The sequence below is a fragment of the Citrus sinensis genome, chromosome 5 (assembly GCF_022201045.2).
Source record: "Citrus sinensis cultivar Valencia sweet orange chromosome 5, DVS_A1.0, whole genome shotgun sequence".
Taxonomy (NCBI): domain Eukaryota; kingdom Viridiplantae; phylum Streptophyta; class Magnoliopsida; order Sapindales; family Rutaceae; genus Citrus; species Citrus sinensis.
The window spans coordinates 22,696,691-22,757,785 of record NC_068560.1 but is presented as its reverse complement, the minus strand read 5'-3'; the positions used below and the strand labels follow the sequence as shown (position 1 = coordinate 22,757,785).

The 61,095-nt window shown below is 34.1% G+C and overlaps 6 protein-coding genes, 3 long non-coding RNA genes and 1 other non-coding gene across 17 annotated transcripts; 8 read left to right on the top strand and 2 right to left on the bottom strand.

Annotated features, from left to right (window-relative positions):
* Positions 1 to 2,326: 2,326 nt before the first annotated feature.
* Positions 2,327 to 4,392, top strand: LOC127902794 (uncharacterized). Its single transcript, XR_008055414.1, has 3 exons — positions 2,327 to 2,877; positions 3,208 to 3,276; positions 4,169 to 4,392. It is a non-coding gene; the product is annotated as an uncharacterized LOC127902794 (long non-coding RNA).
* A 5,358-nt stretch (positions 4,393 to 9,750) lies between these two features.
* LOC127902795 (uncharacterized) lies at positions 9,751 to 11,748 on the top strand. Its single transcript, XR_008055415.1, has 3 exons — positions 9,751 to 10,207; positions 10,563 to 10,631; positions 11,525 to 11,748. It is a non-coding gene; the product is annotated as an uncharacterized LOC127902795 (long non-coding RNA).
* A 5,383-nt stretch (positions 11,749 to 17,131) lies between these two features.
* On the top strand, positions 17,132 to 19,296 carry LOC102613645 (protein SRG1-like). The gene is made up of 4 exons (XM_052442865.1): positions 17,132 to 17,483; positions 17,725 to 17,972; positions 18,090 to 18,414; positions 18,734 to 19,296. The coding sequence occupies exons 1-4, from the start codon at positions 17,238 to 17,240 to the stop codon at positions 18,989 to 18,991; spliced, it is 1,077 nt and encodes a 358-aa protein (XP_052298825.1). The 5' UTR covers positions 17,132 to 17,237; the 3' UTR covers positions 18,992 to 19,296.
* An 8,599-nt stretch (positions 19,297 to 27,895) lies between these two features.
* LOC102621464 (protein NRT1/ PTR FAMILY 5.8-like) lies at positions 27,896 to 30,510 on the bottom strand. Its single transcript, XM_052441206.1, has 4 exons — positions 30,494 to 30,510; positions 29,997 to 30,273; positions 29,006 to 29,541; positions 27,896 to 28,718 (listed from the first exon to the last, which is right to left on the bottom strand). Exons 1-4 carry the CDS (start codon positions 30,508 to 30,510, stop codon positions 27,896 to 27,898), a joined length of 1,653 nt encoding a protein of 550 aa, XP_052297166.1.
* Positions 30,511 to 31,392: 882 nt separating this feature from the next.
* Positions 31,393 to 34,494, bottom strand: LOC102613938 (uncharacterized). The gene is made up of 5 exons (XM_006494037.4): positions 34,098 to 34,494; positions 33,919 to 33,996; positions 33,407 to 33,488; positions 31,889 to 32,031; positions 31,393 to 31,759 (listed from the first exon to the last, which is right to left on the bottom strand). Exons 1-5 carry the CDS (start codon positions 34,344 to 34,346, stop codon positions 31,550 to 31,552), a joined length of 762 nt encoding a protein of 253 aa, XP_006494100.2. The 5' UTR covers positions 34,347 to 34,494; the 3' UTR covers positions 31,393 to 31,549.
* Positions 34,495 to 39,163: 4,669 nt separating this feature from the next.
* On the top strand, positions 39,164 to 41,285 carry LOC102614236 (pentatricopeptide repeat-containing protein At1g77360, mitochondrial-like). Of its 2 annotated transcripts, XM_006494039.4 has the most exons (2): positions 39,164 to 40,450; positions 40,559 to 41,285. In XM_006494039.4, exons 1-2 carry the CDS (start codon positions 39,506 to 39,508, stop codon positions 41,003 to 41,005), a joined length of 1,392 nt encoding a protein of 463 aa, XP_006494102.2. In that variant the 5' UTR covers positions 39,164 to 39,505; the 3' UTR covers positions 41,006 to 41,285. The 2 variants fall into 2 exon arrangements, with proteins under 2 accessions (XP_006494102.2, XP_006494101.2); XM_006494038.4 differs by having other exon boundaries at positions 39,166 to 41,285.
* Positions 41,286 to 43,340: 2,055 nt separating this feature from the next.
* On the top strand, positions 43,341 to 44,583 carry LOC127902692 (NDR1/HIN1-like protein 13). Its single transcript, XM_052442461.1, has one exon. It carries the CDS (start codon positions 43,783 to 43,785, stop codon positions 44,383 to 44,385), a length of 603 nt encoding a protein of 200 aa, XP_052298421.1. The 5' UTR covers positions 43,341 to 43,782; the 3' UTR covers positions 44,386 to 44,583.
* A 594-nt stretch (positions 44,584 to 45,177) lies between these two features.
* On the top strand, positions 45,178 to 50,011 carry LOC102615009 (uncharacterized). 6 transcript variants are annotated; one of them, XM_052442460.1, is made up of 5 exons: positions 45,178 to 45,333; positions 45,476 to 45,755; positions 47,087 to 47,296; positions 48,357 to 49,062; positions 49,208 to 49,657. In XM_052442460.1, the coding sequence occupies exons 2-4, from the start codon at positions 45,495 to 45,497 to the stop codon at positions 48,984 to 48,986; spliced, it is 1,101 nt and encodes a 366-aa protein (XP_052298420.1). In that variant the 5' UTR covers positions 45,178 to 45,333; positions 45,476 to 45,494; the 3' UTR covers positions 48,987 to 49,062; positions 49,208 to 49,657. The 6 variants fall into 6 exon arrangements, with proteins under 6 accessions (XP_052298420.1, XP_052298417.1, XP_052298418.1 ...); XM_052442457.1 differs by lacking the exon at positions 45,178 to 45,333 and adding an exon at positions 49,722 to 50,011 and having other exon boundaries at positions 45,340 to 45,755; positions 49,208 to 49,268; XM_052442458.1 differs by lacking the exon at positions 45,178 to 45,333 and adding an exon at positions 49,722 to 50,011 and having other exon boundaries at positions 45,340 to 45,755; positions 49,200 to 49,268.
* A 5,950-nt stretch (positions 50,012 to 55,961) lies between these two features.
* LOC102615588 (uncharacterized) lies at positions 55,962 to 59,967 on the top strand. Of its 2 annotated transcripts, XR_003062970.2 has the most exons (3): positions 56,025 to 59,015; positions 59,262 to 59,355; positions 59,650 to 59,967. It is a non-coding gene; the product is annotated as an uncharacterized LOC102615588 (long non-coding RNA). The 2 variants fall into 2 exon arrangements; XR_001506701.3 differs by having other exon boundaries at positions 55,962 to 59,015; positions 59,262 to 59,967.
* On the top strand, positions 56,241 to 56,417 carry MIR168 (microRNA MIR168). The gene is given in 1 exon segment (NR_161563.1): positions 56,241 to 56,417. It is a non-coding gene; the product is annotated as a microRNA MIR168 (primary transcript).
* Positions 59,968 to 61,095: the final 1,128 nt, after the last annotated feature.

The following is a 61,095-nucleotide window of genomic DNA, read 5'->3' as shown; positions in this document are numbered from 1 at the left end:
GGATCAAGATCCAACAAAATTCCAAAAAACAAGTCAGGCCACGTGCAAACCTAATGTAGATGTCCTTTTTGCTGAATAATCTTGCTCAAGCAGTGTGGTCAGACATTCAAATTTGAAAAATGCTTAAGCGTGGCATTTACTTTCCATATTATATCAACAAAAATAGACGAAAATAATAAATGTAATTGGCTTTTCCAACGCATGATTTTTTTTAAATATTATTATTAAGAGTAATATGTAAATATTGATAAATGTTGAAGATATTATTACACATCGGTTGAGAATATTTATAAGGTTAATATTATAAGCTTGACATAATCTCAACTCTTTTAAATTAGTTTTTGTGTATAAGTTAGAAAAATTGACTTTTATGTGAAATTAGTGTCAAAATCATACATGAGTAGTCTCACACCACCATTCCATTTCGATCAGTTCGATTTTGCGATCCAGTTCGATTCACCAACGGGTTGGTTCGGTTCAAAATGGATGAGGAAGCCCTTGGCTGGTGATTAGATTCATTCAACAATTTATTTATAAAACACCCAACAAATTAAACTCCAATTTACGAAACCCAACTCACAAAATTAAGGAAATAAGTGTTTTGAAATTCATGTGTGAAATGGATTATTGAACATGGCAGCTGCTGCAAGCACACTTAAAATTGATTCAATTGAAAACAACAGCCTCCTCGTGAACTTAATGAAAATCTATTTGCATGTTTCAAATAATTTGTAATTATAAAACTGACCTTTTCATTTGCTTCCAAATCTTTTCGTCAAAATCAACGAATAAATAAAACATGTAAACACAAGTTACACAACTCCACCGACGCGACAACACCAGCGGGCTACCGACGACACGAGCACGACTGGATGAACCCAGACAGGCTGGCTGCGCCGACGACGACAGGCTGACACAAGCACGACGGCGACAGGCTGGCTGATAAGGGACAGTGGTGGATGGAATGTGTGTATCGGCGAGAGTGAGACAGATGGTGAGGGTGTGTGTGTTTGTGGGCTAGTAATTAGTATGATAGAGAGAGATGGTGGATGTGTGCATGATTTTAATGTTTAGAATTATTTAATTAAAAAAATTAAATTTGTAAATGTAGCATTATTACTTACTAATAACAAAATAAGTTTAAAATGTAGTTACATTAATTGTATATTATATCTTATCCATGATAATATAAAATAAAAAATAATTAAATAAGCAAACATAACTTCCTAAACAGTTAGTTTTCATAATTTTAGTTAATTTTTATGTATTAATTTAAATAACTGAGTTTTTTTCTTTTTGTTGTGATATATTTGATATTATTCTGACTTTATTTAAATCTTATTCAATTTTAAATTTAACAGAATAAAAAATTCTTAACCCACAAACTAACCCATAAAATGGTGAACTGGATATAGATTAGATTAAATCCGCATCCAATCTACAAACACATAATTTTGATTTGATTTGAATTTCACCAATCCGTGAATTAGATTAAATTAAAAATTTATAATCCCTAAAATTATAAATTTGATCAAATCCATAAAATTTAATTCACGAATGCCACTACTTCACTCCCGTCAAGGAGTTGGTGCCTTTTTCCAAGTCGTAGGTATTTAGTTATCTATTTGATCAATTAATGTATAAAATATCTTCTTTACTATTTAAAGCAATATTTTTCTAATGACTCTACTTGAATAATTGAGAACCCTGTGTAGTCTTGTTTAATCACAAGAGTTTGGAGAAGAAAGAAGGGTAATTAGTCAAAAACCATGGCAGCAAAAGCAACAACGATAGCAAGTTCTCCCGCGGAGCCTTCGATTCAGGAGCAGGCAGTGAAGCCAATGATGACTAAAGTTCCACCACGATATGTTCGCCGTGATGTAAAAGGTGTAATGATTTGCAACGACGACAATTCTTCAACAGAACAACTTCCGGTCATCGACCAGCAGAAATTGCTCTTTGGATATGATTCAGAGCTTGAGAAGCTTGATCTTGAATGCAGAGAGCGTATATTGATAATTATTGGTAAATTTGTTTATCAACTTTTTTTATGGATAAATTAGTTAATGGTCTCAAGATTGTAACTGTAATATACGCACTTGGACTTTCTTAATAAAGTGCCGATTTTTATTTTCCTCTTCTCTATTAATTTTTAATTTCGTCACTATAGTTTAATTGGGATAAATTGAGCTCGATTATACGCGCCGATGGTCGGATTTTATTTTCGTAACGGGTCTGAAATTCGCTTAATTTGTATTAAGCTTAAAAAAAAAAAAAAAAAAAAAAAAAAAAAAAAGAGGGGCAGAATTGTATAACTGGAAAGAGGGAAACGGGTTTTCCATTTTAGAGAGAAAGAACCCGAGAAGAGAGAGAAAGATAGAGAGAGAAGTCAGACCCGTTGACCCGAGAACCCGACCCAGTAACCCGCGGATTGACCCGACGATTTCTCCCAACTCCAGCCACTTTACCGGCCGTGCTTGGTACCGATCTGAAGCTTGGAAGCAGACCATCGTATCCCTGCTGTTATCGTCGCCGGAAACTGGCCAGAACGCCGGTGATCGAGCTCGAAAAGTCGCGGCTTCGACCCGTTTTCGTTGCCGTTGATCCCGCCGGAGTTGTGACGCGCCACCACTTGGAACTGGTTCCTCACATCCCCAGCAACATTTCCCGACCAGCCACGACCGCCGGGGACGCCCGGAACTCGCCGAATGATCTCCGAAAATTTGCGGAACTTTGGAACTTCGATCCGCCGCCGGTAGCGCGCGTGGCGACTCACTGCCACCACCGTTGGATTCACCGAGGCCGGAACTAGCAGACCTAAGCTCCCCGTCATCGTTGACTGAAGTCCGGTCACCGTTGACCGGCAGGGGCAATTCGGTAAATTCATGAAACTTTGGAGTGGACATTTCGGTAATTTTATGCCCTGAGGGTAATTTCGTAATTTCGGACAATGTGATTAATTTATGTAATCTGAATTGAGGACAATATGGGTATTAACGAATATGAGGATAATTTGGTAAAATCATGAAGTTTGAGGATAAGTTGGTAAAATATTGATGTTGGGGTATTTTGGCAATTTTGGCCTATAGGGGCATTTTGGTAATTTTATACATGCGGGACTAGTTTATCGTTAATAGATATTTGTTTCGAGATTTATTATATTAATTGGTTTTTACGGAGAATAATTATGGTGTTTTCCGTGATTAGGAGGATCCGCATCCGCGAACGAGAATCTACCCGCGGACGTTGTTGATACTGAGTCTAGACATCATCACTGTGAGTGGAATATACAAAACCTATTTTCATAGTATATGCTGATTTTATTATATAGTACAGTATGGTTGAGAAATAAATATTTAATGCGTCGATTTAATGATTTTTCAGCGAATTGATTTTTAGTTATGTGTTGATATTTATTGATATTGAGAATGAGTTCGATTTACGATTTTATTATCGTTTTTGAGTAAAAGCATGATATTAGAATTGAGCAGACTTGAGATATGTTGAATAGAAAGAAAATGAGATTTCAGATGGGATCATATGTTTACTATCAGTTTTGAAATCATTAGACAGTACCCTTCCCTCCAGATACAGAGATACAGATAAAAAGAGATACAGAAAAGAGATACAGATAAGATGAGATAGAGGCCTTTGGGGCCCGTCGGGACACACATAGAGGCTTTGGGCCGTGTGTTCGGGCGCTTTTGCCTTTTGGGGGCTTATGCATGCACAGTACAGATATATGAGATAAGAGATATGAGATATGAGATGAGATCGTCCTCATCTATCCGTTGTGGCTCCGGGGCGTGACGTTACCCAGATAGTGCGCCATTGCCTGGCCGTTGTAGCCCGGATATGATCAGATTATCCCCTGGGTACTTGTTTGATGACAGTTTTTAGTATTCAGTATTTAATATGAGTATGGTGATTCCATCGATTTTATGCAGATTTATTATTGCAGTTATTCAATTTGAATTAAATGAGTTTATGATATTTTGAGAAATTGATTTGAGAATTGATTTACGAAATTGAAACTGATTTAAGAAAAGATTTGAGAAAGATTAAATGATTTTGAATAATTTATTAAAGTATCAGCACCTACTATCCACTCACTGAGCTCACTGAGTTTTATACTCACCCCTCTTTTATTATATTTTTCCCCCCACAGGAGATTTACAGGTACATCAGTCAACCCAGTAGTGAACGTTAGTTTGATATTGTGGTCACGTGATGGTGCTAGAAGTCGTGGATTTTATTATTATATTCGAAATTTGTGTTATTATTTTATGTTATTAAGGATAATCGTTGTATTTTAATATTCGGATGATTTTGGTGATATTTGAGAAGTTGGTTTGAGAAGTTGGTTATGGAGGATGTTTGGTTATTAAATTATTTCGGGAGTGTTATTTTGTCAATTGCAGGGTTGGATATGTTTTATTTATAAGGGAGACTCTGCCGAAATTTTTATAGATTTGTTATTAATTCGATTTTACGAGTTTAGATAGACTCGCCCTGGGGGAGGTTGCGGGGCGGGTCGTTTCAGTTGGTATCAGAGCATGGTTTTAGATTCTGTAGACTTTATGGTCGTAAATAGAATAAGTTTTGATTATTAAGTCGGATTTACTATTTTGTAGGCACCATCATGATTCGTCGTAGCAGTCGACGTGGCCGTGGCCGTGGTCGTGGCCGTACTAGATTAGTAGCTGGGTTGACTTCAGGAGATGTACCTGCGGGGGAAAATATTCCCGTAGACGAGGGAATAGTTGAGTCTTCGACGCACGAGGTTGTGCAACAGGCACCAGGAAATGCTCCGAACATTGAGCAGTCTATTGATAGATTAGCTCAGATTGTGACTACAGTGGTTCAGAATCAGGCTCAGCCGCATGTCGGTCAAGTGAACACTGTTGAGCGTGTTCGAAGTCTTGGGGTGAAGAGTTTTAATGGTTCTGGTGATCCACCTGAGGCAGAGTCGTGACTTATCAAGTTAGAACGTATCTTTGATGTGATGAGATGCTCAGAGGAGGATAGACTTTCATTTGCCACTTTTCTGCTCGAGGATAAAGCTTATCATTGGTGGCAAACAGTAGAGCGACGATACCAAGGCCATGCTGCGCTTACATGGACTATTTTTCGTAAGGAATTCTACGATCATTATTTTCCGGCTGTGTATCAGGATATTAAGCGGAGTGAATTCCTTCGATTGGTTCAAGGAGCTATGTCAGTGGAAGAGTATGAGAAGAAATTTCTGGATTTGTCTAGATTTGCCATTTCAGCAGTTGGTGATGAGAGGGAGAGATGTAAGCGTTTTGAGGAGGGTCTCCGATTTGAGATTCGTACTACTATGACGGCATCACGGTACACTGAGTTTATTGAGGTAGTTGAGGCAGCTAAGAGAGTGGAGCACAGTATCTCTGAGGGACGTAGAGTTCAGGCTCTGAAGCAGAAACGTAGCCAGAGTTGGGCAGAAGGTAGCTCGAGCAGCAGACCACCGAAGAGAGGCGCGTATACAAATTACTCTGCTGGTGTGCAAAGGAATCAGAGTATGAGTAGCAGGGGAGATCAGAGACAGACCGCCAGTTACAGTTCGGCGCAGCCTTCAGTGGGGAGTAATGTTAGGACTCAGGGGCAGTATGACAGGAATAGCGGAGGACCTAGTAGGAGTATACAACAGACTCCTTGCCCTACGTGTGGTAGGAACCATCAGGGCCAATGCCGTATCGGAGACAATGTGTGTTATTTATGTGGACAACCTGGACATATTAAGAGATTTTGCCCTACTTTATCTCAGGGTGACAGTTCTACTTGAGGGGCAGCCCCACAGTATCAATCTCATGTTGGACCAGTTCCGGGTCAGAGGGGTATGCAGACAGGGGGTACTACATCCAGGAGTCAGGCCACTTTTCATAGTCAGAGAGGTCAACCTGGTCGACCTCGTACTCAGGCTCGAGTTTTTGCCTTGACACAGCAGGAGGCTCATGCTACACCAGAAGTTATTATGGGTACATTATCTATCTTTGGTCATGATGCTCATATTCTTATTGATCCTGGATCCACGCATTCTTTTGTTTCTCGCACATTTAGTATGCATCTAGAGAGAGAGCCTGAATTGCTGGATTATGGTTTAGTTGTTAGTACACCTACCGGAGGGTCATTACTTGTTGAAAAGGTGTATCAAGATAGCATGATTCGATTGGGCGAGCATGAATTGAAGGCGAATTTGATTATTTTAGACATTTGCGATTTCGATGCTATTTTGGGCATGGATTGGCTTGCGTCTCACCATGCTACAGTGGATTATTTTAAAAGGGAAGTTGTGTTCAACAAGCCAGGAGAAACTGAGGTGAAGTTTTGTGGTGAGCGTAGAGTTTTACCCTCATGTGCCATATCGGCCATTGATGCAAGTCGCTTACTAAGGAAAGGTTGTTCGGCTTTTTTGGCATACGTAATAGATACTGGAGTTCGGGAGTTGAGATTGGAGGATATTCCAGTAGTCCAGGAGTTTCCAGATGTATTTCCAGATGAACTTCCAGGGATGCCACCTCATAGAGAGATTGAGTTTTCTATTGATTTAGTCCCTGGGACGGCTCCTATATCTATAGCACCATATAGGATGGCTCCAGCTGAATTAAAGGAACTTAAGATTCAACTGCAAGAATTGGTGGATAAAGAGTTTATTAGACCTAGTGTATCTCCGTGGGGAGCTCCGGTGTTGTTTATTAAGAAAAAGGATGGTACGCTTAGACTCTGCATTGACTATAGACAGTTGAATAAAGTTACAGTGCGTAATAAATATCCACTTCCGCGCATCGATGACTTGTTTGATCAACTTCAGGGAGCGCATGTGTTTTCTAAGATCGATTTGCGCTCGGGATATCATCAGCTGAGAATTAAAGAGGCTGATGTTCCTAAAACAGCATTCAGGACTCGTTATGGTCACTATGAGTTCTTGGTGATGCCATTTGGGTTGACTAACGCCCCAGCAGCTTTTATGGATCTTATGAATAGGGTATTTCGCCCTTATCTGGATCGATTTGTGATTGTGTTTATCGACGACATTTTGGTGTATTCTCGGAGTCAGGAGGAACATGAGGAACACTTGCGGACTATTTTGCAGACTTTAAGGCAAAAGCAATTGTACGCTAAGTTCAGCAAGTGTGAGTTCTGGTTGGATAAAGTAGTATTTCTAGGCCATGTGATATCAGCTGAAGGAATTTATGTTGATCCTCAAAAGATCGAAGCAGTTGTAAATTGGGAACGACCTACAAATGTGACTGAAGTTCGAAGTTTTCTTGGATTAGCTGGCTATTATCGGAGATTTGTGGAAGGATTCTCCAAGATTGCTATTCCTCTGACAAGGTTAACCAGAAAGAATGCTAAGTTCCAGTGGAATGATGATTGTGAAAAGGGTTTTCAAGAACTCAAGGCATGCCTTACTTCAGCACCAGTTCTTACACTTCCATCGGGTAATGAAGGGTTTGTAGTATACAGTGATGCATCCAGGCAAGGATTGGGTTGTGTGCTAATGCAGTATGGGAAAGTAGTGGCTTATGCTTCAAGACAACTTAAGAAGCATGAACAAAATTACCCAACTCATGATTTAGAGCTAGCAGCAGTGGTGTTTGCACTCAAGATATGGAGGCATTACTTATATAGAGCAACATGTCAGATTTTTACTGATCACAAGAGCTTGAAGTATTTGTTTACTCAGAAGGAGTTGAATTTGAGACAGAGAAGATGGATTGAGCTGATTAAAGACTATGATTGTACCATTGATTTTCATCCGGGCAAAGCGAATGTGGTAGCTGATGCGCTAAGCAGGAAGTCTTTTAGCTCTATAGCTCACTTGCGAGGGACATACATGCCGTTATTGATTGAGTTGAGATCTTTGGGAGTTGAATTGGAAGTTGATAATTGCAGAGCTTTAATAGCTAATTTTCGAGTGAGGCCGACTTTGATTGATAAAGTTCATCAGATGCAAGATCAGGATTTGCAGTTACTGAAGTTGAAAGAGGATGTGCAAAAAGACTTACGAACTGATTTTGCGGTGAGAGATGATGGCGTTTTAGTTATGGGTAATCGACTTTGTGTACCCGACATTAAAGAGTTGAAAAAGGAGATCATGGAAGAAGCTCATTGTTCAGCTTATGCTATGCATCCTGGTAGTACGAAGATGTACCGTACCTTGAGAGATCATTACTGGTGGCAAGGTATGAAGAGAGAGATAGCTGAATTTGTATCTCGGTGTTTAGTTTGTCAGCAGATTAAGGCTGAACATCAGAGACCTGCAGGGTTTTCTCAGCCGCTTCCTATCCCTGAGTGGAAATGGGAGCACATCACCATGGATTTTGTAACGGGACTTCCACGTACTCAGAGTGGTCATGATAGTGTATGGGTAGTTGTTGATCGACTTACCAAATCTACTCACTTTTTACCATTCAAGACCACGTATTCGATGGACAAGTTGGGGAATATTTTTGTGGCAGAGATAGTTCGACTTCACGGAGCACCTGTGTCTATTGTTTCAGATAGAGATTCCAGATTTACTTCTAAGTTTTGGACAAGCTTGCAAAAGGCTATGGGCACCAAGTTGAATTTCAGTACAACTTTTCACCCACAGACTGATGGTCAGTCAGAGCGTACTATTCAGACCCTGGAGGATATGTTACGAGCTTGTATTTTGGAGTTTAAGGGTAGTTGGGACATTTATTTACCCTTGATGGAGTTTGCTTACAATAACAGTTATCAAGCTAGCATTGAGATGGCACCTTATGAGGCCTTGTATGGCAGGAAATGCAGAACTCCCGTATGTTGGGATGAGGTTGGAGAGCAGAAACTTTATGGTCCCGAATTGGTTCAGAATACTAGTGAGAAGATACAGCTTATCCGGGAAAGATTAAAGGCAGCCCAGAACAGACAAAAGAGCTATGCAGATAAGCGTAGGCGAGAACTTGAGTTTGAAGTGGGTGACAAGGTTTTTATACGGATATCTCCTTGGAAAGGGGTACTTCGTTTTGGGAAGCGTGGGAAGTTGAGTCCACGTTACATTGGACCTTATGAAATTGTGGAGCGTATTGGTCCGTTGGCATACCGATTAGCTCTAACACCTGAGTTATCTAGAATCCACAATGTCTTTCATGTTTCGATGCTCCGGAAGTATGTGTATGATCCTAGTCATGTGTTGTCGAGACAACCAATTGAGCTGAAAGAAGATTTGAGTTATGAAGAAGAGCCCGTGGAAATTCTAGAACAGAAGCATCAAGTCTTGCGTTCAAGAACTATTTCATTAGTAAAAGTGTTGTGGAGGAATCACACAAGAGAAGAAGCGACTTGGGAACGCGAAGACTTAATGCGAGCTCAATACCCTCACATGTTCTCAACAAATGTGTAAATTTCGGGGACGAAATTTTTATAAGGGGGGAGGATTGTAATATACGCACTTGGACTTTCTTAATAAAGTGCCGATTTTTATTTTCCTCTTCTCTATTAATTTTTAATTTCGTCACTATAGTTTAATTGGGATAAATTGAGCTCGATTATACGCGCCGATGGTCGGATTTTATTTTCGTAACGGGTCTGAAATTCGCTTAATTTGTATTAAGCTTAAAAAAAAAAAAAAAAAAAAAAAAGAGGGGCAGAATTGTATAACTGGAAAGAGGGAAACGGGTTTTCCATTTTAGAGAGAAAGAACCCGAGAAGAGAGAGAAAGATAGAGAGAGAAGTCAGACCCGTTGACCCGAGAACCCGACCCAGTAACCTGCGGATTGACCCGACGATTTCTCCCAACTCCAGCCACTTTACCGGCCGTGCTTGGTACCGATCTGAAGCTTGGAAGCAGACCATCGTATCCCTGCTGTTATCGTCGCCGGAAACTGGCCAGAACGCCGGTGATCGAGCTCGAAAAGTCGCGGCTTCGACCCGTTTTCGTTGCCGTTGATCCCGCCGGAGTTGTGACGCGCCACCACTTGGAACTGGTTCCTCACATCCCCAGCAACATTTCCCGACCAGCCACGACCGCTGGGGACGCCCGGAACTCGCCGAATGATCTCCGAAAATTTGCGGAACTTTGGAACTTCGATCCGCCGCCGGTAGCGCGCGTGGCGACTCACTGCCACCACCGTTGGATTCACCGAGGCCGGAACTAGCAGACCTAAGCGCCCCGTCATCGTTGACTGAAGTCCGGTCACCGTTGACCGGCAGGGGCAATTCGGTAAATTCATGAAACTTTGGGGTGAATTTGTAATTTTATGTAATCAGTGGACATTTCGGTAATTTTATGCCCTGAGGGTAATTTCGTAATTTCGGACAATGTGATTAATTTATGTAATCTGAATTGAGGACAATATGGGTATTAACGAATATGAGGATAATTTGGTAAAATCATGAAGTTTGAGGATAAGTTGGTAAAATATTGATGTTGGGGTATTTTGGCAATTTTGGCCTATAGGGGCATTTTGGTAATTTTATACATGCGGGACTAGTTTATCGTTAATAGATATTTGTTTCGAGATTTATTATATTAATTGGTTTTTACGGAGAATAATTATGGTGTTTTCCGTGATTAGGAGGATCCGCATCCGCGAACGAGAATCTACCCGCGGACGTTGTTGATACTGAGTCTAGACATCATCACTGTGAGTGGAATATACAAAACCTATTTTCATAGTATATGCTGATTTTATTATATAGTACAGTATGGTTGAGAAATAAATATTTAATGCGTCGATTTAATGATTTTTCAGCGAATTGATTTTTAGTTATGTGTTGATATTTATTGATATTGAGAATGAGTTCGATTTACGATTTTATTATCGTTTTTGAGTAAAAGCATGATATTAGAATTGAGCAGACTTGAGATATGTTGAATAGAAAGAAAATGAGATTTCAGATGGGATCATATGTTTACTATCAGTTTTGAAATCATTAGACAGTACCCTTCCCTCCAGATACAGAGATACAGATAAAAAGAGATACAGAAAAGAGATACAGATAAGATGAGATAGAGGCCTTTGGGGCCCGTCGGGACACACATAGAGGCTTTGGGCCGTGTGTTCGGGCGCTTTTGCCTTTTGGGGGCTTATGCATGCACAGTACAGATATATGAGATAAGAGATATGAGATATGAGATGAGATCGTCCTCATCTATCCGTTGTGGCTCCGGGGCGTGACGTTACCCAGATAGTGCGCCATTGCCTGGCCGTTGTAGCCCGGATATGATCAGATTATCCCCTGGGTACTTGTTTGATGACAGTTTTTAGTATTCAGTATTTAATATGAGTATGGTGATTCCATCGATTTTATGCAGATTTATTATTGCAGTTATTCAATTTGAATTAAATGAGTTTATGATATTTTGAGAAATTGATTTGAGAATTGATTTACGAAATTGAAACTGATTTAAGAAAAGATTTGAGAAAGATTAAATGATTTTGAATAATTTATTAAAGTATCAGCACCTACTATCCACTCACTGAGCTCACTGAGTTTTATACTCACCCCTCTTTTATTATATTTTTTCCCCCCACAGGAGATTTACAGGTACATCAGTCAACCCAGTAGTGAACGTTAGTTTGATATTGTGGTCACGTGATGGTGCTAGAAGTCGTGGATTTTATTATTATATTCGAAATTTGTGTTATTATTTTATGTTATTAAGGATAATCGTTGTATTTTAATATTCGGATGATTTTGGTGATATTTGAGAAGTTGGTTTGAGAAGTTGGTTATGGAGGATGTTTGGTTATTAAATTATTTCGGGAGTGTTATTTTGTCAATTGCAGGGTTGGATATGTTTTATTTATAAGGGAGACTCTGCCGAAATTTTTATAGATTTGTTATTAATTCGATTTTACGAGTTTAGATAGACTCGCCCTGGGGGAGGTTGCGGGGCGGGTCGTTTCAGTAACATTGGTATTATTACTATAATGGCAAAGAAAAATATGGGTGAAATGTCACATATTTAATAGTAAAAAAATCTTGAGGTGTTTTTCAAAAGTATAGAGACTAAATAAGCACTTAATTCAAAATATAAGGACTAATTAACATTTACTCACTGAGAATTATTGATGGAATTGAAAATAAAAAGGAATAGAATTGGAGTGAAGATACGTGAAGAAAAAAAATTAAAATAATAGTGAACTTAAATTTTCTGATTTTATTTGTTAATCAATATCACTACAATAAAATTGGGTATTTCCCACCATTTATTTCCGAGGGAACTAAAATTTCCTAGGGAAAAAATGTATTTTCAAGAGATGTTAATCGTTTGTAGGTAAAAATAGAAAAATCCACATGATATTACTGAGGGAAAATAATTAGTCGCTAAAGAGTATAAAATCCCTCGGTAGAATGAATAATTTAGCGCGGGAGTTGAAAGCGCCAAATTTAGAAGCGACGAATCCGTATTCCCTCGGAAATAAGTTTTTGCAAGTATAAATTACATATATATTTTATTACCCAGGGAATCATTTGTTGGAAAAGATAAAAGCATCCCTCGGTAGTTAAAAGCAAAAACGAAAGACATTTACACCATGAAAAGCAAAAGACACAGCTTCTTTCTTTTGCTTGCTTTATGATAAAAAACAAATTAAATTCCAAAAACCTTGAGAGAAATGTAGCATCTTTCTTCGTCAAATGCAGATCTTCTTAGCGCGATTTCCAGCGTGAGTTTTATTCTCCTTTTTCATTTTGCTTGCTTATTTCTTACATTATTTGGTTTAAGCAGAGTTTTTTTTAATTAAAGAAGATAAAATAAATTTTAATTATAAAGAATTTTTTAAATCAAAACTTGCTTCGGCAATGGTCGGGTTTTGCTTTTTCCTCATAATTTTGTGGGGTTGCGTTTGACTTTCCATTATGGAAGAGTTCTTGAAAATTTTATGTGCTTGAAATTTTGTTATAGAGATAACATTGAAAGGAAAAAAAGTACATTTTTTTTTTAATTTTTGTTTCAAAGATAATGCTGAAAGGAAAAAAAAAACTCAAAATCTAGTTTTGTTTAATTATATATTTTAAAATTAGTAGATATGAAATAGGAGCCAAATTTTTCATGCTATTTTAATATCTTTTCACTTTATTTAGATTTTAATTAAACAATTATCCGTCTTACTCCAGCTTTAAATTCTTATTGTTTTATCTAATTACATACATATATTTTAAGGAATGAAATGATAATAGCTCATTATATTACCTTTTTTTTCATTGCTTCAGGTTGTGAAAGAAGGTTTAAAGTAGTAATGATGGCACCCACCAAAATCTGAAGAACAAAGGAATACTTATTATATATTTGTTCTATTTCAATTTTAATATTTTAATAGTGTTAATTTTATTATTATTTAGCATTTGAGAATTCCATTGGTTTGTAGGAATTTACAATACCATTTTATTTTGTATTACTGATTGTGATTCCTCTTAATTTTCTCCATTCTTGGTAAAAATTTAGGATCATACAACCACTCTTTGCAAATTAATTTTGAAATTGAAGAGATGACAAGAATAATACTAGAATTAAATTTTGATATTCTTGAAAGTACTTGCAGCAAATTGAAGTTTTGAGTATCTAGTTCGGTGACCAAGGCGTGTAAGAACTCTATTTTTCTCATCGCTCCTCGTGGCTCTTGAAAGATCACGGTAATGTAACATTCTCTATTTTTTTACATATTTCTTGTGTTTATATTACTTGAAGTCCATCCTATGTGATTAATTACTAGGACATCCTGTACTATGGCTTTTTCTTCCTTTCTTTATTTGCTTATTTAGTAGTTAATGAGATAATTGTATTTGAGAACAGCTATAAACAATTGTTTATTCAGTAGAAAATTAATTTTCTAATATTTATTTTTAATGACTTGTAGCAATATGCCACCGGATAAATCTTGGATGCAATTACCAAGGTCAACAATGGCATATTATAATGGAGTACCATCTTTCCTTGATTATGCTTGTCGTCATATTCAAGAAGATGATATGAAAATTTTATGTCCATATGTGAAATGTAGTAATAGGTATAGAAAAATTCGAAGTGAAGTACACAAACATCTTTTAGAGGAAGGAATAAGGCGTGACTACACCACTTGGTATTGTCATGGAGAGAATGGGGATAGAGATACTGATAATGATAGGGCTGAAAATGATGAAAATGGTAATCTTGAGAACTTTCAGCAAAATGAGATGTATGATATGATAGAAGAAGGTTTTTCTCAAGATCCTAATGAAGAGGCACAAAGGTTCTATGAATTGGTGAAAGAGGTTGAACAACCTTTGTATCCGGATTGTGAAAAGTACTCCAACCTCTCTTTCATGGTTAAGTTAATGCACATTAAATGCATCAACAATTGGAGTAATAAATCTTTCAACATGTTGTTGGAGTTATTAAATGATGCGTTTCCAATGTGTAAAAAAATGCATACTTCCAACTATAATGCAAAAAAAAATTATCAAAGACCTTGGTCTTCATTATGAAAAAATTGATGCATGTAAAAATGATTGCCATTTATTATGAGGAGCATGCACAAGCATCGCAATGTCCAGTTTGTGGAGTTTCAAGATGGAAGGCTAAAGGAAAAAGTGCCAATGGATCTACCAAAAAGGTTCCATGGAAGATCTTACGTTACTTTTCTATTACACGAAGACTTCAAAGGTTATTCATGTCATCCAAAACCGCTGGAGATATGAGATGGCACTTTGATAACTGTGTGAAAGATGGGCTGTTAAGACATCCAGCAGATTGTGAGGCTTGGAAGACCTTTTATCAAATACATGAGTCTTTTGCATTAGATCCTCGAAATGTAAGGTTGGGGTTGGCTACTGATGGGTTTAATCCCTTTGGAAACATGAATATTGGGCACAGTACTTGGCCTGTCCTTTTATTTCCTTATCATCTTCCTCCTTAGATGAGTATGAAAGAACCATATATATTTATGACTTTGCTTATCCCAAGACCAAAAGGTCCAGGCAATGATATTGATGTATATTTGAGGCCGTTAATTGATAAGTTGAAAATGTTGTGGGAAAGTGGTGTAAATCCATGATGTCTCAAAAAACCAGAATTTTCAAATGAAAGCTGCAATTATATGGACTGTTGATGACTTTCCAGCTTATGCTAATTTGTCTGGTTGGAATACAAAAGGAAAGTTGGTATGTCCATGTTGTTGTGAAGAGACTACACACCATAGGCTGAAAAAATGGTTCTAAAATGTGTTACATGGGTCATTGACGATTTTTACCTGAAGATCACCCGTGGCGAGATCAAAAAATGCAATTTGATAGAAAGAAGGATAAGAGAGATGCACCAAAGCGTCAAACAGGTGAAGAAGTCTTAAATGAACTTCAAAGTTTGAGACCTATAACATTTGGAAAGGCTGGAAAAAAACAAGTTGTTGGTTTTGGAAAAAAACATAATTGGAACATAGTATTTTTTTCAGTTGCCATATTGGAAAACGCTGCTGCATCATTGTTTAGATGTTATGCATATTGAGAAAAATGTGTTTGACAATGTGATTGGCACTATTCTAAACATTGAAGGAAAAACTAAAGACTCTTTAAATGCTCGTTTGGATCTTAAAGAGATGAAAATAAGGGCAGAACTTCACCCAAAAGAGGTGGCTGGACAGATAGTGCTACCCACTGCATGTTATAGTGTTACACCTGAGCAAAAGACAAATGTATTACGGTGGCTGTCAAATTTAAAAGTCCCAGATGGCTATTGTGCTAATTTGTCACGATGTGTTAATGTGAAAGACGGTAAAATTTCAGGCATGAAGACACATGATTGTCATGTATTTTTAGAGAGGTTACTACCATTGGCAATTTATGATATTTTGCCTAAACAAGTATCCGAGGGATAACTGTCCTCGGTAATAATCGATTTTCTTGTAGTGAATTAAAGATAATTTTGGTTTTATGTAAAATATGTAAAGATATATATAAAATTGTATTAAGTATAAATTAATTTTTAAAATCAAATTTTGTCGAGATTGATTTTTAAAAAATTACTAAATACCTTAAATTTTAACCTTTTAAAATTACTTTAGAATCTTAATAGTAATCGTGAATGAGCCCTTAGTCAAGATGAGACAAAAATAAATTTAAATTAATGATGCATTTTAAAAAGTCATGGTCCCCTCTAAATTTCGTAATTTCTACCAATGACACGGACCGATCAACAAAAAAACCCAATAATTTCATAACTTCTAGATTGGAGACGAAAACTTGATAGCTACAGTTGTCCATTTTGTCATTGTTTTGTATGTGTCTATATCTAATTTACCATTTTACAATGAAACAGTATTTGGAAAAAAAAAACGTGTACATAAATTTGTGTGGTCAGACTGGTTTTACCATTCAAAATGGCAATTCAGTGAGATTATTTAAAATTTAACCACACAATGTGAGAGACTACATGGATAAGAACACTATTTTATTGTAAAATCTTTCATGATTAGCAGCTACACAAGTCATTTAATTAAAGGAATATTTGACACCATTTAACGCACACTCAAATTCAATAATCTTACTTAAACCCGAGAACTTTCTTTAATAACAAATCTAAATCATCAATTGTAAAAGAAAATATTAAAGGTTTAATAAATACCCAACAAGTTACCAGCTATAGATATTGAAAATAAAAAATGGTTTATGCAGAAAATATAAGTAACATTATTTTTAAAAAAATAAAAATTTAAACTCCAAAAAAAGGAAAAAACCGGCTGCATATATATTGTTGGTGCTTGAAGATATCAATTAGAAATACAAATTGGACTCCAACTAGTCTGCAACTCTCTAGTAAAATTTAATCAGTTATCAATTATATTATATTATATTATATTATAATAGTTATCTAGAATGAAGTTTTTTTTTCTTAATACCAAAATAAAATTGGATAAATGATAGTAAGATATAAATAGAGAGGTTTTTTAATATTTAAAATAATATACAAAAATAAAAATTAATTTTTAAAATTTATTAAATAAGTGTACAAAATAAATTAATCAGCACTTTAATTATTTATGCAGATGATAGAAAATTCTAATCCTCAAAGTATGGACAGTAGTCAGGATTCTCTCAAATTTTTTTAATAAAATTAATATTTTATTACACCCAACTAGAGTACAGTTCATCCAGAGAGAGTATTATTTATTTAAGAGTTTCTTGTTAAAACACAAACCAGATGAGTCTGCAGGCGAGAGGAGGAAAAACAAAAAGGTAATAGCTAGAAATCAGATAATCTAAATCTATATAATATGGAGGCAAAAGCAACAGTTATTGCGAGTTCTCTCGTGGAGCCTTCGATTCTGGAGCTCGCAAATAATAAGCCACTGACCACTGTTCCTCCACGTTATGTCCGCCCTGACATAGACCATCCCTTGATTCGCAACGATTCTTCAGCAGAACAACTTCCAGTCATCGACATGCACAAGCTGGTCTCTGGGGATGACTCAGAGCTTGAGAAGCTTGACCGTGCATGCAAAGACTGGGGTTTCTTTGAGGTACATAATAATTGAGCAGTGATATTCGGACAATAGAATTGGTCAAAATGTTGACTAAAAGAAGGTAAATTGGTGTCGGTTTACTCACTTGATGGGAAAAGCAGTTAAACCGACACTAGTATATCGTTGTTTTTGTTAGCGTTTTGATTATCAGTTTCTTTAGTAGTTTTCCCTCAACTTTAAATTTCCTACATGAACCGTGTACGGAAAGAACATCTTGCTTTTATTTGCATATATGCAGTTGATAAATCATGGAGTGAGCAGTTCATTGGTGGAGAAAGTGAAAGCAGAGATTCTAGACTTCTTTGATATGCCAATTGATGAGAAAAGGAAGTTTTGGCAACAACCAGGAGATATTGAGGGATTTGGGCAGCTCTTTATTGCGTCTGAAGAGCAGAAGCTTGATTGGGGATACGGCTTTACTTTGTTCACTCTCCCAACTTATCTGAGGAAACTCCACTTGTTGCCCAAGTTGCCTCTTCCATTCAGGTTCTATGTTTTTTTGTTCGTTTAAGATCCGAAGGCAAATCAAAGCGAAGATTTTTGTCATATAGTATATTCCATCCAATAATAATTACTGGACTATATATTGTTATTTGCATGCAGAGATGACTTGGAAGTTTACTTATCAGAACTGAAAAATCTTGCCCTGAAAATCCTTGATCAAATGGCTAAAGCTCTAAGAATGGATCCTAATGATATGAAAGAGTTGTTTGAAAACGGGGTACAATCATTAAGGATGAATTATTATCCTCCTTGTCCGCAACCAGAGCAAGTTATCGGCATTAATTCCCATTGTGATGCCTCCGCACTTACCATCCTCCTCCAAATCAATCAGATGGATGGTCTCCAAATAAAGAAAGATGGAAAATGGGTTGCTGTTAGACCCCTTCCAGATGCCTTTATAGTCAACATTGGAGACATTTTAGAGGTAACACTTCTCATTTTCTATAGCCTATAACCACTGATAAGTAACGTACATCTTTACAGAGTTTGTATGTCTGGTAATGTGACATATGACGTGTAATTTATTGATAAGTAGAGTAGGACTATCGTATTAATGATTAAAAAAATATATAGTTAACTAACACCAAAATCATAACAAGAAATTATTAGTGACATGTCGCTTGCAATACAAGCTATGTTGTTAGCATAGAATATATAGGTGATATCTAGTTTCATCAATCTATTTTTCTCCTCTTTGTACACTTTCTAACTCATTCTTTTTCATTTACTTCATGATCTTGTAGGTTTTTACCAATGGAACTTACCGTAGTATCGAACATCGTGCAACTGTGAACTCAGTGAAGGAAAGATTATCTTTTGCTACATTCTATGGTGCAAAATTAGATGGAGAATTGGGTCCAGCACCAAGTCTTATTACTCGAGAGACACCAACATTATTTAAGAGGATAAGTGTGGTAGATCACTTTAAAAGATTTTTTTCAAGTGAACTACGTGGAATATCATTTATTGATTTCTTGAGAATTCAAAACCATCGTAATTAAAAGTTGCGCTTCCAGTTACATGAGGAGATTATATGGAGTCCGTTCTGATAAAATAAATCAAATTAAGTTGTGAACTTATGAACTCTGTTGGAATTTGGATTGTGTTTAGTACTCGTTGGCTGTGTACTTCAATGGATGAAAGATAGGTTTATGAAGTTGTTTCTGTGTGTAAATTATAACTAGTAGGAAAATGACATATGCTGCAGCCTTTTATAGTCTGCAATATGCAATATGAGGAAATGCTCAAATAAGACCAAGACAGGAGTAGCTATTAGCTAATAAACTCTGAATAAGTTGGTGGCTGATATTTAGTAATTATTCAGTTGCTATTTTCTCCTTTTTTCTTTTGCTTGTTAGTTCCTAGTTCTAAGCAACTAAATTGCTTAGTAGTACTGCAGGGTCTATAAATGACCAAGATTTTCATTTATAAAGGCAGCAAATTATACAAAAACTGCTCCCTTCTCTAAACTTCTTCCTTCACCTTATCCGCTTCTGGTTCTTATTAATTAGTATCAGAGGACTATTCCGATAATGGACACCCGTGGCAAAACCGATGCTGAATTTTGCAATGAAATTAACGAGATTCCAGCCCGACTCGATTCTACCTTTCATCAAGTTAATGCCACTCTACAAACAGGTTTCACAGAGGTTTAATCCTTGCGGCTTTCCCACAGCTCAAACACCACCAACACCAAAATCAATCCATTTGCTCCCGGAGAATCATCACACCAACCAGCTCAACTAAACATCTCCTGTTCTAGCTCTTTTCTTGACCAAAATCACCATCACCTCAAGCTCTCCTTTCTCAAGTTTTGGAGGAGAAGATCCCACAAGATGGAATTACAAAGCGATATAATATTTTGATTTTAAGGATATTGCTTCAGACCAGCTTGCATCTCTCCATCTTTGAAGGTAACTAAATTCAAGGGACCATTAACTTGGAGTGAATTCACACAAACCATTCTCCAACGATTTGAACCAATAGATTACGAAGATCCACCTAAAGCTCTAATTGTAACACCCCAAATCTAACACGTGCGGAGCACGTGGTAAAAGAGGTTACTCATAAATCGAAATCCTTACACAAAAATCTTAAATTGAAAAATCTCAAATTTTATTTAAATAAATCCACGAATCCATATGTCTAATACTAAATATTTTCTTCCGAAGACGTAAATATGACAGAAATCTCAAAACTCCATAATTACAAGTTCATAAAATAAAATAAAAACATAAAGGAAAGATGAGTTTATCCTTATCTTATTTAACTAGCAAAAGTAAATGAATCTTTAGCTCCAAGGATAAGCAGTAAGCACACCTCTCAACAAGGTACTTAGTCTGCAAAACGTAATGGCGAGGGATGAGGTGTTAACTTAATAAGTAAAATCATTCTCAATACACTAGGGTTATCGAGTAACAAAAATATTGCAAGCCTTCTTTTTATCAAAACATGTGTTATGAGTTATAAATTTCATAAAATGACATAAATTCATAGTAATTCATAACATCAAAAGCATAATTAATCATGGGAGCAAATTGTATAGTAGATATTCAGAAAACAAAAAGGTTAGCTCATGTCACATAGTATTACCTACACTCCTTGTGACTCGGTCAGAAACAGAATCAAAATCAAAATATCGTGTACATATTCAAAACAGAAATGTTGCAAAATTTTCAAAATAAATGTGTCTTATGGTAAAGACATGTCCTATTAATTGTGCCTTATAGAAAATGTACATTTCACTAAAGACATGTCTAATTAAATGATGTATTGTTGTAAGGACATATCCATTTAATTGTGTCTTGTAGAAAATGTATCTTTTTACTAAATGATATAACTTTTCATGGCAACATTTCACTTAGAGATGCATCATTTCATGGTGACATTCATTTGAAATGGTGATGGTTCAATTTGGACCATTGATTAAAATCAAATCAAGATCCAATGGCCATGAATGAAGGGGTATCATGAAAGATGACAACCCAAATGAGGGGGCACAAGTATATTTATAAATAGAGGTCATGTTTAAGTCATTTGACATGAAATGAATGATCCTACACCATTCTTTTCTTAGCATTCCTTTCTAGTACGAATTTCAACACAAAACACCCATTTCTTTTGTGCATTCACATTCCAATATATTGTTTTCTGCAAGAATAATATATTGTTTCTTGGCAGGCTTGTAATATTTAAGAGTATTCTGGTTTGCTTTCGTCGATGCACAACACAAGCAAACCAACAAGTGCTTCATTGTATCTTGGAGGCGTATTTGCTTAACCCATGTGCATCACTCAATTGGTGGGGGCAAATAACGTCTTAAGGAAAGCGACATTTGTAACGTGCCTTGAAGCACACAAAATTTCTACAGTTTACTTATTACTATTATTTTTCTTTCTACATACAAAGTTAGTTGTAAACACATTACTTTACGTAATAAAGTTCCACCATTATTGTTGTATTTCTCTACATTTGCCATTCCCCACAATTTTACCACCAACAGAAACTCAGTACTAGTCCAAAATATATACATCGTATAATACGATCAAAATCATAATCAAAATAACTACGGACAATGAGTCAAAATATTTAAATTCATTTTCCATACGTAATGACTTGTACATAGCACTTTGTAGCACTCTAGCCCTCGAAATGTGACCCCCATATAGTCTTAAGAGGTGGCCCGTGAACAATGATAAATAATCTTTATCGTATACCTAGTCAAAACATTCTTATCAGACTTGTAAAAGATCATAATAATGAATTAGGCTTGCAAAACAAATTCCATTATAATATTTTAGAGACAAATTCATAAAAGATAATCATTTAGCAAAATAAATTACATATTTAAAGGTATTTATAATATTATGTTAAAACCATAAAAAAAACGCAATTTTCAGATTTGAAAACATTTACATAAACTAATTTCGTTATGAAAAACAATTAATTTTCAAAGAACTATAAAAGCACATGTACTTATAGTAGTATCAAAATAATCATACATATCCAATAAATTAGGAATAAAGTTACTTACCTCGATAAAGTAATGATTTAAACAGACCTCTAAGCCTCTAACAGCCTCAAATACCTCCAACACCTTAAACAGATACAAGATATAACTATTAACAACTTATTCTAAAATATGTCTGATTCTTAGAATTTTAACTCTTAATCTAGAAATCAAAATGACACAATATTTTACAAAACTATTATGGACATCCATCGGTATCTCTCATAAATATTTCAAGAGGACCTTACACCAAAAACATTTTCAAAACTATTTGTTTCTTGATAAATTCAAGCCTATCTCACAGTGCCTTAATTAAACAATATGGATTCAGAGATTTTTGTAAAATTATATATTAATCAGAAAAATATGAAATTAAAACTAGAAATACAAGACACATATATTAACCTCTATCTGAAATTTAGAATTTTTTGAGTTCATTTGACACTACAAATAATTTTGTGAATCTGGTCGTTCTGCTAGAACCACTGTTTTCCAGTGCAATAGTGTCAGTTTTGAAAATCCATATAAAATCGAAAACAAAATTTATTCAATAAATCCTACATGTCTAGTTTTCATAAAGACAAGGTTCTTCTATAAAAATCGCTCATAAAATATATGCTTTTTTTTGGGATATTCATGTTATCCAGAATTGTTCAGTGTGTTTATTGCATCCGGGATTAACTAACATGACTCAACAATAAATTAGCGCACTAAACACAATTTGAATACACCCTAAATCATGCATAATGGTTTGTAACAATCTAAAATCATGCCAATAAAACCCTAAATAGGGCATACGATAGTGAAATCAAGTGGAGATAGAGAGAGTAAAATTTACCAATAGTTAAGACTCTCTCTTCTGAGCAAAAGTTTGAATCATAAGATGTGAGTAAAAGAGTATTAAGCAGTAGAGAGAATAAAATAAAACGTTGTGGATTTAGGGTTATGGGAGAGGGAAAAGTATAAATTTGTAGGGAACCTTAGGAAACCCTATTAACTTTGGAAAGAGTAACTCTTTTCCAAAATTATCCCAAAAATTCTAATTATGGATTTAATAATCCTTGTTAATAAGGGCAATAATGTCAAATATGATTTCTAATAAAAAAAATTTCATAATTTAAAATCACGAAAATTTGGCATTACACTAACTCATTTAAAACAAACCTTAAGTGTAGAGGCCTATTAGAAAGCTTTCGAAAAATTGTCCCACCGTGTTGATAGGTTACCTGACAATTATTAGTGTGTTGTTTTATTGCAGGTCTCAAAGGCAAAATTCGCTTAGATGTCAAGATTAACTAGCTGCAAACCTTAACAGATACTATTGGTGTCACTCAGCTGATCGAGGAATGTAAAATCCTGTAAAAAAATAAAACAGTTCTTTTTGTCCTTCAACAATTGCAAGGGTACAAACAATCGTGCCAAACAATTTAACTGGTTTGTTGGACCCTTCAGCAATTTAAAAAATGAACCAAGGCCCCAATAACTCACCAATTCGTTTTCGGCACATCACAAGCCAAGAGGCCCATAAATGACGTGAGAAGGGACTTTATTATTATTACGATGAAAAATTTTTACCTGTCACTGCTACCAAAGTGCCTAATTATTTATGAGTAAAAATTCTCTAGAACACAACTATATTGAAGCTACAAAAGATGAAGTTAAACTGGACATCATTGAGTCAATATTGGAGATCTCGTACCATGCAATTGCAGCCATTGAGCATCCACAAACCATCCGCGTTTTAAGGAATTTTTGAAAAAACAAGGATATCATGGTATTGATTGATGGCAGAAACACCTACAACTTCATAAATCAATCTTTAGTTTCCAAATTTAGATTGCTAGTAGTACGCAATACGAAGTTCCAAATCATGACACAAAACCATCATCATACTTCTATGTACCACTAGTATCTGCCTGCTAGGCTGTGTTAGGGGTCCAGTGGCTAGAAACCTTGGGTACCATCACAACTGATTATAGTAAGTTGACCAAGACCTTTACTTCAGATGGATAGGCTCACACTTATAGAGGTATAGGAAGACTGAAAATTCATGGACTTGAATGATAATGAATTGTTATGTTTAAATGGCACTAGTTTCTTCTTTTAGATCACTTTAGGTGATGAACAAATATGCCCCCAAGAAGTATCCTGCAGACCTTCGACCTCAATAGAATATGGTCATGCCTTTAATCCTCCTAATGAATTACCACTAAAGAGGTCTATGGACAAGACATACAGTTGCAACAAAATCAAGGCCCAGTAAGCGTTCGTCCGTATAGGTTCCTATATTATCAAAAGACTAAAATTGAAAAGATAGTAAGCGAGTTACTCGAATCTGGCACAATACGACAAAGCACCAGCCCTTTTTCATCACCAGTATTACTTATCCAAAAAGCAGATGGGCTTTATATAGATTGTCGAGTGTAGAACAACATTACTATCAAATACAAGTATCTGATACTTATAATAGATAAGCTTTTGGGTGAGTTGCACAGAGCTACATACTTTTCCAAGTTAGCGTTGAGATCAAATATCATCAAATACGTGTTCAAAAAGCAAAAAAATCACAAGATAGCATTCAGAACACATGATGGCTATTGCGAGTTTATCGTCATGCCATTTGGCTTGACCAATGCACTTTCAACATTCCAAAGCTTGATGATTGATTTATTACGCCCCTGTTTACGAAAGTTTGTCCTAGTCTTTTTTTTTTTACTATATTTTTATGTTTAGTAAAACTTGGGCAAATCATATTTTCCATCTTCAAATAGTCGAATAGATTTTCTCTGATAACTCTCTGTTTGTGAATAATCAAAGTGTTGTTTTGGAGTTTTGGAGTTTTGGAGGCATAGTATTTAGGCCATCTTATTTCCCTTGTTGAGTGGCAATTGATTTGAAAAAAATCCAAACCGTACTTAAGCCGCCAATTCCAAAGTCAACCAAAGAAATAAATGGCTTTTTGGATTTGTCAATTTTACCGAGGCTTTGAGGGAATCACAACACCTTTAACAAGGTTATTAACAAAGGAAGACTTCCATTGGACCTTAAAAGCAAAATCTACTTTCACTCAGTTGAAACAAGCATTAAAATCCCCTCATGTTCTCTGGTTGCTAGACTTTTCATAGTCGTTTGTTTTCGAGTGCGATGCTTATGGAGTCGGTATTAGAGCCTTCTTATCACAACATGATCAGCTAGTGCCATTTTTTAGTGACACACTCAAGGGTTCAGCATTGGCCTTATCTACCTACAAGAAAGAGATGCTTGTAATCATCAAGGCAATTCACAAATGGCATTCATACTTGTTGGTAAGCCTTTCATTGTTCGTGCAGACCAAAAGAGTCTCAAATTTCTAATGGAACAGCACATTACACACTTGTTCAGATATGATAGCTGCCAAAAATTCTCAGAAATGATTATTCGATTCAATACAAAAAAGGATTAGAAAATTAGAGAGCCAACGCTTTTTCACGATTGGCAAAGCTTGAATTTTTAGCAATCTCTCTTCCTTTAGCCGATTGATGGGCCACACTACAGAATGAAGTAGCATAAAATCCCTTATCTAGCCAATTTTGACTTAATCATTAATTCACAGAGATGGAGTCTGGTATAAACAACGATAGCTCTATTTGAGTCCTGCTTCTTTCTACAAGCTATTTTATAGAAAGCGCACTCATCACCAATCAGAAGGCATTTTGGCTATCAAAAAACTCTTAGCAGGCTAAAATCTAGTTTTTATTAACCTGGAATGCATGCAAAGATTAAGAATTTCATACGGTGCTGTGAAGTCTTTCCATGGTGTAAGGTTGAAATCTACAACGAGCAGGACTTCTCTAATCTTTACCAATTTTGGACAGAATCTGGACAAAAATTTCTATGGATTTCATTGATGGACTTCCACCATCACAAGGTTACACTGTCATTATGGTAACTGTGGATCATTTGTCAAAATACACACACTTCATTAATTTGAAACATTCGTATACAGCCCTGATAGTGACTAAGGTTTTCAAGCAACGTGGCTTCTTTCAGTTGGCCCAGAAAATTAAGGTGTTTGCGTCGAAATTTGGAAGATGACACAATTTTTAATTTTGCTTTTGAAAAGATTATGTTTACAATGGTACCTTGAGGTTAATTTTGGATTTTGTCATAAATTGATTATTTTTAAATCACCTCTTATTTTATTAAAATTCAATTTATCTCTTATTCTTATTAAGAAGACAAAAAAAATAAATTCATCAACCCACACTTTTTTCTTATCTTTTGAACAAAAATAGAGATAATTTAAGTTTTCAGAAGTAAGGAGATAATTTAAAAATAGTCAATTTACTAGAGTAATTCGAAATTGATCCTAAATTGTCTAATACAAGGTGCCGTTTCATGCAAAAAGCTTATAATATTAAGACAACTTACATTTCATTTTTTTTTTATTCGAGTCACTGTGGTCTATTTAATCATTCACTTTGTATGGAAAAAATAAATTAAACATCCTAAATTTCAATTTCTAAGTCGATTACTAAAAATGACGACTTTTTCTTGAGTAGTGATATTCAACTCCCTAAATATTATCTCACAAGACCTCATTTTCTTTTATGCCTCATTGATTTCCAAAATTGATTGTTTGTCATACTAATGTTTATTAGAGGCTGTTTTAGATAAATAAATTTCTAAAGTTCAATATTTTAGAGTGAAAAAGAAATAAAAAATTATTAAAAAAAAGAAATAAAAAATTATTAAAAAAAAAATCAAGCTGGGATTGTATTGTAGTACTCATCAAATCGCTACAGGATGAATGCAATAAAGAAATAAAAGCATTTGACGCTTATAACATGCAAGCTAAAATATAAAGGAGAAGAGAAGCTGCGTTATTGGGTTTGATTGAAAAGTAAATGCAGGACAGTTTCTATTCTTTGTGGTAATTTCAGGTCTCATGAGATGAAACGCGGGGGCCAAATAATGACACTCCTTTTACTTCTCATACGAATTAGGGGGTGCACCGAATAAGCCTGGCCAAGCAGGGCCTGAGCTCCGTACCGGCCTGGCGAGGCCCCATTTTCAGTTCAAAACATAGAACTATTAACACCCCTCCATTCATCTGACAAAACCCCGCTCTTGTAATTACAATAAAGGACAAAATATAAATTTAACTCGATCTCGATGTGGTCGGTTCTATTTCTCATAAAACTCTTTTAGTCTTTTTCAGACACACCCACACAATCCAATAAGTTGGCAGAGGATTTGACACGAGTAGGAGAAGAATCTTGCAATGAATCAGCGCATGCATTTATTTCATTGCCTCCATATCAAAAATATATTGGGTCTTGTTTGAAATTCGCAGTCGGGTCATGCTAGCTAGGAAATTTGTGTAATCAAACTAAAAATTTATTTCCAAAAACTTTACCCGACCGCTTAGCTCCGCCCTTGCTAGTATATGCATCGCTCTTTCAGAATAACTATGATCTCATCAAAGATTAAGATATTATTTGTTAGACGTTTGAAATCTGAAATTTTATTAATTTTAGACTTTTTTAATAATTTACTTATTTATTTTTTATAATTTATGTCTGATTTTCAAATATTTACATCTACATATAAAAAGTAAATTTTTGTTACTTTTATCTTAATGAGAAAAGGTCTAAATGAAAATATTGATCTTTATAAAATAATTTTTTTTTATTTGTAACGACATAAATATCAAAGATATTACTTATATTTAGATATAAAAAAGGAAAAAAAATAAAACAAATTATGTCATTCAAATTTTCGTATTTGAACATTAAAAAAATTTACACCCATTCAGATATCAAATTAAAAAAAAAAAAAAAACGTTGCCTAACTCTTAAGCATCCTTTATTAGAAAGAACCAGTAAGGATAATAGTTATTAAGATCAATAAACATTTAGTTTCCATTATCCAAATCACTCCTACTTTTGAAAAATCTACACAGGATGGAATATAACAGCAAGCTCAAAGCACTTGCCGAGGCTAAAACCCAGTAGTACAAGTCCAATCGGGCTTGTGTCATATCATCCGAGAACCAGCTTTGCCTAGCTCTTGAGCTTGTGAAAAATTCAATGACTGAGATCAATAAGGCACTCAAAAAACTTCCAACACCAAAAACACTCGTATATAGAGCAAACCCCATTGTTCTCATTCTCACCGGCACTTCATTGTAGAAAAATTCCTGCATTGCAACAACTGTGAAAATGTCTGAAATACCCAACAAAACGTACTGAGGTAGCAACCAAAATATACTAATCGGCTCTGCTTCTGCCTGTTTGCTCGTTTGTAGTCTCTTTGTTTCCACAGCTGCAGCTATCACCATGGCTATGCTAGTAAGAAACATACCGATCCTCATTCTTTGCATTACGCTGATACCCTTTTTGAATTGATAGCATGTTATGATTTGTATTATCGGAATCAAAACTGTGTCGTATAATGGCATCAAGAGTATTATGGATACTGTAATAGCACTTTGAAGTGTTGCTGGTGGGATCTTAAATCTGCTTCCTATGTTCCTCTTCATTGCCATGCCTTGTTTAGTGAAAAATGTAACTGGTTGTTGGAATATTACTGCAAACATGAGTAGCATTGTCCATATGGGCAAAAGCCTTAGTAAGATCTTCACATTTTGGACAGCATATTTAACATTTTTAGGATTCTCAAGCTCATCATCCAACTCCTTATTTTGATCATTGCAGCAAAGGGGTTTCTCTTGAAGCCTATCAGCAAGTGAAAACTTATCACCTCATCATAAATCAGACTAACGAAGCAATCTTAAAAATAAATACAAGCGGAATGATAATTTAGTCCACTTAGAAATTATTTCTACTACTTGGGTCTCTTATGTTAAAATATTAATAGAAAAAACACATTGTTTAAAGGTAAATGTGAAAAAGGTCACGTTTACCTTTTTACTTAGTTTATTAAAATTTATTAGGGACTCAAAGTAGTTAAAAAAAAGGAGATGAAAGTATCGTTCTCACTAAACACAAATATATGTACTTACTCTAGCTCCATTGCATCAGATTTGTCAATTGGTGAGATGGCTTTGCCGTTCTTTAATTTTGAGGCAGCTACTTTGATGGCTTGAACTATGCTCATGAATGGCTTGCTCTTTAGAGCCTCATGATCTGATTTTTTCTTACAAAAGCGGCTTGCAAATGAGAAAAATGCTGTTGATGTAAGCATAGCAATTGTGGGAATTGCAAATCCTATTACCCAACCAAAGGTGTCTTGAATGTAGGACATAAGTGTGATACCCAAAAGGCTGCCACTATAAACACCAAAATACCACCATTTGAAGAACAAACTCTTGTTATTGTTTGATTTTTTATTTTGATTATCTGGGGTACAAGGCAATATCTCTTCATCATCATTATTATTATCCATTTGGTCTGCTCCAAACGCTTGTAAAGATGGGTTGTATCCAGCCAGGCCTAGTGAAATCAAAGATAGGGGAAGAAAGAGAAAAGAAGAACAACTTGTGGTGTTTGCTGGTGACTCTGCCCAAGCAAATGCTGTTGATGTCAAAGCCATTAGCCCCTGAACAGAGAAACAATGTTAAATTAATTGTTAATAGAACTTAAGGTCCATTTTGGGGTGCTTATCACAGAGTCAATACACTTATTATTAAAGTGCTTGGAAAAAAAAAATGCTTATGAAATAGAACTTCTTGTTGTAGACTTTATAGTACAATTTATTAAGAAAAGTACATGATGAGGTGTAAATAAAGTGTCATTTTATATTTCTCAACTATTTTACTAATTCTCTTATACGAGAATAACTTATATGAGATAAACATGTCATGTTAATTGTGCCCACATATAAAAATATTTTGACACACATTCACATTTGTTGGAGCTGAGTGATCATTATAAAGAGATAAAAATAATTTGAGTTTTTCTCCTCCTACAACTAGGTCAAAGATATTGAAAGAAATTCAATGTAAAATTTACAAATAACTGAGTGATAAAGAAGAGGAAATGAAGGTGGCAAACCAGAACATAGATGAAAGAAAAGGCAAGAATGGTGGAATGTCGATCCCAATAAGAGTCAGCGAGAGGAGCCAACAGCAGCGGCAGCATTGATGTTAACCCATTCCAGCTACTAACAGTCTTGGCCGCCGAAGAGTTGCTCATTTTCATCACATCCGTCAGATATGTTACTAGATTTGATGCCACTCCTTTGAATGCGAATCTCTCTTTCCCAGCTATCACTATAAGCAAATGAACCAAAATAATAACAACATCAACAACAACAACAACAACAACAAAACTAAATGTAAGTTTTTATTAAGTTGTAAGCGCATTAACGCTATTATATGTTGCCACGTGTTCCATATTTATTTTCTTTTGTGTAATGCACCATTTCACTAAATTTTTGTCATGCACACGTGACGAGCACTTAGTAAAATGGTAAAATGCTCGAGATTGCCCAAGACTCTCTCGTATATTTCTTTGTTTCAAAGCAGTGAACATTAGGAGACTTGCTATACCTATAAGCATAAGGCATGATTTACAGAGCCCCATGATCCTGTTTCAGTGACCTTTAGCCTTGAGAGAACAAATATATATTTGTAACTAACAAGAGAGTTATCTTTGTCTGGGATTTTAAAACCAAAGAAGGCAACACAAAAGAACAAGAGAATAATGATGCCATTTTGAGCATTAAACAATCACTAAAATGGACTAAAGTAAATTAACTTATACGAGAAAATAGAATTTGATGGCCAATTTCCATTTGAAATGCTATTAGAAATATGTTATCGAGGAGCTTTAAGTGTCGACATTTTGCATGGAGAATTTTGTACGTCACAGAGGAGGCACAATTTTCTTATGCAGTTGACGATGGAGTTCACAGAAAGGCACTATCCACGCTGCAATATTTGTTTTATTGTTTATATACTTTCTGTTCATACATCAATATCCAATACATTTGTTTATTATATGATGAGGATAAGAATAAAATTTCTTAAAAAAAATTTATGTTAACCTTCGAGAAATATTCGAAATTGCAATCAGCAGAACCATTGCATTATTTAATGGCTTCCAAATTAAGTACCCAAATTGAGAATACTTGGAAACATTAAGATTGATTCTTATCAATTTCTTTGACACAGTCAAGAAAGCAGGATTATATTTATCGTTATAGAAGATTGTCTAAAAATTTTCAATTTTACATATATTTTTCTGTAATTTTTCATATTTTGGGATTTTAATACCAAAAATATTCTTTTAATCAAGCATTAGAGATTATGATAAAAGATCATCTTTGATTATACTCTGCGTTCTTTTTATTTAAAAAAAAAAATCTACGCCAAATACGAGTGAGAAGGGTTCGAGTCCTCGTATGAGTATACATTTTCACCTTTGTACATTTTTAATGCAAGGCATATTTTGGATTTAGTTGAATGTTTCTATTATATTATTCAGCTTAAAATATACACTAAAACAGCATACAAGAGCAAAGTATTATTTTTACATATATATATATACACATTGTATGGCTCAGCTCTAGATTAATTTGGGTAAAAAATAAAATAACACAAAATTCACTTGGAGCCATTAAGCTTAGATAACAAGAACAGGCAACCAGAACAGAGGAGGACAGAAGCTGAGAAGCAAAGCAAATCCAGAGGAGATTGTATAACAGCCTTCTTACTCTTGTCAAACAGCCCAATCAGAAGTAGCATCACTATGACGTGGCCGAGCTTTGTTTTTAGCTCATTCACCGACTTTATTTCTAACCACCTTGGTCGTTCCTAGAGATCGATAGAAAGGAAAGGTAATTTAGACGAAAAACATAGCAATAAAGAAATAATACATGCCAGACAAAGTAGAAACATTAATCAAGTTAAACCAATATAAAGATTACACGTAAGTGGACGGACCTTTAAAGTGAATAAACCAAAGAGATTTGATCTGTGGTGAGCTTTGTCTTCTGAAAGTAACTTTCCAATGTCCAGATTGCTGACAAAGAGCTCATATAGACCCATCCCAAAAACCAGCATTACAGTTCCTAAGAGATAGACATCTAGAAGCACAACAAAAAGGTAGTTAATGACTTCAGTTAAGGCTGTACGAAAGCCTTTATATCAATAGTTGAAATGTGATGCTTTCTGCCATAGCATACACATTCATTTTCAATTTCATGCATGTACATGAGGGAAAAAATGTGTATAGTGTGCATCCCTATTTTCTTAGATAAGTGAAAGTTCAGAGGTTAAATGATGCTACTAAAATGCAGATTCAATAATCTGCCTCCTTCAAATACTCGAGAAAAAGGCGTTAGCAGCTCCAATTTGGGCTATTGATTAGAGGGAGGAGATGAAGGAAATGGATTTGTCAAATTTTGCTATGCCTAGGACTTTCTTATTCTGCAGCCGGAAGACAGAGATAATAGCATATATGTACCTTCAGTTGATTTCAGAAGTGATAAAACAATGTGTAATTTGAAAAAAGAGAAGTTCAAGCACACATGATCTTGTAGTTTTAACAGATAAGACAAACATGTAAGCAACAACAGAGATCTCAGTAATTCATTTAAAGACAAAACTAATTCTCAGTCACCAAAAAATAACTTAAAGAGTTTGCAATACGAAACTGCAACTGAGCGCTCAAGGGGAAGTAAAAAAGAAATGAGAAAAGAACAAAAACTGATACGATGGCATTACGACAACTGAAGGGACTTCTATAGGGACATGATGTACAAATTCAACTACATTACACTATACACACTGGGATAATAATCCCAGGTGCTCGACCTAAAATCTGTAATAAATATATGATCAGTTTCACCAAAAGGATATTTAACCAAACCTCTTTATATAGCCAACAATACATACATAAGCAAGAAAAAAATCATGCTAAATTCCAAAATCCATTCAGTTATGGGAAATTACTAATAACCGCCTCTAAAGAAAAAAAACTAAAAGTAGAAACCAGTAACTTTTTCTCAGTTCACTTTAGAGCCATCTTGGGGCAGCTGCCCCAAAGAGAGTTTTAGCATAGAAGCAACAAAGGATCTCACATGATTTTTTTTATGTAAAGTAGAACTACCAAACTGTAACTCTCCTCTCAAATCTTGCAAACTGGTTCATAGCTTCCAAAAAGAGCAGAAGTAGCAACAAAAACCAACAATAAATTCAAGGTTTTCGTTGAAAGTTACTTTTATGTAATGTGATTCCAAGGAAAAAATTTCTAAACTTTGCTTGTAAATGCAAATTTGCACACTACTAAAATGAAGGTATTAATATATTCAAATTGAATAGTGTCTTAGCGTGAAAGAAAAATGAAAAAATAAAAATAAATAATCAAACAATGAGCCATAAAAGCACATGATATATATATATAAATATAATGAAGCAGGATACAGCATGAATATTAACAATAAATAAAAGAACACTCACCAATAGCCTCAACAAGCAATGATATCACGTTACCACGACTCGCAAAATACTTCATGAATGATGCCCCAACATAGGTGCAACCCTGCATATCGAGAAGAGTCAACAGTGTAAATCAAAACACTAAAGAGAATAGTCACAAAAACAAAATAATCAATACATATGGATGGCTACACATGACAGCCAAGATGATCTGCTAATGCTCTCCACATCATTAGTATCTCCTAATCTGAATTTCATTCAGCATAAAACAAACAAAATACATTACTCTAAGATGACTGATAGAATTGCATTTTCCGGGTTAAGAATACATTATTTGTAAAAATAGTCTATAATTCAATAAGTCTGTCAGCTAATTACAAATTCAGATGAAAAAGATTGTTCTTTTCAATTTTTATCATATAACAATATCTTGGACAATACCAAGAATTGAGGTCTAAATATTACATAGCATCAATTAAACAGTGGAATTAACATTTAACAAAAAGATATATTTAAACTTAAAAAATAAGTACCTTAATGAAACAGATAAATGAGCCAATCAAAGACCCAAAAACACCCAGAAGTGTCATGAACCGGCATCCATAAATAGCCTGCAGAAAAATAATAAAATAAAAATATTAGTAGAACGCAAAATAATAAAATTCCCAAAAATTTCGGATAAAAAAAATGAAATGATAACTAACTAACTAACCTTCTCTATCTTCTCCTCGACAGCTTCAAGTTTGTCCAATTTCGAAGCAAGAACTGGTGATGAGGAGTGAGTTGATGCCGGAAGCTGAATTTGATTTCTTGATCTTTTAGTGTTTACTGTAATTAGTGGAAATTTGATATTGATATTAGAATCAAAGACCCTTTTCAATTTGCAGTTTTTGGTGACGCACATGGGCGGCGTGCGCGGTGGTTTAATGGGTCTCGTTATCAACGGTCGAGATGGTCTCATGGTTGGTTGGTCGGCTGCTGGCTCGCTGAGAGAAATGGGGATGAAGAAGGCGAATTGAGTCAACTGTCGAGTTAAGCGAGCGAGTCAGTGAAGGTATACCAAAAATTGTTAATAGCCGGTGCATTCGAAAGATTCGCGGAAGGGGAGAGAGAAGCCACGTGTGTGCTTTGGGTTCGCTTTAATTGCCGTAGGAGGCATCAGTTTTTCATGTTCTCGAGTGAAAACAACATAAAAATTAATGTTCAATTACGTAATTATTTTAGTTCACTACAATGGGGAAAGAAGACAGACACCTCATAATTTGATAAAATAGTGATGAAGCTTTCTTGTTTAACCAATAATCACATAGATTTTTAGTACGACATAATTATCTGAATAAAATTTATATGGTAATTTTTTAAAATATGAGATCTTTGTAATTATTTGGCTAAATTAAAACATCATTTTTTTAAATATTAATACATTATAATTACAAATCTACTAATATATTTACAATCAAGACTAGTCTTTATCAATTCTTTTAAAATATGATTTGAATTTTTATCTTCACCAATTTAGAGAAATATCTAATTTATTCCTACTAATTATGACATAATTGAAAGGAAAAGTAGTCCCAAAACAAGTGCTTGGACTCAGATTTGGGTGGGTGACTAGCTAGCCTACTGACAAATCACAATATCATTTTTCCTAATATGTGTTTGTAGTTAATTAGGAAAACTTTTAACTACTAGATATAGGGTGTGCTTGGAGTTATTTTTGAAATGTTTAAAAGTAATTTTAAAAAATCAAAAGTTAATTTTAATGTTTGATAAATTTTTTAAAAATCAATTTTGACAAAATCATTCCATTCTCGATTAGATTTTGAAAAGAAGAAAATGAATAGCTTTTCAAAGTCTGATTTTGAGAATTACTTTTATATTTAATATAATTTCATATATATATATTATAAAAATCTAAAATTATCCTTATTAATAGGAAATAAAATCATTAAGTTTAGACATATTAATATTATTACTAATTATATTGAGATAACAAAATAAAGAATAAATTTAATAGTATAAAATATTTATTTTAGTTATCAATTGTTATATATATACACAATAAAAAAATATAATATATATAAATATATATTATTCAACATTTTATCTAATTAATTTTCTTCACAACTAATTATTTCTATATATAACTAATAGCAATTATTTAAAAAAAAACAATTACAGCATTACTAAAACAGAGAAGGCTACGGTGCAACGGTGATACGGTATCACTATTACACCCAGCCGTTGAATCCCACTGGATCCATTCATTCAAGTAGATCCAACGGCTGGATGCAACGGTGATACCGTATCACCGTTGGTATCACCATTACACCCAGCCGTTGGATCCCACTGGATCCATTCATTCAAGTGGATCCAACGGCTGGATGCAACGGTAATACCGTATCACCGTTGTACCGTAGCCGGACCCTACTAAAACCGACCTTGATAGATATTCAAAATTTAAGGGACATACGGCCGGATGGATGGAATTTTTCGTACTACCATACATTTTCCTAGAGCCATGTGTCCGAATATAAGGTGAATGCCCCCAAGAATTGGACTCTCTCGCACGATAACAAATGAGCCATCATCATTTCACCGTTGGTGATATTTTTTTTTGTCCTCACGAGTCATGACAAAATATCTTTTCAAAAACATCGCACGTCTTGAGGTTGGAGTCGAAATTAGAGAGCGATTCATTGCATGGTTGTCACCGCAGCTCTTTTTCAAAACTTTGACTGATTGTTGTGTTCTTATTAAAACCGTTGGCTGAATTGTCGGCTTCTCACGACCTCTTATGAACTTTCGAGTTTCCTAAAATAATAAAATTTGATCTTGTATAAGTATAAATATATAGTAATAATACAAGGTACAAATCGAAAGCAACCAATATTCAGATTTCAATTTTTTTTTTTCCATTTTCTCTCAATCATATGTTAATAAAAAAAACATGAATCATGAAATATTAAAGCAGTTGATTTTTTTCAATTGTTATTATTAGAATTCTTGAGTGTAATTGAAAATTTTCATTTTAATCGAATTGATCTTATCAGATTATATTGGATGTCACTTTTCACTGGTTTAGATTTCTATAAGTGTTTGGATTTTAATAAGTGATTGGATCGGATTGGATCGAAAATATAAAATTCAATATATGATGGGTTGGACTTGAATTTGATAAAATTTAATGAATTTGAACCACTGAATAATCCTACTACAAAGGTTTATTTATATGACAGAAGTTTATTATCTTGTTCTTGTTATTATAGTCATATTATAGTTTTAATTATAATTAATAGTTGTAGTTGTAATTAGAATTGTTATTGTAATTACTATTAAAATTGAGTAACACATATATTGGACGGTAAATAAGTAATTTTACAAATTTTAAAATTTATTATCTAATAGATGAGTAACCCACAACAGTTGGGACTCAAATTGAATTCAAATATCGGATTCGCTCTTTTTTTTCATTTTTTACAATTGATTGCAATTATTATTATTCCATGTAATTGTTAAAAAAAAAAAAACAGAACCCCTTGTGATAAAAGCATGCAGAATTCGACATAATAAATGACGCATCATTTAACAAGGAAAAAACCATCCGTAAAGTCTCCACGTGCTTATACCAAAACCGACATGACGGTGGTTGATGTAGGACAAACTTAGTCATAATATGAGTATAAATTTAATTTCTTTTTTCTAGTCTAATTAGGATTTAATTTATATTTATTTATTGTTTAAGTCAGATTCCTTTACTTATAAAGAATCATAATTTATTAAGAATAGGATAATCATAACTAGTATAAATAGGCTTGGTATGCTTGTTTCTTGACACAAACTTTCATTAATAATATTCAGTATTTCTCAATTGAAATATTTTCTCCTTTGTGAGAGCCTACCTTCTTGAGTTTTAAGAACGTATATTAAAATGAAATCTAGTATTACTTTCGCGCTGCATTAGTGGTTGACGACGAGACATCTAACTGATGCATTGGCGCATGTTGTAAAGCATGTCGATTGTACAAAAGAATCAGACGACATGTTGTTTGTAATATTTATACTTTAACGAAATGACACTTTTTAGTAAAATTGTAAACGATGAGTCATCCATCATATACACCGACGAATGCTAATGACAATTCTTTTTTTTTTTTTTTTTGAGAGGCGAAGATGATGGAAAGAGAAAGAGAAATGTTATTAGAGTTAATTTTTCTTTTTAAATAGATTTTTTAAGTTTTTATATGGTGGGACGTTTGGAAAAATGAGAGATTAAAATTATTTAAAATTTTCAATGGCGCTAATTGAGTAGTGGGTTGATATAGATAAAATGAGTAGATCAAACTCAAATATCACCACTCTTGCAAATTAAAAAAAAAATCAATATTATTGGGTTGGCTTATATATGGATCTATGGTTCAAATCCAATACAAACGAATCCAATCTATTATTTTTTTATTTTCTTTATTATTTTTTGAAATAGCTAAATGTTACCTTTATATTTAGCTTGCTAAAAGAATAAAACCTTATTTTCCTAAAAATAGTAAAACCTAATTTTGTATAAGTACAAAAGAATAAAACCATCGGTTGCTTTCAATATTCGAATTTCAATCATTTTTTTAAAACCCTAAGATAAGAAGTTGATATTTTCTTATTTTAGTTGTTAGTAACTTGAACTCTATGGTCCAATTGACAATTTTTATTTGTAAATTTTTTATTTTAATCAGATTGATCAGATTGGATTAGATTAAATTGGATTTCCCTTTTCGTTTGTTTAGATATCAACAAGTGATGGGATTTTAATAAGTGATTGGATCGGATTGGATCCAAAACATAAAGTCCAATATGTGATGGATTGGACGTAGATTTGACAAAATGTAATAGATTTGAACCATTGAACACCCCTACTATAAAACTATATTTATATGACCAAAGTCTATTGTTACTATAATCATAACTATAGTTTTATTTGTAATTAATAGTTGCAGTTATATTGAGAATTGTTATTGCAATTACTATTAAAATTGAGTAAAATATCTATTGGATGATAAATGAGTAATTTTACAAATTATAAAAACTCATTATCTAATACATGAGTGATCCATAAAGTTGAAACTCAAATTGAACTCAAATGTCAAAATTCACTCGCTTTTTTTTTTTTTACAATTAATTGTAATTATTATTATTCCATGTAATTTAAAAAAAATATATATGCTAAAATCATGTAGAATTCAGCACAATAGATGACACGTCATTGATCAAGAAAGCAAACAAACGCCACATCGGCATGTGCTTATATTAAAACCGCCATATCAGTTTTTATTAAAATGTAAACGACAAGTCGTCTAACTGATGCATCAGGCCGTACTGTTTTATGCATGTCCCCGTACAAAAATTTCGAACAACATGCTATTTTTGATATTTTTAGCACAATAACATTTTTTTTTTTTTAGCAAAACTATAAACGACGAGTCATCCATCATAAACGTCGACAGTTACTACTTGCTCACTAATGACAAATCTTTTTTTTTTTTTTTCAAGGCGCAAATGATACAAAGATAAAGAGAAAGACTATTAGAGTTAATTTTTCCTTTTAAGTAAATTTTTTTTTTTTAAAGTTTTATATAGTGCGGTGTTCAATGGCAGTATGAGGACTTTTAAGGGGTGCCACTAGTTCTACTGAAAAAGTTTGAGAATTGTTGTCCCCCGATCCGAAAGGCCCAAACCCAAAACCCATTTTGTTGTCCATTAAGCAGCCGGGATTCTGTTCGTTTTTACTTTTTAGTCCTTCAAAAATCACGAATTTGCATCTGAGTCTTTCCCTTTCAATGCCAATGGTGCCAACCGCCAAGCGGTAACCAGAATTAAACTAGACGCTGAAGACTGAACTTGACCACGTCGTATTCCTAAACCGACAGCATTGGGAGGAAGAGGAGGAGTTCAACATTATTAACCAGCTCTTAAAGGTTCTCCCTCTCAATTCCCAATCCCCAATTCCGCTAGTCTTGTTTTAAAAAATGATTTTTTAATAATTTTTGAATCGATTTCCATATCATTGGGGTTTGTTTAAATTATTCTCTTAGCCCTCCGTTTAACAAAATTAAAAAAATAAATATATAAATGGAGGTAATGGATGAAAGCCCTGATTTCGTCATAAAAAATAAAATAATCCCATCATCGTCCTCGACCACCACTTCTCCAACCAGCCATAACCCTCATCGCCCGACCAGACCACGATTCCCCACGCACCTCGACGCGCCGTATATTTCCTCATCCGCCCGCATCATCTGCGAAATCCTCGCCCACGCCTCCTCCGACGACATCGAATCTGCGCTCGCCTGCACCGGAATAATCCCCACTCCCGACCTCGTCCACGAGGTCCTTCAGCTCTCCTACGACTCCCCTTCCTCCGCCGTCGATTTCTTCCGATGGGCTGGCCGCGGCCAGAGGCTCTCCCCTTACGCTTGGAATCTGATGGTGGATGTTTTGGGGAAGAACGGCCGTTTCGAACAAATGTGGAATGCTGTTCGGGTTATGAAAGAGGACGGGGTTCTATCGCTGCCCACGTTTGCTTCCATTTTCGATAGCTATTGCGGAGCTGGTAAGTACGACGAGGCTGTGATGAGTTTTGATGTTATGAGCATGCACGGTGTTGAACAAGATGTTGTCGCTGTCAATTCGCTTTTGAGTGCCATTTGCCGACAAGAAAACCAGACTAGCAGGGCGTTGGAGTTTTTGAATAGAGTTAAGAAGATTGTTGATCCTGATGGGGATTCTTTCGCGATTTTGTTAGAAGGCTGGGAGAAGGAAGGCAATGTGGAGGAGGCTAATAAGACTTTCGGAGAAATGGTGGAACGTTTTGAGTGGAATCCAGAGCATGTTTTGGCTTATGAAACTTTCTTGATTACACTTATTCGTGGGAAACAGGTTGATGAGGCCTTAAAGTTTCTTCGGGTTATGAAAGGGGAGAATTGCTTCCCAACTTTGAAGTTTTTCTCTAATGCACTTGATATTCTTGTTAAGCTGAATGATTCCACTCACGCTGTGCAACTGTGGGATATAATGGTGGGTATTGGTTTCAATTTGATGCCCAATTTGATCATGTATAATGCGGTGATTGGATTGCTGTGTAACAACGATGATGTTGATAATGTGTTCCGATTCTTTGATCAGATGGTTTTCCATGGAGCTTTTCCAGATTCCTTGACTTATAACATGATCTTTGAGTGTTTGATTAAAAACAAGAGGGTCCATGAGGTGGAAAAGTTTTTTCATGAAATGATCAAGAATGAGTGGCAACCGACGCCTTTGAATTGTGCTACAGCCATTACCATGTTGTTAGATGCTGATGAACCTGAAATCGCAATAGAGATATGGAACTACATTTTGGAGAATGGTATTTTGCCTCTTGAAGCGAGTGCAAACGAACTGCTCGTTGGGCTACGTAACTTGGGTAGATTATCAGATGTGAGGAGGTTTGCTGAAGAGATGCTCAATAGAAGAATTCTTATATATGAAGTTACGATGCATAAGTTGAAGAAAGCTTTTTATAATGAGAGTAGGAGTATGAGGGATATATTTGATAGCCTTGAAAGGAGATGCAAAACTTCGCAGATGTGATGGGCGTAAGTTTCTGAAGTTGTATAGAATTTTAACTTTCTTGTATAGATTTTTAACTTTCCAATTGGGATATTTGGAAGGAATTTATTGTAGATCTATGATGTTTTCATAAAAAAGGGGCTGAAGTACATAAAAAAATTTCTGTTTCTTGACTAGCCTGCATTATTTTCCATTTTCTTTTCCCACTAGTGGTACCTTACATTCAGCTTATCCCAAATGTAGTCTATTTTTATTCTTCATTCTTTTGATTTTGAATGGAATTCTAGATTTTTTTCCTTTATTTTTTCAACTAGCTTATTGCATTCTTAACTCTTGAACTCAACATAATTATTGGTAGATATCTTTGCTCACCTGCAGCTGATTTCCTAATGCATTTTTGAAGATTTATTGCATGATTCTTAAAGTTCAGAGAATGAATATGCTAAATTCTTGGTTAATTCTCTTATTTTTATGCATACTGGTGGGTTTCCTCTTATATGTTGGATGAGTGCTTGAGGGTTTGTTAAGTTCTCTAGTTTGCTATTTTCCTTTTCCAATTCCTTTTGAATTCGTAATCATTATTTTATTTTTATGTTTTGTAATTTGATGAAGACTTGGTACAAACTCTTCTTTTCCTTCCCCCAAAAGTATTCATAAGAATGTCACTGCTCTCTGTATTAGTTTTCATGCCTTTCGAAAAGTTATTAATGTTTTCATTGTGCCTTTTTAACTTATGAAAGGACAGTTTTCTGGGTCTCTTAAGGAGATACTTCATGGTGATTGTTTAAAACCTTAACATGCTCTCTTTATGATGTGTGTTGGGTGGTTATCGAAGTTTTCTGTTCTAATAAAACATATTTGGAGGTGAGGTTGAGCATAGTTAGAAGCATGGGAACTATCTAACTAGTTTCCTTTCGACATCTTGGAAGCAAATGTGCGAGGGGATTTTATGATCTGCTTTCATCACATTTATCCCTTAGATGATGGGCGGATTGATGCTTGTCACATGTGGCATTTGTGATTATCCTGAAGCTTGTAAAGTTACAGGGTTGCTGTGACTGTTGTATTTTTTATGGCACGGTCATAGAAAGATATTATTATTATTTTTTTTTTTTCTGGCATGAGTATAAGCTCGTGTGCAAATCTTGTTTTGTGGCCGTAATGAGTCAGTATGACAGAGGTAAATAAGTGTCCGTATATGGGTTGCACAGCCATAAAGGTTGTCCTTAACAATATGACTTTTTGATCAAGCTATGTTCTGATTCTTTGATGAGACATAACTGTATTTAGCTAGGTTGGACGAATATTTTCTCATTTAGGCTTTTGGTAGTGGTCTGACCTATCTAAATCAGTTTGGGCGTGATCACTCTCTTGTTTAGGCTCTTGCAGAATGATCTCACTTTTCTGATTGTCTCTTTTGAAGTATTTGGTTGGTGATGCATGGTGGTGTTAGTTTCTTGAACTCTCATTCTTGTTTTTGACCGATTGATCATGCTTAGTTTTATTTGATGTTTGTTTTCGTCACTTTCAAGTGACAACCGCACTTGGAGAAACTCCGCGAATAGTTTTGGTTGCCTTACGTTTTAATCTGAATGTAGTTTAATTCTCACAGAAGCTAATTGAATTATTTGGTTATCACTCAATTCATAAACCTTCTTTTGAGTTCATTTGCAGTACTGCTCAATAGTAAGTTTTCACAACTTGAGTGTGAAGGAAGTTGGAACTTTGGTTTGAACAATTTAAGGTCGTTTGTGAATTAGTCGGTTTCATTCCTTTTGGGGACTACAATTTCTGTAATCTAATTTGTTCTCAGAGACCGTAATATTTCATCATTATTTTCCAATTTTTACTTTGCTGTCACACATGCAACTAAGGGAATTTGTTGTTTCAACTCTCCTCTTATTTGTAATACAAATCAAATTCATTTGATACGAACAAAATTGCAAGGGATGTTTGCTGGATGCACCCAAAAAAGCTTGATGAGCAAGGGTTATTGAAAAGTTCTTATTTACATGCCTTTCTTTTTGCTGCGAATTTTATGTATTATGTTGTATGGACTAATCACTCTTTCTCGCTTTGAACCTTTCAATCAGAACAAAGTAAGTTAAGTTGGCATTAAGGAGTAAGAGCACACAGAGCTCAAACCATTGTGGCAAACCTAAAGCAAACCCAAATACTAAGACGCCATAGCAATTCAAAGCCCACATTTGAGTTGATTTTTTAGTTAAATTTTAGAATAGTACCAATTTTATAATATAGTGTAATAATTTTAAAAAAAAAGCCCAAAATCTCCTTGAAACTCTAATGCACGTCACGGCATAATTTTGAGTTTTTTATTTTTTCAACTAATTTCACATGGTAATGCTCAGTTTGCTCTTGAAGGAAGTACAAAGAGAAGCTGTGACATAGACTTCTCCTTAGCAATTAAGTTTGGTACTTTCCTTGCAGATAAAGTGACCATAGATACCTTAACAGAGAAAGCTTATACATGTTGTTCATATAATATATGTGTGTGTGTCTCTCTCTCTCTCTATGTATATATATATATAATAAACACAAATGCTTTAAAATTAGGAAAGGAAGATACCAAAACCTTCCCCACCATCTAGGCCTAAGTACAACCCAATTACTTAATTCTTTTCTTCGCCAATCTTCCCCCCAAGACTTGAGCCTAAAACACTCACATAAAATATTACCTAAACCAAAACAAATTATTTTTGCTTCATGTTGTCACTCTCATTACTCTTAGACTTACAATTAGAAATAAGCCTCCACAGTAGCCGTCACCTCCAAATTCAATGCCATCAAAGTTTTTACCCCCACGGCGGCGGAGCACCCACCTGTTGATCTGGCTTATAGCCATCATCTGCACAATCCTGGCCATCGCAGTGATCATCGCCGGCATAGTTGTATTCATCGGGTACTTGGTAATGCACCCGAGGATCCCCGTCATGAGTGTCGTTGGAGCCCACTTGGACTTGTTTCAGTACGACGAGGCGGGGTTGCTTGAGACCCAAGTCACCATTGTCATCCGGATGAGGAATGGGAATGCAAAAGCGGGGGCCAGCTTCTCGGATACAAGCGTGTATCTTTTCTTTGATGGATTGAAGATTGCGCAGCTTGTCGCCGACCCTTTTGAAGTGAGCAAGAATAGCTCAGTTGATTTTAACTACGTTGTGGAGTCAAGGCCTGTGCCATTGGATCCTGAGCTACAAGAATTTGCGGACACGTCGTTGAAGAAAGATGTTGTTAGGTTCGATTTGAAAGGAGGGTCGAGGACTAGATGGAGAATAGGGGTCTTGGGCTCTGTTAAATTCTGGTGTCGTTTGGATTGTCAGCTCAAGTTTCATCCTTCTAATGGGAGTTACATTCCTTCAAGATGCAGCTCCACGACCAAATAAATTAAATTTTTTTTTAAAAAAGAAATCAATTAGTCATCTCTTTGTTTTCTTCTATGATGGGAGAGAGTAGGGATTTTAGGTTAATTTAGAAGAGGGAAAAAATAATAATGAACCCTTTATCCTTTTATTTTATTACTTTTTGTTTGTTAACCTTCACCATTATTGAAACTATCTATATATGTATTTGCTTCTGAATGATGCACTAATTCCCCATTTTCATGATTTTTTTTTTAATTTTATAGTATAATTACTTAATGGTTAATTAATTTGCATCTAGAAGACTCTGCTGAATGTAGCAGAAAAGGGCAGGAAAGGAAAGAGATTATCTTTTTCTTCTACCTTTTTCAAAGTTGTTCATTTTAAGCACCCTTTACTACTTTTTGTTTGCTTAATTTTTGAAATATCTGGGAAATTTCTAGTTTTCCCGGGATAAGCAACAAACCCACCAGAGGCTATGATTACCACCCAATTAGTTTTTAGTTTTTGTTTGTTTAATATTAAGATCAATTTAGTATACAATTAGGCTAATCTATAACACGAATTGTGGCCTAATTTAATGTCACGGTGCTAGCAGTTTAAAAGTTATAAGTTAACGCTTTAATTATGAAATTAAAATTAAAGATGGTAACAAATATGACCTTGAATATTTCAATTATAGCTTACAAACCATAATTATGAAAAAAATCTCTTTGTTTAGTATCTCGTGCAATGAATGAAATGAAGTAATGAACGGATAAGGGATCGAAGATAGACAGTGGAATATTAAAAAAATGCAACGAAGTTGGGAAAAGCCATGCACTTATCTCACGTGTCGATCATGTAGATCCTCTTGCTGCCACCTGGACCCCCACATGACATAACTAACTGCATGCACTTCACTTCAAATGCAAATCTTCTTCTCTGCTAAAACTGTCCTGTCCTGTCCTATTCCTCTCACTAGCTGATCAGGTGTGCTCAACTCTTCACTTCTCTCTGCACTTCCCTTGCGCATTTAAATTTCTCCCTTTGATGATTTGAAGTATTGAACTCAAATTCTTTCCCTTTTGCTTTATGTGTTAAGTTAATTGATTGCTTTTATGTATGCATGCAGGCAGCAAGTGGACATAATAATGATGGATATGAATATGATGTCATTGGTGCAAGAGTTGATGGGTATGATGATAATTTTGGTTACAAAGCCAATCTATATATGCAAATGGGCATTTCTTCTTGGTATGAGAATAACTTTCCTGGTGGTTCACACTTGGGTTGAGCTGGTCAAGGCCTCCATCAGCTTTCATTTGGACTTGATTTGGAGAACAATTGTATGCTTTGTTGCCGTTGTTTCACTTCCTTTCAGGGTCTTGACTGCTTTGCAGAGGGAGTCCCTGGTCAGTTTTTCTACCTTAAACTGTTTACTAATTTCAAATCAATTTTTTAGTCTCTTTCTTTGAACTCGAGTGGCCAAGGAAAGATAGCCGCTTGAAAACCACCCGGCTAAGCCCTGGGAGCTTAATTAGTCTTTGTATATTGGCTGCCTAGTTATGATTTTCTTCTGATGGTTTAATATGTTTGCTAATGAAATTATGCATATTTTGCTATTGAATAAGTTGACTCTCTGTAAGTATGCAGACATGTCATCTCATAGCGGCTAACATTGTTAACGATTATAAGTGGAATTGTTTGAAGTTACTTCGTAAGATGAAGAATCTAAATCTTATCAAACAAGCTCATCTTCAAATCCAAAACCTGTCACCAAAATCACATTTTGAAGGCAACCCATTTGACATGACAAAGCAAGGACCAAAACGCACTTGGCATTTTGATCCAAAAAATGCTTTATAGAAAGAAGATAGAGACATTAAACCTTTGGTTTTGATCTTATATCTTATCTATCTATTAACTTTTTAATGACAGTTTTCGTATCCAATGATGAAATATTGAAGATTTTGCACCCATGTGATTCTATTACCAAGATGGCGTTATCCTCTGTTTATTAAGCTTCTGACATCGAATTTTAGGATGGGGTCTAAGTAAGTAATAAGAATTTATGTAGAGAGGAGAATTAGATGTATTGGATGAAAGCCTGCCATCTATTAATTAGAACTTCTATTTACAGAAGTGGCGGAATAGATACACTGCATTTGCTAAGTTCATCCCATGCTTTAAGTGATATAATCAACAATTGTTCTAAAAAGAACTGGATGCTCAGAACACCAAGCTGATTTAGAACACTATCATTTACTCTTTCAGTTGTCAAATATCTTAAAGAATGCTTATCATAAGTAAACCCACTTATTTGGGTGTATAATATCTTATGTACTAACCATGTTCTGTTTGGTAAACTGTTATTAACTTTTCTCCTCTTGGGATTTGAATAAATCCTTGCCATCCTAATAAACTAGAGTAAAAGTGATGCGATGCTACGAAATTATGTTTTTTTCTGGACATTTTAAGTAGAAGCGTCCTATGTTCTTTCATCATTTGCACGGTCTTAAAAATCTAAAAACTTTGAAATTATTTAATGAAACGGTTCATGGAGGGCATCTTTAGTGATTTTTAATCTTAATCAGTTTCGGAACGGGTGTCTAAAGTCTAAGATGGTTAGATTGTGTATTCCATTCTTCAGTTTGTTGTAAGCATCTATTCCAATTATACAAGTCTCACGAGTACTTGTAAATCTGTCTATACGCTAAACCTTATTTTGTTTCCCATGATAAAGTACTATGAGAAGGACTATAAACATGTGCAGCTGGAAGAGAATTTGTGTGAGATGCAATTAGAGTTGGAGAATCTGGTATGGGACAGAAAGATACTTGAAGACCATCTTCAGGCAGCCATCAGAGAACGCAAAATTCTGGAGTCAATGTTTGCAGAACTTGAAGATGAACATGACAAGGCTATAGAAAAAATTGAACTCTTAGAGAGAGAGGTAAATATTAAATCATCTACCAGCTCTTAAATTGGTACTGCTGGCTGATGTGGTTACTTTCTGTGAACTAGAGACCTCCAAGGTTGGAATTTTGACTTATCATATAGTCTCTTGAATATTATTGTACAGGACTACTAGTTATAATGTCCCCTTGCAACATTTATTACACCTTACATGCAACAAGGGTTTCTTGTTTTTCTTTCCTTTCCTGGTTTAATTTTGTTTTTTATGCATATTGTGGTTCATAACTGACACAGTTTTATTGCTTTGAAAACGTGAAATACACAAATTGAAATATATATTATAGTAGTCTTAGTTCCTCTATCTCTTTAGTCTTACCAATGAGAGCCAAATATTTATGCCGTGTAAATAGTAATCTGTTATATATAGGTACATTGTACACACAGAAATGCTTTGACATACTCCTTAAATGCTAACTGGAATAACGTAGTACCGCACGTTATTTCTTTCTTCTTTTTCTTTTCCTTCTATTTTTGTGTTCTTAAAAGAAAAAAGGAAATCTGCAGATGCTGGATCAATAATGATTTTCGCTTTACCCGTGTAGAGAGAGCAACTCTTGGGCTCTGTAATTTGTTTTGTGGTAATAATGACTTCAACATATACAAGGAGATGAAGCTGCCTCAAAAGGAGATGGGTTTCTTTGAAAAAATTTAATAACTTTTGTTTGGCTGCTGACAACTTAGGATGAGCTACTGATATAATGTCAACATATTTTTGTTGTTGAAGTAGCATGATGGTAACTGAATTACCTCCCCATTCATGTGAGCATGATCCAAGTATCCAACCTCAAAGAGATGTTATGAATTAGAAATTTTAAAAACAGATTGTAAACAATATATATAGTGCCTATGCATTTGAATGATTAATATTCTATCCATTTTTTTTCTAACTTGTATCACTTTTCCTTCTATTGTTAATTGAATGTTTGGCTTGAGATTTAATAAATTTGCTCATGTTGTGCATTAGCATTTTTTTTTTTTGAGGTTGAATACGAGCTTGAGTCGATATATTAACTCTGTGCAAATGTGCCTTCCCTTAGTTGCAAGATCTGAAGGATGAAACTGTTCAGCTCAAGGAAATTTGTGGTAAAGAACTCTGGAGCTTTGCAGGTCATGATAGAAACAATGAGAAAAAAGGTTTTGTTGCCGACGAATATGGCATTCCTTATGGGATTCCATCATGGAAGGGGAGTGACATTATCTTACGGGACATGATGAAACACAAAGACACATGTGAGAATGAGAATAAGAGTAATGCAGAACTTCTCACTCACCTAGGGACTGGACTTGCACCTGGAACTATCCCAAGAAATTTGGATATGAATGAAGTTTACAACCAAAGAAAAGCGGTTGCAATCTCACAGTCCCTTTTTAGTGCGGTGTTATCTCTTTTGGTTGGAATGACCATTTGGGAAGCGCAAGATCCTTGTATGCCTCTTGTAGTGGCTCTTTTTACAGTTGTGGGCATGTCTTTGAGAAGTGTAATTCAGCTTTTCTCTACTATAAAGAACAAGCCAGCTTCTGATGCAGTAGCTTTACTAAGCTTCAACTGGTTTATACTCGGCACACTGACATACCCGACGCTGCCGAAGGTTGCCCGTGTGTTGGCTCCATGGGCCTTACGTTTTATATGCCGGACAATGAATTGGTTTGGTATCTCATTACACTAGCGTAATCAACATGGACTCGTTACTTGGAGTCGACAATCATGTACCATGGTCCTTAATTAGCCTACAACTTTGTATAGTAAGGCTTTTGTCCTCGTTTTCTCTTATGTAATTTTTCTCTTACCAGAGACTGAGCAGAAATATATTTATGAAAAAAAAAAATGGCTTTTAGAGTCTCACTAACTTTTTATCTATATAATTGATGAAGCCTTATAGTGGTGCAGGTTTAATGATACGTTTGTGGATGAAGATAATCAGCATAAATGGACCGGCAACTTTGGTGATGTGAGTGTGACTCTCTGCTTACCCCTCTTTTGTACGCGTATAAAATTTCTTCCTCTGCAAGTCTCGCAACTCTTGCTTCTGGGCCTAAAAAGTTTTATGAGTCGTATAATATTGGCATGTCCCCAAGCTGTGAGCCAAAGAAGGGAGAATTTATCGTTGGGGGGTTATTGTTTGCTTCTTGTCTTTTTCTCTAATCACACATGAATACCGTGTGAAGGAAGCCATCATCAAAGTAGAGTCCTCTAAAAATTGGATAAGCTCGAAGAAACAAATTGGGCATTTATTATTTGTTATCCTAGTTGTGTGCTTTTCTTTCTATGCTTTGTCAAAAAGATGATGGTGGATACTGGATTGTTTGTTCCAATTGTGTGCTTTCCTTTCTCCTCCAATCTTTCTCCTTTTTCTTTTTCTTTTTCCTTCTCTTTTTCGATAGCCTAATTTTATGGTGACCAGATTTGGTGCGTCCAGTCGCACACTCGCGTGATGTGCTCCCCTTAACATGACAACATTAGAATTGGAAGAAAGGTCAAGCGCGGCATGCTCAGAAGTCCAACTAATGAGCACAATAATGCAAGCAATTGTCAGGAATCTTCTAGGTCAGTGAATTAAAGTGGAAAATGACATTTACCTTAAATGTCTAGACATTTGGTCATATAATGTGACCCTGAAGTCGTCAACTCCCTATCAGATTCTCAAGTGTAATCTGACGGCATTATACAGCAATGGGCCCACAGTTTTTGGTAACTATTGGTGCATTATCACTTCTTCTTTAGAATGCAGGTGATTTGCAGAAATGGAATCAAGATTTTGGTCCAACGAAAGATCCATACTGTAGAAAATCAAACAGAACTGATGGGCTGTCACGTAATATCACAAAACTTCGAGGTTAGAAATAAGGGGGTGTTCAAAATTCAATTCGACCAGTTCCATCCATTGATCCATAAAAATTGATCCTTAGATTATTAGATTAGATTGAATTGAAAATTTAAAAATTTACAGTCAGAAAATCGATTGTGGATTTATTTATGTAAATTCATAAAAATCAACAAATTTGTAAAAAAAATATTTATGTAATAAAAAATTAAACTTATAAATATGTTATTATTATTTACTAATAAATAAATAAATTAGAACTCTTCAAAAAAAAGTTCATATTATATCTTATTTAATAATAATATTAAATAAAAATAAATAAATATAGTTTCCTAAGCAATTAATTTTTATGTACTGATTTAAATAAATCAATTTTTTTTAATGTGTTATATTTTGAAATTTTGAATAAACAATTAATTTATTTAAATATTATTTAATTTTAAATTTGATCGGTAGGAAAATCATGTTTATATTAATTTTTTTATTTAGTTAGTTCGTGAATAGGGCGGAATTAAAATTTTTTAGTCCTCAAATGAATCTGCAAAAGTCCGTAAATCAGTCCGTAAAATAATAGATTGGATATAAATTGCGTCAAATCTACATCTGATCTACAGACGTATGAATTAGATTTAGATTGAAGTTCACCAATCTGTAGATTGGATTAAATTAAAAATTTATAATATGTAAAATCGTGGATTGGATATGGATTGATGTTTAATCCACACAATTCGATCCACAAACACACTTAATCAAACTAAGTGGTAAAAATCGAAAAATTTAATTCAAGCTATGATCAAATTTAACAGGATTATTGATCAGATTGTGTTGGTGTTAATCCCCTTAATAATGGTATCGTATCAGATATATATTTAAAGTTTTTGACAAGATTTCTTTACAAATGAAAAGGCCTTTTGATAATGTAGCCAGACTTTGAGAAAAGATATCAAGTCTTGTATTTCTCTTGGAAATTTCCTCAGTCATTATTTGCTTTGACCGACATGATGTTCTTTAATCTAGACGAAACCGACATTAAGAATCATAGTAAGCTGGCGTAAAATTAAATAAAAAGAAAGCGTGCCGTATGCATATTATTACAAGAGAAAAAAAACAATATTTTCGTTTTCATTTGGATCAATTATAATTTGTCACTTGTTGAATTTTCATAATGATCAATTACTATCAACATCAAATTAATACTAATTTTATATTATTATTTGACGATGGTCGATACCAAAGCACTCGTTAGATATTTGGCTTTTTTTTAAATAAAGAAATACGTTAGATATTTTGGGGAGTTGGTTTATGGTACGTGGAATGTATTATTATAATATGGACACCAATATTGAGAAATCTAATACCATATTTAAGGGGATTTAAAACAAAATTTGAGAAATTAAGATTTAAAGTATCGCGCACAACTTTTGACGTATGAAGTGTGTAAATCATTTTCAAAATGAGATACCGAACTCAATGAGTTTTAGGATTCAATCAAGTGATTTTTAAATAATTTTCTTCTAAGTGGTTTTTAAATATATTTTTTTATTCGGCCACCTGTGTTTAAATCTTAAGAGAGACAAAAGACTAAAGAATTAATTTAGACTTTACTCTAACTTTAAAAAAAATATATTAAACTCAGAAAACGGAACATGAAACTCTTAGATCTTTTTCATACCATTTAAATTCTATTTAAAATTTCTTGTCAAATTTTGATGTTCTGACCCCTAAAATAAAATTAGAACATAGACCTTATATCTCAATAGTATAAAACTTGTTTGCAATAATCAGATAAACATTTGTACAAATTATATATCACTCATTTTACTTTCTGTTTCATACTAAGGTTAGATAGTTATACCTTAAACGTTAGAGTATTAAAATATCTGATAAACACTAATTATTGTGACTTGAAAGCTAAGTATAACACCCGCATCCTTACTAAGTTGGGTTTAATTATTTATTTAACAAACAAAATCAGAAAAAGAAATGTGTTACAACCTTGAAGAGATTAAACGGAATTAAGATAGCAAATCAGCCACTAAAATTTAGAAATTACCTGATCAGTTGGACGGCTTTAACACCCAAAAATAAACTTGAAATAAATATAGAGATTTTATAAGAATTCTTTTCACGCCAAGTTTATTCATTTGGTTGAGTATATGTCATTAACCTTTCTGTTATGTGTGTATGTTGATTTTAAGCTTGTTTTAATTGTTGAAATTTGTGATTATATTAAAATATTTATTTATTTTTAACGGTTAAAAAATATTATTGTTGGTATAATAAAAAAAATTTAACTGTTTATAATTATCTCAACTGTAGCTCACTCCTTTATTTTTGGTTGTAACACCCGATCCACCAACAACATAAGTTTGACAGTTAACAATAAAGGCTCAACAGGAAAAATAACATTGGCATGTGTCCATAAGGTAGTGTACAAATAAATTAATCCAAACAAACTCTTATAATGCCAAAAGATTCCTCATGAAAATTTTTTCAAATCGGCCGAATGAACAGTTTCCCATTTTCTATTTGATTTTTATTTGTAATATTATTTTACGATGTGCCTAATAAAATTTGGGCCATAACTGTAAGTCGATTGATTCCACACTTTTCATCTGGGTTCGAATCCTACTTAGAAGTTCATTAGAAATTAGAAATTGTTGAAGAAAGACGAGGTTTTTTTTTTTTGGGTCCCTTCCAGGCGATCAGAAAATAAAGAAACAATTAATGTATTTAAGATAATTACGTAATTTCAAGACACTGTTTCAATTCATCTTATTCCATTAGATCCGAGATGTGATATTGTGATGAATTGGATATGGACAGTTCCAATAAAATTTCATTCTTGAATAAAAATTCTTTTTTTTTTTTAATTTCGTCTATCGGAACAGGGGATCTATGCTATACCACGGTTTGAATGAGAAGAGAGATTTCAAGATATTGCACATTTATTCACTCTATCAACAACCGATGTGGATCCACTGTATCATAAGGAATTTTTATTTTTCTTTTTGTATGAATTGGAGCAAAAATAATTCTTGCATGTTAAAAAAACCTATAATAACTTTACTATATCTGTAAAAATTATTATTTAAAAATCATATTTACTACACACAATTATTGACCTATCATAATTATATTTATTACACATTACTTAATTTTTATATAACAAATTTAGCTTAAAAATTACATAATCTCAATACCAATAAACCCTTTAGTAAATCAAGCATTTGTTCTTCTTGTTGATCCCTTCCCCTTTCTTCATTTAAAAGCACCATGAACTAACATTGTTTTGAATATTTTTTACCATCAAATCTCGTAAAACCACTTTTAAACATTTGGAAATCTTTGCAAAACCCTTAAAAAAGAGGAAAAAAACAAAAAAAAAAAAAACACTTGCAAACCGACACTTAAAAGCTAAATTAAAAATATAATAGAACATATTAAGGAAATACTCATTCGTCGGTTGGATTTAAAAAAATAAAAGTAAAGTATCAGCTTTCACTTTCTGACCTAATACTAATTATTTTATGCATAAATGAAACTAATGAAGACAAATTATCAGTTCACAGTCTTTGGCATGCGCACAAATCCTTACCCCTTTTGCCAAAAATTGAACGATGTCAAAAGAATCCGCCCAAAGTTAAAGAGTCCCACTTAAAGATTCTTTTGTTTATTTTTAATTTTATACGATTACAAGTGCTATATAGTTAATGAACACTTTTTTTTATACATATTGTAATCTATTGGCATATTTAAAATTAAAATTTTATTGGGACTCACCTCAATTGATTATATTATAGCATTATTCTGTCTATCCAGAACTCTATTCTTAAGGTATATTTACTTATTGGAGTAGAAGTGGAAAGTGTTGAATCCTCCTACTCTAATGTTTACATGCTTATTTAAGGGTGTGAGTAGAAATCACACTCCATGATCCCACCTACTTTTAGAGTGAGGAGTGAGATTTACACCCCCATAGAGGAGATAAGAGTGTCAATCCACATCCACTAGTACCTCTTCCATTTTTACTCTTCCCTTTAAATATAACATAATTATATATATTAAAATAAAATATGAAATATGATATAACTATATTTATTAAAATAAAATAATGATATATTTATTAAAAAATAATAATATCATATTTATTTAAATAATATTATTATATTCACATAGAATTAATAATATTACTATCTAATATATTTATTTGAAAATATAATATTATTAAATTTAATTTTAGTAGTATTATATTTATTCAATTATAATAATTAATAATAATAAGTAGTTTATTATAAGAAAGCATTAATTTTGTACTATATTATTAATACTGATTTTTCATTTGTGTTGCTCTTATCAAAATTTTTTAATTTATGTAATTAAAATTGAAATCAATAAAAAAATTTATGATTTACATAATTAAGAATATTAATAATAATTGCTAACTTATATGATTAAAATTAATTATAAAATAAATAGTTTATTTTAGAAATATATTTTTATTCACTTTGTAATTAAAAACTCTAATTCTTTAAATAAGGATAAAATTATAATTTGAAATAACTCACTGTTATTGCCTGACAAAGTGAACACATAAATGAAATTCTGATTATTATTTCACACTCTCCTTCTAGTGTAATTAAATAACAGGCTTTCAATTTCAAAATTCCCACTCCTTAGGATCCACACTCCCAATCTCAAGATTCTCACTCTCTCAAAACTCTCAATCCAATCCGAAAACACTACCTTAATAATTTAAAGGAATAAATATATTTTACAAATAAACTAGTGAAAGTCTGAAAGAGAAATTTATTCTTAAGATGGAGGAGTCATGTAATAACATTGTGCGGGGACCGAACCCTAGCCCACTGACGTAATTAATGAAAAGTTGTAAAACAAATTTATAATGTTAATAATACATGAAGTCTAAATTAATAAAAAATTTTAACTCTTATTTTGAGACTTCGAATTCACCGAGGCCTAAACAAGTGCGGATTGGTTGGCATGAAAGTCAATCTCTAGAATCTGAGGTTGGGAATGCCATGTAATTTTTTTTTTAAAAAAAAGTTCCTTCAGACCGCGTGGCATCTTCTGGATCAAGGTCCTAGATTCGTCTAATGGACTCGGCTGTACCCCCACTCGTTTTAAATTCCTTTTTTCTTAAAAAAAGAAAAAGAAAAAGAAAAAGAAAAATTACATTTGCGCAAAATTGCTGTCCAAGTGGTTTCTGCGCACACTTTGGCCTCTGGGGCGTCGGCGTCGCGGATCACGCGCACGTGCAATTACTGTGTATCCATGCAGGATCGATTTTTTCCTCTTCTAGTGGCACAATCGTAATTACCCGAGAATCCATATCCACTTTCGAAAATAAAAAAAAGGAAACACAAGCTTCTTTTAAAGGCATAGTTTATTTATAGTTTTTATATTTTAAAAAATATCTAAAAATATTCCTATTATTAAGTATATTATACTCTTTTTTTTTTACAATAATGTTATAGTAAAAATATTTTTGACATTAATCATTTAGTCTATACAAAACAATTAATTAACAAATAAACCAATAATTATTTATTAGCAAGTTAATAATAATATCAATATAAAAAAATTAGTATTTTTCATACTCTTGCAACAATCTTTCCAAGTATCATTTATAAATAAATGAACACCAATTAATTTAAAGCAATGTTTGATGTTCTTGTAATAATCTTACTAATATTTTTTTTTATAAAAAATTAATTTAACAAATTAATCCTAATAACAACTAATTTTTATTTTAATTTAATAAATTTATATTTTTTAAAATATAAAAATTAAATACACACTTAATTCAAAATACACGTACAATTTTCTTTTAATGCAAAAACAAGTTTATTTATGCATACAGGTCGCGAAAGGCATACAAGGATCTCCGGCACCACGTGTAAGCATCAGGTTCGTCTGTGCCGTCTATAAATAACCCTCATCTCTTCGCCAGCCCGTTGATAGGGTTATAAACTTCAAACAAAAAAAAGTAAAATCATTTTTCTGTGCTACATAGTGTGTTAATAATATATTGGTGAAGTGATGGTTTACGTGAAGGAGCTGATGAATGATGATTCAGTTACCGGCGGTCTCTAATTCGCTTGGTGCAGGTCGGGAACTGATTGGCTAGTTTTTTTTTGAAATTTTTTGACAGCGAGGTGGCGTGTTGTAATTGGTCGTAACGTTTAAATTAATGATTGAAAAAAATGCGAATTGGATCCCGCCTTGCATCAACTGAATCGGAGACCGAGGTGAGAGATTGGATGGATATTTACCTTTCGCCGTTCAGATCTCAGGTCTAATTTTTTTTTTGGGAAAAAAATAATTGATTTAATTAAATTACTTATGAATTTACGATTTTGCTTTTGCTCTATCTGATTCGTTGATCTAATTATAGATCTCACTGCAGTGTATATAACATTTAATGCAAAAATATTTATTCGATTTTTAAGTGAGGTTTTTTCATTTTTAATTTTGTTCAAATTCGATGTAAAGAATTATGAGCTTCTAGTAACAGCTAATTAGCTGCCAATAGATGTAGTGAATCGTGTGGTATCTTTGGATATAATATTTAAGTGTATTTGGAATAATTATAACTGTTGAAGAGCATCAATAATTTTCTTTCTAATTCTGTTATGTCTATTATTTTTATTTTTGTTTAATTTTGTTCCCATAATATGCTTTCCATTTTAGTTCTCCTTGGAGCAATAAGATTGGTGAGTGCCTGCCAAAAGATTTTTTCTTTTTTAACTGCCAATAATTATTTTGATATTTTTTTTTTTCGTGTCGAGTAGAGCTTCTAAGGACTAAGAAAAAAAATTTGTTACTAACACTAATTATACAAATTTTACTTAAAAACTCTCATTGACAAACAAACAATAATTTCTTTAATGTTTACTTTATGTTGAAAGCTGCTCTACTAGTAGTAGTAGAAGATATACTTGATGAAGATATGGACAAAAGTATTCCCATTCGGTTTGTTAAAGTATTCTAAGAAGTAGCTCAGGTTGAAAAATCTAATGTAATGTTTACTTTATGTTTTATTGCCATCTTATTTAGATATGCCATAAGAAGGAAGGCCAAAAAAAAAAAAAAAGCCATTTTCCATTTAAAGTGGATATTTGCTTTTTGCTCAAATTTCTATATTTCGTTTCTATTTGTTGCATTTGTATAATTGTTTTGGAATGTGGAAATTATAATAGTGACTGGGTTGTTTGACCTGGAAAACATGGTCTGAATTAAACCAAGGAAAAAAGGGTATGATCAACTTTCATCTACTATTAGAGAATTCATCGGATGCTGAACTGGTGTAATGGTGTTAGAGTGAATACATTTGTTCTGTGTATTAGAACTTAAGAAATGATTGGGCCTCAATCTTTTTACTTAGCACTGAAGTAGGAACGTTCTTTTTACCAAATTTTAAAAGCTTCCAGTGTAACTGTTACCCTCGGACAATTTTAGATACACAACGTAAACCTGCTACGTCCAATGAATGGGCAATTTTATATTTTAGTCAAAATGATTTCTCTATTATGGAACAAGACTGTTGCCCTCGGGCACTTCAATAATTATTTGCAATTATATTTTATCTAAATCATTCATTGTCTGTCAATTGGGCAATACTGATTAGCTATTTGTCAGTGGTTAAGGAATTCAGAGACTCGTGTATGGAGGTTTAATATTTCTTCCATTTTTGTACTTAATGAGTTAATCATGCCCATTTTGTTTATTTTGATTGGTTCCCTGGCAAATTGAATGATTCTGTGAAGTGATATTAGAGACGGCATCAAGTTTTAGGAAATCAGGGATCTGTAGTTTATTGTTTCCGTACTCACATAGTATAGAACTTCAATTCTATGAATCTATTTATTCGGTATCAATCTTCTGTTTAATTGGATACGAATTCTCTGTGTTCAGCATCCTGGAGTTGGCAGGCTTTTCCATAAAAAAATTGTTCGCTTCTTTTTTATCAGTAAGATATAAAGACTTTTTTTTTTTTTAATGGAGAATTTAGGCTTAGTAATTATATTGGATGGCTTGAAAGAGCATTTTCAGTTTCGATTTCATAATTAAATACAAGCTTATACTTTGTATTTTTTTTTTGCCCTTTTTGGGTTCTGTATAAATGGATTAACTCTCATGTAATGCAGGATTTTCATTTATGTTTTTTTTTTAATGTGGATATATGTTTATTTAGTGTCAATAAAACTGCACTTGTTTGCTGAATTATGTTTAATCTTATTTTCATGTGCTTTCATTGCACTCACATGTTTCATGGAGGCAATAGCTTTACAGATTCTTTGACTAATGTGGGGTTCAGCCTTAAAGCTTATACATGGTGCAATTCTCCTTCAAAAGAAATTTAAGAAAAGACTCCTTGAAGATGCCTGGAAGTTTCTTATGATCAGATACACTTGATTTCCTTGGGTCTTGTTCCTTTACCCTTGCATAAAGTTTATTTTTGTAGTCTGCTGTTGGCTTTTTATTTTTTTGCTTCTTTTGTACTAAGATTATTTGTTCTCCCACCTATTCCCACCCCTTTCTTTTTTTAATTATTTGTTGTGAGGTCAGGATTGCCTTTAGCTTTAAGGGACAAAAAGAAAAAATGGAAGGATAAACAAATTTGCATATCAATATTTGTAACTGTCACTGTGATAGAAAACCTGGAATTTCTGGAGTCTACTATATGCCTCATCATTTATTTTTGTTTCCTTTACATAATATTGTCAATTGACTGTAGCTTTCTGTAACTTGCCAACTACATGTTAGGTATCAAAATTGAATTGTAATAATTAGATGAGGTGGGATTGCATTAAAACCTCCGCTCCTCAGCGTCAGGCTCGTTCTCAGACAGTAAGCTTTTTGAGTCCTTATGATCTGGCCTTCCAGTTAAGATTTCATTTTTAATACAGCGTAATCATTCTTCATTGAAAACTCAGTTTTGGATATCCGCATTTTTCTTTTTATTGGTTTCTTCCTATGGCTTTGCGTTCTGCCTGATATTTATGACCTTTAACAAAAAATATTTTTTCTTAAATTTCTTGTGTGTTAAAATTTCTTAATCAAACATTTACGTTTCTAAATTTTGCATCACTCTAGGAAAGTTTTCTTTGATGGATCCCTTGTGCCATTGTGCAAAGAAGGTGATGTTTTGACGTCACTCACAGTTCCCACCATTATCTCCGGTTTCCAGGTGAGTGAACTTGTAGAAGAAACATTCGGACATCAGAAGCAAATACTATATTCTCAATAATGTGAATATGCTGAAGGGAGCCCGATTTTTGTCAAAGTTGTTGAAACTTGAAAGCCTCCCACTGGAAACTTTGAAAACATTTGGACATAAGATTGATTATTACTTTGGAAGGATTCCGGCATCCTAGCCCAAATTGTCAATGCATCTTATCTCTCTTCTTTGTTTTATTATTGTGTTTGTCAAAACAATGGTCTTTTATTTGTTCTGCTGTCTTATTACATTTTCTTTTTCCAGATTCCTTTGGCCGTACTGCTGTGACTTGTCTCTCACCCAATTAAAAAGTTGACTGCAATTGCAATATTGCCAATGAGAGTAGTTGGAGGCATCATGCATGTATAAAGTGAAGAAAGGTTTCCTGAATTTCTTGTATCATCATTCATCAGTCCTCAATTACCAATTTTGGCCCCAAACTTTTTTATGCAGCCTCATCTAAGGCAAAATTGTTTTATGCTCCATATGAGTGAATTTATTGGGACCAATTTAGATAATTTGTATCTTTAGTATACAGTTCAAATTTCCATTTCTATATAAAGACAAATATTATTAAGAGTAGCCTCGCGTATTTATGGAATTGGAGCCCAGGTACCGGTGGTTGATAGGTCTCATTACTGGGACTGTTAATTCTGGCACCCACCTTTCATCTCACGAGACCCCCCAACCTTTGTTAATTTAAGTTTTAATTAAATTAAAACAACATCAGCACTCCAGCACATACTAATTGCATACTTTAACATAATACGCAAAATATTTATGATGATTTTTAACTGGGTATTGGTGTACCGAAATGCTTTCATCTTTGTGTATGGCAGGCAAACAATTCATTGACATAAAAAATATGCACAAATTTTGTGGCTGCTCACGGTGTCTTTCTTCTCAAACTGAGAGTCTCCCAAGATGCAAAAAAACAAACTTCCCCTTGGAAACTGGGTGAAGCAAGCACTGGGCCACATAAAAGCTGCTTCCAGCTTTCCATTCTCCTGCATCAGAAACACAGAGAAAAAGCTATCATTATTCTACAGCGAGTGCCATATTCCAATGTTCTGTTGCCCCCCATTATCATATAAACATAAAATAATGGGGACAAAAGTTGGTGGTGGGCTATATTATCGGGTTGTGTTGCTAGCCGAAATGGTGATGTTAATAATTTGAGAGGCTTACAGCGAAATGAAAAGTTGGTATCGAACGTGAAGTTCAATGCTGCAGATTTAATTATTCAAATGAAGTTAATTGAATGACTACTTGAGTAGTATTACCCAACAAATTGAGCTAACTAGGAAGGAAGGCATGAAGGTCCTCTGTTGCATATAATTTTGACTTGTAATAACTAATTTCATCATGTTACGGCACCTGTTATGAGAGATGAACAAGCTGCTCCCACAAAACAATATTATCTTCCAAGTTTCAATTAGTGAGTCACTAGGCTAGTGGCGCCACTGGAGCATGGTTTTGTGTATGTGAGTGTGCGGTACAGGGAAGCTGCCTTTGCTATAATTCCAACTAAAACAGTAACAGGAAATAGCAGAAGCAATCCCTACAAATCAGGAACTTAATTGAAAATAATTGAGACTAATTCAAAATAATTGAAGCACGTATCGGTGTGTGTGAAGGTACATGGTCTGTCTGTAGGGAGGAAATATAATCTGTTTCAGTTGATTTTCTTGACTGAAACATGTGTTATGA

Coding starts and splice junctions, on each gene's coding strand:
- LOC102615009 (XM_052442457.1), top strand. CDS start 45,462: ATGTATGCATGCAGGCAGCAAGTGGACATAATAATGATGGATATGAAT. Junction 45,756..47,086: donor CTTTGCAGAGGGAGTCCCTG/GTCAGTTTTTCT, acceptor CCCATGATAAAG/TACTATGAGAAGGACTATAA. Junction 47,297..48,356: donor TTGAACTCTTAGAGAGAGAG/GTAAATATTAAA, acceptor GCCTTCCCTTAG/TTGCAAGATCTGAAGGATGA.
- LOC127902692 (XM_052442461.1), top strand. CDS start 43,783: ATGCCATCAAAGTTTTTACCCCCACGGCGGCGGAGCACCCACCTGTTG.
- LOC102613645 (XM_052442865.1), top strand. CDS start 17,238: ATGGAGGCAAAAGCAACAGTTATTGCGAGTTCTCTCGTGGAGCCTTCG. Junction 17,484..17,724: donor AAGACTGGGGTTTCTTTGAG/GTACATAATAAT, acceptor GCATATATGCAG/TTGATAAATCATGGAGTGAG. Junction 17,973..18,089: donor AAGTTGCCTCTTCCATTCAG/GTTCTATGTTTT, acceptor ATTTGCATGCAG/AGATGACTTGGAAGTTTACT.
- LOC102613938 (XM_006494037.4), bottom strand. CDS start 34,346: ATGAGACCATCTCGACCGTTGATAACGAGACCCATTAAACCACCGCGC. Junction 33,997..34,097: donor TCGAGGAGAAGATAGAGAAG/GTTAGTTAGTTA, acceptor ATTTTTCTGCAG/GCTATTTATGGATGCCGGTT. Junction 31,760..31,888: donor TTGGTTTATTCACTTTAAAG/GTCCGTCCACTT, acceptor ATCGATCTCTAG/GAACGACCAAGGTGGTTAGA.
- LOC102621464 (XM_052441206.1), bottom strand. Junction 29,542..29,996: donor TTTCTTTCATCTATGTTCTG/GTTTGCCACCTT, acceptor TTCTCTGTTCAG/GGGCTAATGGCTTTGACATC. Junction 28,719..29,005: donor TCTGATGCAATGGAGCTAGA/GTAAGTACATAT, acceptor ACTTGCTGATAG/GCTTCAAGAGAAACCCCTTT.
- LOC102614236 (XM_006494038.4), top strand. CDS start 39,506: ATGGAGGTAATGGATGAAAGCCCTGATTTCGTCATAAAAAATAAAATA.